The sequence below is a fragment of the Myiozetetes cayanensis genome, unplaced genomic scaffold (genome assembly GCF_022539395.1).
Source record: "Myiozetetes cayanensis isolate MyiCay16 unplaced genomic scaffold, myiCay2020 scf24, whole genome shotgun sequence".
Lineage (NCBI taxonomy): Eukaryota > Metazoa > Chordata > Aves > Passeriformes > Tyrannidae > Myiozetetes > Myiozetetes cayanensis.
This window is the reverse complement of record NW_026087456.1, coordinates 3,948,579-4,020,667: the sequence shown is the minus strand read 5'-3', so window position 1 is coordinate 4,020,667 and position 72,089 is coordinate 3,948,579.

The window sequence follows — 72,089 nt, the reverse complement described above, 5'->3', positions numbered from 1 at the left end:
GTTCTTGTTTTCACAGTTTAAGTGATATAGGCACAGGACCTGAATTTTCAGTTTGCAGCACCTATGTTTGTTCTAAAAGGCCACGAGTAAATAGATTATCTGAAATAATTAATGTAAGAGAAAAAAAAAGACAACTCTTGGTTTGGGCAATCATACATTTCATCATGGTTTGATCTGGCCTGGAATTCATGAATGTGGCAAACACCAGAAATGAAGTGGATTATCTCTTTATTTTCTATGCCTTCTTTTCACCTTGACAATCCCTTTTTTCCTTTAACTTCTTTTCATCATCTTTATGTAATTTCATACACACACAAAGTCTTGTTTCTCCGATATATAACTTCCTACTCCAGTGTTCAGAGGTTTCAGACTCTTTCTGAAGATGTGGGTGTACAGGAACTTGGAAGGTTTGCACTGAATAAAAGGAGTTGTAATGCTGTTACCAATGCCAGTTTGGTGTTTGTTGTTGTTGTGTTGTTTTTTTTTTTTAAGTGGTGGTGGTGTTTTTGAGTGATGTAGTTCTTGATCCAAACTGGCTATTCTGCATTCTGTGCATCTGCTATGTGAAATTATACTTTTAAACATTTTATCACTTTGTTAACCTGCTTGAACTCATAAAAGGTTTTTCAAATAGCTTTCTTTCAAGCACAACAACCTGTGTCTCTGTATATACATTAGATGTTGTCAGCTGAAGGACACTTTCTAAATCAGTGTGCTGTAGCATTACAGAAATGATCTGCACAGAGGACCAATCTGGTTATCTGAGTGTTATGGATACGTAATATCTTTCTGAACAGCTTTACACTGAAAGGCTGAAGTATAATTTTTGGAGCACTTTCCATGTAACTATGAACTGATTTTGTGAGATACTAATCTCTACCTAAATATCACTTATTAATTAGATTTAAAAAAATAATCATTGCTCAAAGAGAGTTTATCCAGTCTTGAAACTTACCTGCCAAGCCTTCAAGTCATATGGAATTCCATTCTTCATATATTTCTCTTTGCCTAGGTCATCTTTGGAACGTGTTTGAGTTCCATCCCACACATTTTTATCATTCTAGCAGAATATCCAAGCCATAATTTTTGTCTATGATCTCTTTCCATTCCCCCCTCCCTACATCTGACAATTATCACACCTACTGACATGTAATTTTACTGACTTAATGGTTGTGATTAAATTAATGATTTAAGAATACTCCCACTAAAATCTCCTTAATTGCGACATCCTAAATGCAATTTTTGTGGCTGGTTCTTGCTTCTAGTTAAGATGCTGCATGACTTGCAGTGACCCAGGGACAGAGAATTTGCCAGAGGAATGGACAGGGTGTTGAGGACATCTGCAGCTGAGGTCAGATGTTCCTGTGGCTGGGCATAATTTAAGGGGTCTATAATTCTGCTTTGGCCTTAAGCTGATTGTGCTGTGTTTAACAGCTTGGCTTCATGTACCTGCACCAGCTTGGAGAGGTACAGCAGCAGTTACAGCAGTTACAGGGTCCTGCCTGGCTGTACAATTCTCTTGTACCTATCCTGGTCTGCACTGGAATCCAAGCTGATGGGAATTCAGATGTTTTGGTGTCTGAGGTATCTACATATTGAATGCAGCTCTTCAGCTGTGGCAGCCACATCTTTCTACCATGGGCATACTCTGTCACAAAACAAACCCAGCCTCCTGGGATACCTAGGTAGTTGAAAATGATTCATACTTGATATTCTGCCTCAGCAGTTCTCAGAACCTGTGTATCAAGAAAGTACTTTTTTTCCCTATCACACCCTTCTCATTTTGTAGCTATCTGTCATTCTCTGCTCTAAGTCATAGTCATGTGAGTGGGGGTCATACAGACGTGCTTTTTTTTTTTTTTTGGAATGAAGTGTTTTTCTCCAGGAATTATGCAGCTGTGTTACAGGCTAGCTCTGTTGAGAAGCCCTGAAATTTGTAGGGATGTGGGATGTGCCTTCTGCACCAGTTTGTCTGGCTCAGGCTGTAGGTGCTGCAGCCACCCTCATAGTTCTATGCTGAAATACAAGTACAGGTTTCCCATGTACCAGTCAAGCAATGGATCTGGAGTTACTGGAGGGGAAAAAACTTAGCCAAGGGATGTAATAACTTATCCTTCAGCTTATTATTTGCAGAAAAAAGGTCTGAGTGATGTATTTATGCTGGAAGCAATCATAAGAAACTTTGGTAATGCCAAATGATTTGAGAAAAATTGACATGGCATCTTTTGCACTGACAGAAGTAAAACGTGTTCTGATAAATCTGAAGTGATGCTTGTCTATATTCCTCTTTAATATTTTTTTCTGGGTGGAAAGTTTTGGAAGTGTTGAAGCTAACAATATTGTTGTTGCCAGTTACTTTGGCTGCCAACTCCAGGTCAGATTCTCTGCATAAATACAGCCAATTAGCATCATTTCCCATCCTGGTGCTGGATGAAAGTGATTTCCAGTAGAGAAATCTTAGAGAGGTAACTGCAGGATCAACCAATTACCAACATCCCATTGGCAAATCTGGTAGAGCAGCTTCAAGGGCTGTGCTGATCTGGAAGCCATTCTCACCTGCTATTGCATGTCTTTGTTTTACAGGGCTTTACACATTTCATAAATGCTGGTAACTGCAACTAGAAATACAATGCTGTGATTGTGATTTGAGATGCTGTCTAAGGAACACTTGCTTTTGTTAGATTGATCAAACCACACCGGTAGGGCAAACCAACCAGGAATTTTATCCAGAGAAAAAGGTGTGTGTATATTCATTACCTGCACATTACAGATATGCATGCATTGTTAAATTTAGACTGATTGTGGATACGATCTTGGAAATGCTTACAAAAATAGTGTTTACTCACTCTAATAATCCTACCCAAGTGGCTACATTTTCTTGCTTGGTGTCCTGAATGTTTGCTTTCATTCAGAAAAACATTCTATAAATTGCTTGTTGTTTACATTTGCATCCATTCTTTATTGCAAGTCTTTGTTTTAGCAGTGAAAAAGGTCTGAGTGTGAAAAAGAATTATGCCTGTAATAATGATTTGCTTGCATGAAAACACTTCACAAAATCTTATTAAAAGAGCATTACCGTTCAAGAGGGCTTTGACCCAATAAGCTGCTTTAAAGACCACAGCATCTTTAGGCTTAGAAGCGAAAGAGACTGAAATACACAGTGATAAAAAGGAGATATTCAATGCAAATTTACACCTACCTTAAGATTTGAAAGTTTATTTCATAGTATTGTGATATAACCATGTGATAAAAATTTCATTTCCTACTAATATATGAAATATTTTTCTGATTTAAGCACAGGCACAAATTTTACTGGTTTTGATTTTGTCTTTTATTCTTACTAGTTTGTTCATATACAGTTTTACTAAATCAGGTGAAAAACCTTAAAACTGGTTGACTCTTTTTGTTTCCTCTTTTTGTTTTACAATGTTGAACTTGGAGAACTCCTTTCAACGTGGTAGCTACTGTCCAATGTCATATTTACTTGAAATACATCAAAGCTAGAGGTGCATATACTTTAATTAAATCACTGTGGTCAGTGTTTTAAAAGAAAGTAAAAGGAATTTGTATCTTCAGATGCCACTGTTTCCTTTAAGTATTCTAGGTGATTAAAATGTCCAAATCGATATTGCTCAATTAATTTTAGTAATAAACTCAGTTGTGTTGAAGCAGTACCTTTTTGTTTACTTAGTCCATGCTCATATGTAAATAGGATATTTGAACCTGTAGCACCTTTTGGCAGTTTGAAAATTAGTGTTAATTAACTTCTCTGCTTAAATTCCTGCAAGCTAAACTGTAGTATATGAGCTATGATGCTAAAAATAATAAATCCTGAAGCTGTTTCATAAACACAGTCATTAAACCTGATGCTCCACCAATGGAGACAAATGAATTCTTCAAAGCCATATTATTTGGTATTTAGAAATACCTCAGTATTCTTTTATATACTTCTGTAATTCTGGGAGAGAATCAAAAGCAGAATGGCAAGCCCTGATGCACATGTGGTTCTTTACAGAAATGGAAATGTCTGCTGGCCTAGCCCTGCAATTGTGGATCAGGGACTGGTACAGTGCCAATATGCTGCATCTCTTAATATTTTAATATTTTACTGAAGAACTGATGCACTTATTTCATTTCCTCACTTCTTGAACCTACGTGTTGTTTATACTGAACACTTTGCACGAGCTGAGAAGAGAATTTCTCAATTTGATGTGACTTATTGGAGTTATTTGCAGGGGATTGTAATAATAGCATTGAACATATTTCCCCTAAAGTATAAGAACAGTACCTACCTGTCATAGAGTTTAATTGAATGCTTAATTTATTCTTCAGAAAGCAGTCTGTTCTCTCCAGAGAACTACGGTTGAAGCTTTAATAGCACTTTTTGTTCTGTGATCTCAGAAAATAACTGCACCATGGTTGTTCAGATGGGAACAGCTGTTCCCAGCCTTTCAAAGTCCGAACCATGCTCCTTTTTTCCTGGGAGGAAGAAGAAAAAACAGATCCTGACCACTTCATGGGATTGACCACTCGGGGTTCTTATTCTGAGTGCAATGTTTTCTGTGGTTAGGAAATGAGTACTGAAAGATCACACTCCTCACACACAAAAATGCAAAAACAAGAGTCTGAAAGCTGGGCCTGGGGGAAAGGTTTTTGTACAAAGCTGACACTGTATTACCTCCAGACTGTCAGTGTTCTCAAAGCATGCCTGTTCCAATTCATTGAGTGGGATGGCGTGTGGTAAGAATTTAGGCTGTCCTCAGAAATCTGTGAATTACATTTACTGCATCCTCTAACTTTGGAGTAACTGAGAATTCCTGCTTTGTGCTACTATGTGTAATTTTGGTTTGGAGAGGGCATACTAAACTCTGGGATTTTGCTCTCTATAATTTTAGAAATGACATAGAAGTGGTTCTTTTCCTTCAGCTGTTCTTATTGAGTTAGTATAGACTGTGAAGCTCAAAATCCGAGAAAGGACCCGAATCTGAGGTCTGAAAACTTATTTGGTGGGATCTAAAGAAAATTATTCTACTCGCATGGACAGAACTGATATTAATGTGATATATTTGAATCCCAGGTAAATATTCCTTTCTCTCTCATTGGTAAGTTGAGTGTACTAAAAAGGGATTCAAAAGGTGATTCACTAAAAGGTGACTCTGTTAGCAATACATTGCAACTGGAGAAAGTATTGTATATCTGACAACATAACGATCAGAGATTTTAGGAGTTTTCACTAAAATGTAAAATATGGACTGCTGTGAAAGTCTTTTCACGTGAGGATATTGTGTTCTCCAGCACTTTTAGTCAAATTTCTAATACTTACAACATGGCTACCACAACATTTAGTAATGTGAAGCTGGAGTTTGAGGGAGGTGATTGGGCTACTTGTTTGTTTTTGATGAAGATTTGGACTCTGTTGTAAGACTGCTGAAAGTGTAAGTGAAAGAGTGAGAGGCAATGTAGAAGAAAATGGAACAGATGACTGTACCAGATCCTGATGGAAAATGTGTAATAACCCATTAAATAAAGGCGTAAGGATTATCCCAACCTTTGTGAACTATTGTCAACTGGGTAGATACTACTAGACAATAGGTGTTTTAAAATACATTTAGGTATATTTTATTTAAAATGAATTCATCCTACATGAGAGACTTTCAGTTTTGTTTGCTGGTCTTATTCAAAGTGGTGATATCAATCTAAAATCTGAGAAAGGACCTGAATCTGAGGTCTGAAAACTTTGTCATGGAAAAGTATACCAGGTGTTAAACCATTTGAAAAGTCTGATCTTCTATTTTCTTTATAGAGTGTGCAGAGTTGAGTGGAGGTCGTGTAATTATTTGAGATGAACCTTTCTAATTCTGACACCCTTCTGTTTGTAAAGTACTGCTGGACAGCTAGGTTGTTTTTAAAATTGGTTTTCCATATATTATTGGCGATTTTTCAACACGGATTTTTGAATACAACCTACAGGAACTGGGTGTCAAACTCTCATTTATTCAGAGAGATTTGAGGATCTTACTGGTTTAGGATCCTTCAAATTTCCAGCCTTTGTGTATGCTTTTGAGAATCATGGGTTAGTGTCTGCTTAGTTTAGGAGTGTTTTTTGTTTACTGTGGTTGTCTTGGTAAGGCACAATATATTTATAGTAATAACTAATAAGAATGTTTTATTTTCAATTTTGGTACAAGAAAATGCATAGATCTTGCCTAAAGGTTTGTACAAACTTTTTATTGAGTTAAATGCATAAAAGGAAATTCGTGTGTTTTAAGAACTTGATAAGTTAATCTGATTTCTTTCTTCTGATTTCTATCCAAGAGATTTTGAATGATGCAGAATTTTAAGCTGATCCATTTGTCTATTTATGGCTTATATCTACCAACTATAGTACCAGCAAGTATGACATGTTTTCTAATTTCAACCTCCTCCTGCTTGAACTAAGGACTCTCTTTTTCCTTGTTATGCTGCTGCGTGAGGGTGAAAGTAGCTGTGGGGCAGCAGTGTTTCACCTGGTATCTATAAGTGAAGATAAAGGATCCTTTTATCTGACATTTGATCACAGAAATTGCAGCTTCTCTAATACCAGCAGTAGATAGGTGAATTTTCAGTGTGTGCGTGTTTTGTACGAAGTTTTTGCTTTTATGCAATATATTCCTATTATAGAATAGTTGGTGTTTCTGGTTCTGTAATGTAACATATACCCATGTAGGAGCAGAAAATTTGTTGCACATGAAGAAAAGTTAAGAAAAACCGTTCAAAAGGAAGTAAAGTCAGTTTGTGTTACACTTAATTTTTTCTCCAGCATTCTTTTAGTCGAAATTCTAATATTTACAAATCAAAATGTGTGCTAACAGCAGCTCCTCCTTAGTGTACTTTTGGTGCATGTGATGGTTTCCTTGAGAATAACAAAAAAAACTTTAAAGATTGTGTATTGTCTTCATCTCTTTTGTTAATTTTCTGGATTTTTTTCTTCTTGAGGAGAGACAGAAGGGAAAATTTCTTGAATAAGAAATTTAGAAAACCTCTAGAACACCATCCAAGAACTTTCATGTCTCCTCCAGATGTGCGCTCTGCACTCTGAAGCAGGGGCTGCAGATCAGTACACTAAACAGCTTCCCTAATTTCTGTATGTTATGTATGGCCTTTGAAGGAAATATTGATGACCTAAATATATTTCTCTCAAATTTAGGTAGGGTTTTGTCTAGTTCTTGAATAAGTGATTTGATCTACAGCAATTTAAACCCACACTTGCAGTGTCTGAGATACTTTAACTGATTATCCACCTCTTGTGGGTCTGAAGGGAATAGATGGGTTACTTAACCCATAAGTTTCTTTAGGATTCTTTAGGATTCTCATTTGTTTTTGTCAAAGGAAGTATATTTTTTTACTCTGAGTCTAGAAATTGAAGTGGCTCCTGAACAGAGATATGTGTCCTGGTAGTGAAATGCCTACTGTTACACAGCTCTCCACTTCCTTTTTCCAACCTTTATAATCCTTTTGCTGAGTGTTGTGAAAAGGGTTTTTGGGGAAGAGCTCTAGGGTGACACAAAATGTTTCTCCTTTCAGGATTTAAGGCATACTAATTTAAGATGTTCTTGCAAGAACATCTTCTTTAATGAAGTAATTTTAGTGAAGAATAAGCCATGAATGCACATAAGAACAGTAAAATACAAAAGGTCTTTATGGTGGAGCCCAACATTTAGGAGGCAGAGCAGAAAGGTAAGTGTGATGTCATGCACTGCTAAAAGCACCTTCAGTTTGGGCTAATGAAGACAAATACTGTCAATGAATTAAACTATTTGATGATTGCTTTTACAGAAAAACACCAAGTAATTTAAATGTGATGTAAAATGATATTGAATAGAGACAAGTGTGCTGAAATAAATACAGCTTGAGAGAAGAAATCAGACATGCTCAGCTTTTGCAGGCATACACAGTAAAAAACAATCCCAGAGAACTGACCACCCTACTGTTGAGGACATTTATTGGAATGAAAGGTATTCAATTGTATAGCTTAGGTAAAGGCAGATATATGCAATTTCTGTCCTGATCATCATTGCTAATACAAAAGTCTCTTCAGATAATTAGTGAAATCTGTTAATTAGTAATCTGTTCAGTGCTTCACAGTTGGGGTGGAGGCCACTTCTGAAAGGCCCAAACAAATCCTGAAACTTACTAATTAGCACAGATGTCAGTGGCATATTTCCTTTTTCTTCACCTATTGTTAACCTCAGAAATGATATCTTTTTTCCTTAAGACTTTTCAACTCCTTTTTTTCCCCAGCATGTACTCTCCATTATCTGGTTATTTGCAGTTCCTACATTTACCATCCTAGCTATTTTTGTAACAGCCTTTTATATTTGCCATAAAATGCAATTCTTTTTTTGCTTCTAGTGTAGCTTTCAATAACATATTGCTGTGTTGAGTCAACTGCACATTTTCCTTCCTTCAGCCCTCTTTATTTTTATAGTCTTTATTTTCATTTACTTTTATAATAAATGAAAATAAAGACTATAAAAATAATCTCTGCCTGTATTGTTACCCTTTACTACATAACAGTGAAGGTTCTTCCTTTGACTTCTCTAATGTGCCTCTTCCTTCAAGATTTATATTCTTTTTGTTGTCAGAATATCTGTTTTCTGTGGCTTCTGTTTCCAGGCTTAACACTTGAACCATTTGTTGGATGGGTTGGTCAGAAGTTAGTGTACATTGCAAGTAAAGATAAAGTATTATCTGCCACCCATATGGTAAATCTCAGTGAAGGTCTGAGGATATGTGTTCTCTCACAGTGAAGACTATTAGTTTAATAACAAAGATGTTTGAATTAATTCACTTGGAAAAACACAGAAATGACTGAAGAAAGTTAATAGATAGTTAACTGGCACATGTATGTCACTAACATCTCGCTATTGCCTTCTTAGGTTTCAATATTTAGTTAGTGTCCAGTTTCTTAAGCATGAATAAAAATTGGTTAAAATAGCCTGACTAAGGTATTTTCCTATAAATACAAATGAGTTATTTGATTGAAGAATAGTAATTGATTACTGTATATAACACTGTGACCCAGTGCAATTTTACAATAACCTTCCAAGTGCTTGCAAAAAAAAAAGTGAACAAACAAATGATACCCCCCCAAAAAGGAAACTCCACTTTATTACTTTCAACAATTGCAGTTACTGCATTTCTTAATGCATTTTTAGTGAGCTGTCAATAAATTTTAGTCCATTAGATGCAGAATTTAATTAGCTGGGATCGTGATTTACGTGAGTTCTGACTTGCTTGCTATTTACAATTTCTAGTAAATGTTGCCCGTGGCAAAGTAAACATACTTAATTTATAACCACTTCTGAGCAATTATTTTTCATTTTGGTGACACTAAATGTCACTAAATTGTCTGTTTTAAGGTAACAAATGCACTGTTCTGTTTCCAGAGCTTGCAGATGTGTTGGTTTGTGTTGGTTTTCACTGGGGTAGAGTTAATTTTCTTTATAGTGGCTGGTATGGGACTGTGTTTTGGATTTGTGCTGGAAAAAGTGTTTTTAGGGGTGTTTCTGCTATTGCTGAGCAGTGCTTCCACACAGTCAAGGCCTTTTCTGCTCCTCACACTGCCTCATCAGCGAGTAGACTGGGTATGCACAGGATGGGTGATGGAAAGGGACAGAGCCATGACAGCTGACTCCAATTGACCAAAGGGATGTCGCATCTCACATGGCATCATGCTCATCATGTGAGGCTCGGGGAAAAAGGAGGGAGCAAGGGCACGGTGGGAGGAGGAGTTGTTCAGAGCGGTAGAATCTGTTTCCCAAGTCATCATATTACATGTGATGAAGCTCTGCTTCCCTGCAGATGTCTGAACCCCTACCTGCCCGTGAGAAGTGGGGGATGAATTCCTTGTTTTGCTTTGCTTACATGTTCTGCTTTAGCATTACCTCTTGAACAATCCTTATCTCAACCCATGAGGTTTTTTCGCTTTTACTCTTCCAATTCTCTCCTCCATCTGGTGGAGGGGAATGAGTGGAGCTGTCAGCTGGGGTTAAACCATGACACTGTTACTGTAATATGGAGTTTGGAATCCCTAACTATCAAGGCCACATGTAGAGCCCATGTTAAGGAACTGAAGGCATCATCTTTGTACTCAGGTGACATTTAAGGAAGAACATCTGTCTGTTAAGACAGTAGGGAAAATGTGCTTTTATATAGGTGTCCCTAATTGAAGAAATCAGTGATAAAGTTAGAAATAAAGGTATTGCCTTGCAAAATGATAAAGCAGAAAAACCCAGTGATGTTGATCTGAGAAGTGGTAAGTGTGTTTGCAAAAAAAAGTGCCCTTTAAGGGATTAAATCTGTAACTGTAAACTTATATGCAAGTGAGAGAATTCTCATAAGCATTTATGTACACAGGTAAATATTAAATGCATGTAATATATCTTTATTGTATGTCTATACACCATAAAGTTATAATAGGATATTGGTACAGATAGAATCCTAGTAAAAAATTGAGAAAAAAATTATCACTTCATAAGAGGTGATAGATAATCTTGTACAAGTTTTATTAAGAACTATATGCTGCACAGATATAAAAAAACCCAGACAGCAACTAAAATAGTTACAGTATCTAAAGTATCAGTCCACTTGTTTAGAAATAAGAGGAAAAAATATCTTAGATATATCATAAAGTACTATGTGGATGCTTGTGAAAGGATAAAATAAATGAGGTAGCAGACATAAGTGTCCCTGTATCTTCATTTTACAGGACACTGAAAGAAATTTGAACTGCTGCACTGATAGGTTTATTTGCTATGATTATTCATGGATGAGACCTCATCTCTTGGAAGGAAGTAATTCTTGTAATAGACAAAAAGGAGAGAACTTGACTAGCTGCTTATAATATAGGTCTATGTCATGAATGAATCCTGACAGAAGGATTTTGGCAGTTATAGTCAGATAAACTAGAAGGGGCTGTAGATGGATGTGTTGTATACCTGGATCAACTGAGAATTATTTTTGGCAAACTATTTACCAATGCAACTGTATGAGCCTGCTGTATAAAACACATCAAGCAGTTACTTTACTTGATGCAGAGGGGATCTTTTTTTTTTTTGGATAGAAGAAAGATATACATAGAGCGTTATTAGACAGGCACAAACTTTAGAAGTACATTTGACAATATTGAGTGTTGGAGTGTGAAAATGAGAATGGAAAAGAAAGCACCAAACTCAATATTCCTCCCGAGGAAGAAATCATCATCCCAGCAGATACAGACTTTTGTGGACTATTAAGGAATATGTGTTTGGGGTGGTGTGTTGTTGTTGTTTTTTTTTTTATTATTATTTTATTGTATAATTCCCACTATGTTGTACCCCAATTGTTTGGTAAAATCCCCTATCCCTCGTGTCCCAGAACCCTGCCCTCCTGTTGGTTGAGTTTTGCTGCGTTGCAGCACTTTCCCCTTTATGTTATCCTTTCCTTTGTTTTGCATACTCTGCCTATGCTCCTCCCCAGTTACATCCCTTTTTCTAGTGTGTTCTTCCCCTACCCTTTATAAAGCAGAAACCATTTCAATAAGGGGACCATTTTGCACCTAACTTCTGAAGTGTGCCTACCTTTGTTCCTTGCTGGCTGGCAATTGAGGATGTGAACGTGTACTATCAGATATCTTGTTTCTGGATGAAATGTGTTTGAATGCCTTTAAGAAGCCTATAAAAAAATGAATCATAGCAACTCTTAAGCTGAATGGCAATAACCCATTAGATTTGTAGTTTTGTTTATTGGAACATTTTAAGAGTGCTCCTCTACATTGTGTTGCATTCCTCAAATCTGTAAAGTGACATCACTCCTCTGTTCAGTGACGTGGATTCTCTTTATGTGTTTAGTAAAGATGGAAGTTCACCAGTTCCTAGTTTTCTTTCGTGTTCATAATTTTGATTGATGCTTTTTCTATGTTAATAATTTTTCATAACTGAGATTTTTTTGTCCCTCATAACTTGTCTTTCATGTTGTTATTATTCGTAAGTTCTGCAACCGAATTCTAACATGTTCCACATATGTTTGATTATGTTGAATTTTGGATGGTCAGACACAGTTTGAAAAGAAAGAGGCACAACCCACATTCTTCCTTTGATTAGACATGTGCCTGTCTCTTTGGTAAGGTAACAATTTTGATACACCTTGCTCTGAAATCACTTTGTTTCATTGTCGTTGATAAAGGTTGGAGAATGAACTCCATCTTAGATCATGAATTGTCAGAGTGCTTTTGCAGCACTAACTACTTTGTGAGAAAATCAGATGAATGTCATCAAAATGTTACTTTTAAAGATGTTATGTAAACTGATTGTGTACAAAGATGGAATCTTAGGTGGGGTCAGCTTCCATTTCCTAATCCAGTAGACCAAAACTCTTCTAATCTTGCTTTGTATTTTCCTTTTCATTCCAGAAGAGCAGGTGGTTTCTTTAACTGTTGTGTCATTGCAGTCAAAAGAGTTGGAATATCTGACCTTTTTGTGCCTGTAAGGAACATCTGCATGTTCCTATGTGCTTTTACAGACATCAGACAGCAATAAGTGTGTTAATTTGGTGTATCAGGTGTTCCCTGCCTGCCTACTGCACCATGAGCTTGTATACAAAAAATATGATCTGTCTTCAAAATAAAAAGACAAACTCAGAGTTAGCATCCTTCAAGTGAAGAGGGATCCTATAGAGAAATTAAAATGGAAAGTATCTCAAGACTATTTTCAGAGGTTTTTTTTTTTTGTGAAGGATTGATGAGCTGAGGCAGATGTCAAGAGAAGTGTATTTTACACCTCAAAAGCTGTCACAGTGAAAGTGCTAGCCTGTTGTTCAGTGATGGAATATGAAGATAGCAGATGGTGTCACAACACAGATATGTCAGAACAGGACTGGAGAAGCAGAAAGCTTCAAATAAGTAACAGTTTTGACTGTGTACATTTTAAAAGTGAACCAGGGAAAGGCGAAATCAATATGCTACACTGTAGACAGTGAAAAATGCACAATGAGTTTAACATCATCCTAACAGATCAGTCAGCAAGCAGCAAGGTTAGCATATTGCTTGTAAACCAAAGAAGAGGGCCAGTTGAATACCCCCCAAAAAGGGAATTTCCTCAGAATTACTCCTGCATTTTTTAGTGTAGGTGCTACTGTCACAAGTATTTTAAAACTAAATCAGGATAACAATGGAAGGGTCTTTTTGCATTGTGTCCAGATCATTCCTTTCTGCACAAAAGGTGCAAACCGTCTTCCTGCAAAAGAAACCTAAAATATGGAATATGCAGAGACAAAGGTGAGCAAAATTACTAAACTGAACCAGAAATAAGTCATTTTTCTCTCCACACAATACAGACTCAATCACTTTTTTGTGTGGCAAATTCACCCAGATAACTTCCATACTTGAGGGTGAGTTACTAAGGCTACAGTTGGACTTAATGAATCATCAGCATCTTCAAACTTTCATTATATAATAATGACTAACTCTTATTTTGACTGTGATGTAGAGATTGTAATTATTATGATTATGTTATTCCCTGAGCTGGTCAGACAGTTGGACTAGGTGATCATTTTAGGTCCCTTCCAATGGAGCTATTCTATTCTGTTGTATTAATGTCAGAAGTTTGACATAGCTCTTGAGATGCCATGCAACGTTGGTGGCCTTAAAGTTTCCATTTTAAACTTTCTGAAAAGAAGCTGCAAAAAAAATTATACATAATCTTTATGAATGAAATGTAAAAATGTTGATCTAAAACACAAAAGAGAGGAATTATGACTGTGGTCAGTACAAGCTTAAAGAAATAACAGTAACCAAGGTGTCATTCTCAGTTGAATATCTTCACAAAGTCAAAAGAGGTTTCTTTTTTCCCCCTACTTATATTTTCTGTTTGTTTCTGTGGCAATGTGTAGTTTTGACCTTGTGGAAGACTTTCTGTGTAAGTTATCCCTCAATATTAATAATTTATTCCTCCCCCCATTTATATTAATCTTTTATCCTTCAATAGACCTTTCAGAGGAAATTGTCTAAGAAGACAATAAAAAGAATAATACTGCATTTTTTTAACCTCTAAGCATAACATAATGCAAAGGTCAATGTACTTGTCAATGTAATAGTTAAATATAAAAGCAGTAACTTAGTTTCCTGGCTGCTACAGCTTATAGTTCTTTATTATGCTAATAAGACTTGATAACTAACATCTATTATGTTATAAATGCCATAAAATTAAATAGGGACTGTATCAAAAAATTTGACAAGGTTATTTTAAAATGCAAGATTTAACTTCTGTTTCCTTTTTTATGTCTTCTTTTGATTATATATAAGCAGGTAAAATTATTGTTAGTCTTCCTTAATTATTGTATATATTTCTTCTAAAACATTCCAGGTGCTATTTAATTAATTCATGAAAAAGACTTGGTTATTTATGTGTGGCCAGCACCCTTACCATCAGCAACCCTGCCATTGCAGAATCCTGGAGCAGGGAGGTACACACTAGAACACCAGATAAAAACTGTAAGAACCAGCACTAAGTGGGTGCAATTTCCATTAGGTGTCCCAATTTAATAACAAATTAATAGGGACCACCTCATCTCTACAGTGGTTTGAAAACATGTAAACAAAGAGTTGGAAATAATTGCCCTTTTAAATAAAGAATCATTGAGGTAGGAAAAGCCCACCAAGATGAGCAAACACTTGAACTGCAGTTTGAAAAATGTATTTCAGACCTAGAAAACAACCTTCCTTTCCAGTCGAATCTCCCAGCCAAAACTTTCCTGTTAAAGTAGCTATAATGAAAAGTGTATCTTGTCAGTAACTTTTCATTAGGAATCACAAATAACTTGACAATGGATGGCATCAGTGTTCTGCATCATCCGGGTCTTGTGCCAGTGCTCAGAGGATCTGGAGGTACCATGACTGATGGAAAGCTCTCCCTCTGTGCTGCTGCCCCTGCTGCCAGCTTGTTCATCCAGCCACGAGGTGCACAGCAAATCTATGTTGGCACAGTTCCTGTGAAAGTAATATCTCAGACATGAAAGAGAGATTAATTGGCAGCTTTGCCAACATCTCTGTTTTATCTTGGGTTTTCATGAGTTTTCTTCTTCTCTTTTTGAAAGCTTCAGCTAGTTCGTTGGGTTTTTTGTTGTTGGCTGTTTGTTTGGTTTTTTCCTAATAATCTCTTTTACTTTAATAAAAGGATAGAATTCTATAATTATGAAAAAGTTTGGTGAAATAAATGGTGTGAAAGTCCTGTTTCACAAGACAAGAATTGTTTTATTCATGTTATGACTTCAGAGTCTGACAAGGTTTTTAAGCGCTTTTACTGGAAACAGTTTTTGTGCCTTCAGGAATAGCAAACAGCGGTGCCAGAAGGTGCCAGAGTAGAACTGTATCACATCTTGCTCTCCACTGTTGCCTTTTGCAGCAGTCACAATACATCTCTGATTTATGCCTAGCAGCTGTGAATAAGGGAGCTGTAACCAGCTCCCTGTGGCCACCTCTCCCTAAGACTTTTGAGCATGGTTGGATGTAGTGACAAATCGGAGCTATAAGGTTCAATATCAAGAAGTAGTAGCTGAGAATTTCACTGGTAGCATCTTGGAAGCAAAATGTTCATGCTGAACCCAAGAAGTGTAGGGCCAAGATATAACTGTTTAAGGACAAGACCCCTCACTTGATTGTGCAGTGACAGCGAAGGCTCCAGTATGTGACGTGAGGCCCAGTCAGGAGAGATTTGCCTGCTGGACAGTCTTTCTTATGAAGCTGATCAGTTTGGCTTTTGTGTGTCTTGTGAAGATTTTTTTTTAACGTTTTTCTCTCTATGGGGATTTTATTTATGATTTAGGATTCTAAAGGTAAAAAGGTGAATTAAGCAGAGCACTTGTAGAACTCTTAAAATTGTTTGCAAACCTTGTGTGCTAAACTTTGTTCTAGTATGTTAGGATTTTATTGAGAGAGATAAATGCTCTGCCTGCATAAAGCACTCCTGTGTTCATCTGCTGTGATGATAAATATTATTCAATACCTTTAAAATATCTATTCAGAGTCTAAAACTGCAGTGGTTTGTTAAATGTGTACTGCATGTACTGAGATGTGTGTCTGCTTTTAGTTAATAGGGTTTTGGTAAAAAAGCTGTAAGTATCACTTTCTGTGCAGGGTTGAGAGAATTTGAAATTACTCCCTTTATTTATACCTAAGTTGCTATCAAGGCTGGAAAGCTTAGTCATCAGGAGAGACTGATAGGTCAAAACTTGGAACATAGACATGGAGAAGACTTCACAGTTCCAGCCTCCTGGGCTGGCTTAGGAAGAATGTTGCCAACAGGTCGAGGAAGGTGATCTCTCATCTCCAGCAAGTACTGGTGAAATGCATCTGGAGTGCTGGCACTACTGTGGGGCTCCACAAACATGGAGATAACGGTGTGAGTCCAGTGAAGGGCAATGAAGATGATAAAGAGATTGTTGAATCAGATTTACTGGGGAAAGGCAGGGAGAGGAGATTGTTTAGCCAGGGGAGGAGAAAGCTTGAAGGGGTTTTATGCACGTGTATAAATATTAGAAGTGGGGGAGTAAAGAAGCCTGAGCTGAACTTGTCTCAATGTATCTTGTGGCACAAAAGAGGCAACAGTCACAAAGTGAAGAGCAGGAAATCCCATTTAGATGCAAACCCCCTTCCCTTTTTCTCCCTCTCACTCAGTTGGGACTGCAACAAGTTGCGTGGAGAGTTTGTGAAGTCTCCATCCTTGGAGATAAACAAAACTCAACCGAGTGTGTCCCCAAATCTATGGTCTAGGTGACTCTGCTTGAGCAAGGAGGTTGGACTACATGAGGTGCCTGCCAACTCCAGCTTCTGTGGTTCTGTTACTTCCAGTTTCTATTGCTAGTGATAAACTACTTTATTTTTTTTCTGAGGAGAATAGAATCACTGGTGTGATTTGCACCAGAAATCTGCCAAGGACAGGCCCTCTCTTATCTTGCTCTTGATATGGATACTGTTTAATTATTTGGGACTGTCATTTTGTTAGTTTTTCCGTTTAATTTTAACATTCCAGTACATACTGCCAAGACACTTTTCATGGTAGGCTGAATCTGTTTGCTGCTAGTCCCTCTGGATTGCCCCATTATTTTGGGGTCTTGTAGCAAAACATGACTTTTGTAATCATGAAGCCACGTTATCTACTAAGAATTTACTGAATAATGATATCTTAACCAGATACAGCTGAAAAATATATGTACATGTTACAAGGAAATTAATGATTGGTATCATAATTGAACAACAAGGCTCAGAAAGTTCTGCTCTTGGCTCTGTCACAAGTTGCTAAAGATAAAACTAATTGAGTTGTCTTCCATGAGCTTTATTTATTGCTGTATATAAATTAAAAAAGTAAGAGTTTTGTCTTATGATTATGGTAAAGCTTTATTTCCTAATGCTCGTTGAGCATCGAGGACCATTATATTTAACAAGGAGAAGAAAAATCACAATGGTATTTCAACAGTTTGCTGGTGACGAGAAGTAGGATTTGCTACTGGTACCATTACCTGTAGAACCAAGCGGAACCCTGTGCTGATAGTAGCACCATTAACTTTTGAAGGACATAACTTGGTGCTGTCATCAACCCTGGGCTATGTTTTTATTTGTATTAAGTGAGTGGCTTCAGGTGTGACTTTGCAGAAGTTTTAAGATGTATTAATCAACCTGTGTTTTTCCTGGTAGAGGAAAAGCATGCAGGAAAAAGTCCAAGTTCCCTCTGACAGAAACCTTCTGTAGCATTCACTTCTTTGAGTTAAATGGGGAAAAGATGGGACAGGATAGTGTGGCATGTGCCTTTTTAGAGTGCTTCTGTGATTCTCTCTAAATTAGGTTTATACTCTTCTTATGCTTAGGAAAGGATCATTAAAGTGCCACTTTAACCTGCTGGGTGCATGGCTTAAGTTAGTGCCTGCTGAAATTTAATATAAATATGGGTAAGGAGATTGGGGAAGGATAAAGACTTTAAACCAAAACACCCTACATGCCCTTTCTGAAACCAAACCCTCAAACAAACCAAAAAACAACAGAAAAGGCAGCAGACCATCTTTCTGGGATGCCTGAAAAATAATATGTCCTGACCGTATTTGATGGTAGGATTGATAGTAGTGCCTGTTAATGTGTGAGGATTTTGTCTGTGGATTGTTCTAGCAACAATTTATTAGTTTGTGGACATATTTGGGTTCTAAGTACCTTAGTGGAGAGCCAATTGCATAGACTACATTTATTAGATACACCCTTCCTTTGAGTTTGGCATCAGTCTTGTATGAAGACACTAAATAGGAGTAAAATGTTCAATCCAGGCCTTTTTGCAATGATAATTCTAAAGAGAAGAGTAGTTCCTTTACATTTTTAAATTGTGTTATCTTGTATTTCCTGTAAACAGTCTAAATCAAAGTAACTGAATTTAAAACTAGAGGCAAGATGGTTAGTGGATGTAAATATATATTTTTTAAAATTAGCATTGCTCTACATTGGCTAATAATTTCACTGTAACTTATGATTGAAAGAAACAAGGTGAGGGTTCAGAATGGAGTGTGTACAGCGTGGAAGATTTTTCATCCTATGCAGAGGACTGTTTGAGCAGATGATAACACAGGATTACTTTTGGTTTTATTAAAAATGTATTTTGTTTTCCAAAAAGCATATTTTATCTTTGATATATAGAAAACTCTTGGCATTGCCCTGTGTGTTTGTATTATTTAATGAGAAAGGGTAGTAAATGCTCTTTGCTTTAGCAACCCAGGTCAGATTGCTGCTGGTGATACATGTTTGTAATGCTAGACCATTTGAACATCTACCTAAGGAATGGAAGGGTTTCTGCTGCTTTTTTAATCATGTTACACTATTACTTTCATTTTGGACTTGTTCTGTGGAAAGTTAAAAATGTATGTCTTCCTTCTGTGGTCAGATTGATTGAAATGCAATGTTACTGTTTGACTACTGGCATTACTGGCCTATGATTTTGTAAGATATTAAACAGAAGGGCATGAAAAATACCAAGTCAAAACTTACTTGTTAAATTGTAGAATATTCACAAATAATATTCCCCTTATTTGCTCAGTCCCGATCTTCCTCCTTGCATCACTATTACCATTTCAAAGGAGAAAAGAACATAGAGAATTTGCAATATGCATTTCACTTTCACTTTCTCTGTAATAAAATGCAAACAAATATGAGTATGAGAATGTAGTACTGCAAAAGTTCCCATTTAATATGAAAGGACTCATGATGGGCTATTTGCATTAAGTAATGATCACCTGAAATCAAATTCAGAGTGCCCTGGAACTCAAGGTTCCAAGGTAGTCTGATTCTGAGATGTCTACTGAAATCTTTCAGAAATTAAATATAAACTACTGTAATGGGCTATCAAAACTGTCAAGCTGGTTCAGCAGAATGAGTGATATGTTTAAGTCTGATTGCTTTCAAAAGCTCCATGAAACCAGAATAGTATCATCCAAATGGCCACAAGCGACTTCTGTATCCAATTATCAAAACCAAGCTTAACAAAAGCTGTCTAGTGCTGCATTGTGTTTTGGAATTGTGCTGTGAAGTGATAAAACCATAACCCTTAAAGAGAACTTTGTACATAGATTAATAAACATTTGTCCTACTTAAGAAATCTAAAGCAATAATTAATTATCAAGAGGAAACAGTTCTGTTTTTAGCTCATGCATATGCTAGAAGTTTAAGTGTTACTTCTGTCAACATACTTCCAACAATACTGAAAGTGTGCAAGCAAATAAGGTGAGGATTTAACATTTAGCAAAACCTGACAGACTGTAAGTGCTCACATAGCTGCCCTTGTAGAAAATCACTGATTAAGTAAAATTGATTAGTACAATTCTGATCATTGATTCTCAGTAATAGTTTAACTAGAATTGATAATCAACTAATCTTTTTTTAATATATGCTTCTAACTTTACTGTGTGCATTAAAAATTGAGCTGAAAGGGTTTTTTAGGAAGCCTTGCTACAAGCTCTTATCTTTTTAAAAATAAAATAAAGGCAAGACAAGATTTTGAGAAGAAATATAATTAAAGTCAGAGATGAAATTGAAGAGGGTGGGAGAAATGAGACACTAAAGATTTCTCTCTTCTCTTCCCTTTAGAATCCAAAGCACTGGAGGTAATGAAACTGGGAAGTAGAGGGGAAGAAAACTCAAACCACTTTCTTTTTAGTTCATAGAAATGTAATTTTAAAATGTTCAAATCAATTGAAATTTTGAGGCCTTTTCAAGCTTTGCTGAGACCAGGTCTCTCTCATCTCTAGTGTTAGCAAAGAATAGCTTAGACATAGGAATACGAAGTGAGAAAAATGTGGTAAACAGATTTCTGTTATAGGTATGTTAGCTCTATGTTGCCAGCATTTTTAGATTATAAATGAGTTTTGTGGAAGCTTGCTGTTGAAGTCAATGGTGGTAGAAGAAATTGTCTTCACCTTGGGAGAAAAAAGCTATCTTTCAAGAATAAAACTTTTTTTTAAGAATAAAGATATAAGTTGAAAACGTAAATGAGTGTGTCCTGCTAAAAACCAGGGGTTGAATGAAAAAGTCTAAAGGATATAGTTTTAAAATGCTCTTGTGGAGAGTTGTAACTCTTCAAGAGGGAGCTGACTTTTTCTAGCTTAATGTTTAAATTGTTTCAAGAAAGTTAATTATAAAAAATGAACAATAGATTTTGGGGCACTATGAAAGAGATGGTACTTATTATTAAGAAGAATTTAGAGAGGGTATTTTTGTGGTTTTGGTGACATAATGAGAAACATTCAAAGAAATTAATTCTATATTTCTATAGAACAAGATACTTTGTTGTTTTAATTTTCACTCAAAATTTGATCTTTTGAAAGACAGAATAAATTATTTCCCATGTTTAAAAGCTAAGGGAAACCATTCAAAATTATTCACTGACTTTTTTTTTTTTACTTCATTGAGACTTGAGTGTTTACTGGGACTAGCAGGTGAAGGTGTACAAGTTTCTCATCCTTCAACTTCTGCATTTCTGTTTTCTCAGCTAAGACAGAAAATAGTACCAATAGTACACATAAAACAGTACAGATTGGAACAGCTAATGCCTTTCTATAAATATACATATATATATATGCCATGCACTGGTTTTTCATAGTCTTAAGTGTTTGGAATCTTCTAACATTTGGACTTCAGAGAATAACTTCCTAATCTTTCACCCTTAAGATGCTTCACTTAAAATAACTCTAATCTAGTCTTCCTGTTAAATTTTGCTTTCCAGGATCATCTATGGTGAGAAAATTAACAATATTTTTAATAAATACATTTTCTGAAGTAATAGATGATGTTAAATCTTCTACAGAGAAGTAGTCAGAAGGCAAACTTGTGTCAGGAGAAAGATATATTTTTTTAATGATTCTTGGTGTTGAAACAGTTGATGGTGTTGGATTGTATGTTGTTGGAAGAGTTTATAGTGTTGGCAAACATTATGAAACACTGAACCTTTTAAATGGTATCAAAACCAGAGGGCAAAGCATTCACAAGTACTTAAAAGTGAATTTTCTCAGTCACGTGGCAGTACCCTCAAGGAACATCATGCCTTGGACTTTGTGGGGAAATCTGCTGGTGTTGATGAAGCTTGATATGGTTTTGAGATAACCCCATAGTATATGAGACTGAAGTGTCCTTAAAGGGTTATGGATCAAGTTCTGACCACTGTGCACTTATAATACATCACCTGGGAAACATGTTGGTGCTTTATGTTGTTGAATCAGAGATCAGAGTAAACAGTAAATATTTATTATAAATATTAACAAGTGATTTGGCTGTGATGTTTGTCAACTACCTAAGGGTCTGGTTGGAATAAAGGCTTTAATTCACATTATACACACACTTTTTCATGGATTTTTTTTTTTTTTTTTTAACTGCTAAAGCCTTGCTGAGACTTCTGGAGCAGAATTGGTGTCAGACTGCATTTGCTGAAATTTCTATATGTCTAAAGAATATATCCAATTTGGTATTTTAGACCTTGACTATACTATATGTCTTATATTTACTACTTGCAATAATTTTAGGAACCTTGCTGCTTGTCCAATGAAATTCAGTGGATAACAATTCATGTTTTATGGAGCAACCTACATCTTGTGGATAAATCACACCTTTAGACTTCATTGATTCTCCAGTCATTGATTAAGCCAGCCTAAAGGATGATTAACCTTTTTAAAACTTTATACTTTGCCTTTGGTCATTTAGATAAACCATTATTTCACTTTTTAGAAAAAAAACAGAACTAGAACATTTTATGGAGAAAATTTCCTAGGACACCTCTGTCTTGTGTTCTGTGTATAAATTCTGAGTTATATAGCTAAGAACTCTTCCCTTGGAAAATCTGTCATCAAGAGAAGGTATTTTGATCAAAAGTTTTTTAGTAGATCATACGAATAAAATTTGTTTGTTTTTTTAAGGAAGTTTGATTTGTTGCAGCAGATAAATATAAACAGAAAATGTTTTGACTGAAAAAGAGAATTCCAGCAGTTTTATATGCCAACAGCTGTTACTTATTGAAATAGCAGAAATTAGATGAAAGAAATGGTATGTATTAAATTACCATCCTCTACTGAGATGTCATGAAGAAATATACTGGTAGGAAAAATAAAGCAGATAAAACTAAAATTGAAGATTAAAAATAGATTTTTTAAAGTATCTGTAGTAGAAAAACCATAAGACTTGAAAATGTCTCTTTTCAAGTCTCAAACTAAATTCTCAAGGGAATTTAGTTTGCTTTAGAATGAAATCAGATGCTAGACACAAAAATGTTTCCTGTTACCAATATATGACAGGGTTTTTTCTTCTTCTGTGAAACACTTCAGTCTCATTAAACTGAGACACTGGGTCAAGTGAGTGTAAACGTAGCAAGGATCTGTATGAAACATGATATGATGAAGGTAGCCTCTCTCTTAGTGCTTCATGCTGTATCATATTGGTAGATACTTGTGTATCCAGGATGCTGAAGAATATGGGAAAGCACTCAATAAGATGATCTAGCAGCTTATTTTTGCTGTCTTCTTTCTTAATGAGTTTCTTCTAGGTGTGAACTTGTCTTATATGATATCCTGGAAGTGACTTTTTTTTTCCCCACCAAATTTGTTCTGATCAGTTGCTATATAAAAACGTTTCACTATTTTCTGAGTAATTGCCCTCGAACAAAAATACATGTCATAAAAGCTAAAATGTCTTGATCAACGTGCAGAGCACTTCTAGAGAACAAACAGGGTTTTTTAACTGTTCAGCTCCTGTTTGTCTGTCACTCTTTAACCTGAACTTCAAAGTAATGGTGGTTGAGATGGCATTTTCAATGAAACAGCTTTACTTATACGATCAGAAATTGCAGGTGTAATCACTAACCACTTCCACCTCTGGAAAACAATTGCAGCATGAAAACACAAGACAGGTACTTGGAAACTAATGCCCTGATTGATTGTTCTGACTTATTGCACTCCATATGCTCGGTGTTGTTAATTAAAATAAACCCTTCCCCTTCGGATACATCCTGGCAAATACAGCATTTTTTTTCTTGATTTACATTTTGAGGGCAATCTCCCTAGAGAGTGGTTTGTTTGAGTTTGGATTTTTCTTGGTGTGGGTAGTTGTTTGGTTTTGGTTTTTTTGTTTTTGTTTTTTAGTTTAATTGTAGCTGTACAGCAGGGAAGAATCCTGTTACTTGATCAGAGCTTCTGTGTAACTCAGACAGACAGTGACAATCACTGTTACACAGTTCTTGAACGTTTTTGACCTACCACAGAACATGCTTCATCTTTGTTCTCTTTTTAACTCTGCATCTCCTGTAAAGGCATGTGCTATATTGAAAAATTAAAAAAAAAAAAAAAGAAAAAAATGAAAGAAAAAAAAGAGAAATTGCCAGTAGCACTGAGAGGAATACTCGTATGAACTTTGGCAAACTTTATTCTAAAAATGCCATTCTGAGCAGACGTACCTCTATGAACAGCAACCTGACATTTATAACTATACTAAATAATGCAACAAAAGAATTTTCAAGGTTCATGTGAACCTTTCCACATGCAGACTTTGTGGTTTAAATTATTTACTGTGTTTAGAAAGCATCTCAGTGAATCAGATTTTGGAAACAGAAAGCAAATATTTGCTGTTGAGTTATATGGGAATTTAGTTTGTTTTAGAAGGAAGATTATGTTAATCTTGTGTGATCTGTGCTTTTTCAAAACAGTGAGGCAAACTACTTTTCCATTTCTAGCAGTACAAACACATGCACTTGATCTAATTTTTGCTAGGTAAGTTATGCCTCTTTAAATATTTTTACACTGAATTGGCATATCATGGTAATATTTCTATAACAGGAGAGAAACGATTCTCTAAGTCTTATACTGGTGACCACATATTTGGAACTATCAGGAAAAAATTTCCTACTTATTTTGGGTGGAGTCTGTAAATTTTAATGAAAGGTTTTATTATTTGTATTGTAATAAATAGCTATGTTATTGAGAATGTTACCATTAATAAGTTTGTTATATTGTCTTGCATTGGAGGCAATTAACCACTTGCTTCAGTCTGACCAAAGTTAACGAGACACTTAACAGTGATAGGTGTCATTACAGATAATCTCTGCATGGTTTTAATTTTTTATCTCTGTTTTGAAAAAATGTGTGAGCATCTGGACATGCATACAGCAGCATGGATGTAGGTTATGGGAATTTTTGTGATACATGAGACATTCAGCTATGGCTAATTATCCTGTAAATATTCCAGAAATTGCCAAGACTTGTTGGTCAATTTTTTAATTTTTTTTTTTTAATCAGGGATCTGGGAGGAACACAAAACTCTTCCTTAAAAGAAAGTATATGATTATGGTGCCATAAACTATGAATTCAACATTCATGGAAACAAGTCCTTTTCAAGGTAAATTACTTCATGGTAAAGTCTCCATTGCCATGACCAGAGTGCAGAGAACACTAAGTCAACTGATGATGGTAAAAATGTGTAGGTTTATGACAGTTATGTTGTTCAGAAAAAACATTTTTTCTTCCAGAAAACTTGTACCTAACCAATGTCTAGAGCAAGGTAATAATTTCAAGCGTGCAAGTTGTGGTATTACACATCAACTTTAAAAGTAGTATTTGTCATTGGTCTAGTAGTATTGCTCCTAAATTAATGAAATTTTGACTGTGAGATGGTCTCAAGTGTCTTGATAGGTGTGCTAGTGCTGTGTATCTTTCAACAAACACCTGAATAATTTCTGACTTCTTTGAGGAAGAACTTTACTGTGCAGGTGAACTGAGCACTGGAACAGATAGTCCAGAGAGGGTGTGGAGTCTCCCTCGCTGGAGATATTCAAAGACCTTGTGGATGCAACCCTGTGCTATGTACTCAGGGATGAGGTTGGACCAGATGACCCACAGTGGTCCCTTCCAGCCCTACCCATTCTGTGCCTCTTTATTTGGCAATAAACAATGCTGATATTCCGTATAGTATAGCAAGTCTGCTAATGTCACATGCAGTTACTAACTTAATATACCATTTAATGGTATAGAAACTACTGATACCTACCAAGACACGTTTTAAGTTTCAAATTTTTTAATTTCTGTGTAATGGCTCATAAAGACTCTTTCATTCATGATAACTTTTGAAAGAAATTGACTCTTTATTTGAACTTTATGGGGAGTTTGACTTGATGGTCTTTTGGGACCATTTTGTTTAGGAGGAGGGTGTGGAAATGCTGTTTTGCAGTAACAAAAAACTGCAAAATAATTCTGTTGATAATAAGTGAAAGTTAAGAAAACAAAACCCACCCACCAAAACCCAAGCAACTCTGCTGATTTCCCTAAATCAATCTGCTACTTCAAAACAAGATAAACTTGAAATTTCTTTAACTGATGAATATGTCATTTTTTAAATGAAATGTGGGTGGCTGAAATGGTTTATATTGGCATTTAAGGCATTTAGTTCATTATAGAAGATGTAGGACAGCACAATGACATCCTGAGATTTCTTGGTTTATTTTGGGGGGGGAATTAATTCTCTTCAGGGTTAGTTCAGATACTGCTGTGAAGGCTCTGTCAGGTTCTTGGTGTATTTGCCTGATAGCCATAGGCACTCTAAACAGGCAAACAAACCAAAATACCGACATGACAATCAGTTTTAATGGAATGTCAGTTTTAATTTCTTGATTGGCTCACCAAACTTTGCTCTCTCAAGAAAGGATCGGAAGGGAAAAGCAACAGTTATTTCTGACATGGCCCTAGGTAATTATATTCTTCTTCATCAGACAAGAATGTGTATGCTTGGCTGCACAATTCAGAAATTAAAGGCTGCTGCACTCATTTGAAAGGCATGTTTTCTTTTGGGGTTTGTGCCACCATTTAGAACAATCTTTGTCTCGTTTTAGCTGTGATCCTCTCCTGGGGAATCAAGGGGAGTGTGTTTCTTAGCTGTATTGATGAAGATACAGCTGATCAAAAATACAGTAGTGCGCTTTTTTTAGTGCAAAACTGGAAGGAAATTTCAGTGGGCTTTTGATTAAAATTTTCTTGTAATGTACTAATAGAGAGAGAGGAGCAGCACACATGGCAAAAGATCCTACTGGGATAATTTGCTTGTTTAGAGCATGCTGGGCCATAAAGTGACATCATGTTTCACCAATGAACACAATGTTAAGTGGGAGGTAGGTGTCAGACCTTGTCCCTGCTGTATGATATCAACTTGAGTGTGCCCTGGGGAGCTGCCTGATGCCAGACTCAGGCAGGAACACTGAGACTGGTGACCTTGGTCACCATCCCATGGGAAGGTGGAATAAGAACCTGTTCTTAAAGGAAGAGGAGGAAGGACTTCAACCTCCCCTCCCCTTCCATCCTCAAGTTTGAATGCCTTGTCTCTACCTGCAGAACACTGGAAATGTGCATGGGAGGCAGTTCTCTGCTTGTAAATCATCTTTATGGTGTGAAGCTTTTCCCCTGTGCGTGACAGAGGACACAATTTACTGGCTCTTACAGGATGTAGTGGTGGCCCAGTGCCTTTCACTGGAAGATGAATGAGGACCAAATTTATCAAACACAGATACTTAACACTGAACTCAAACTCAGGAATTTAAATCAAAATTGCTTGGCTTTCTGGGCACTGAACTTGGACCTTCTGCAGCAGCTGTACATTTTGTGGGTGTTTACCTGACTGTTGTGGTTTAACCCCAGCAGGTATATACTGGACATGATGTTCTGTGTATGGAGTAGCACTTTGGCCAGGTAGGATTAATTCTTCTGACCATTTTCCTTCCCTCCTGGCTTCTTGGGCATTTCCTCACTGTCAGAGTAGGGCAAACTCAAAAGTCCTTGATTTTGGGTAATAACTACTAAGCAACAGCTGAAACAGCAGCGTGCTATCAATGTTCCCATACTAAATCTAAAACACTTCCCTGTACCAGCTACTAGAAAGAAAATGAACTCTGTCCCATCCAAAAGTAGGACACTGACTTTAAAATGGGACTACTGTGTTTAAAGTGCTAAATATGCATCTTTCCAATCAATTCCTTAGTATTAAAATTGGAAAATTCTGGCTGGGGCTGTCTATACAGTAAGTTTTTCTGTTCTTCATTTTGTTTTTGCACAACTCTGCTAATTAGGCAATTAACAAAAGAAACCCTGATAATAAACTTCTCCAACTCAGGCATGCATTACCTAATTCCTGCTTCTCAGTTGGCTCATTTATTTCTGCTTCATTATACTGACAAAATTCGTATCAGATAATGTTTCTGAATAGTTTTTCCATTCTGAATTTGGTAGAGAGGGTTAAGTTTTGTGCCTATTTGTTGAAGGTTTTTATTTTTTTTCCACCTAAGAAAAACTAATTTGATCTTCCTTGTAGCTCACTAGTTTCCTAATCTCTAAAGCCATATTATCACCAGCTTAAAATAAACTATGCACTGTTTGATTGACTGACAGGGAGAAGGTTTTCTCATTTGGCTGGAAATGCATTTGCCAGAAATCAGCCCCTTTTTTGCCAGCTGTTTCTTTCCTGAACATTTTATTCCACTTGAATGTTAAAATATTTGTTTCTGTACTATTATACAGGGAAATAGTAGTACTGCTTCCCCCATATTAAAATGCTTCATGTGCAGAACTGCTTGGAGTGAATGCTTATGAATACATGTTTGAAGCTGCATATTCAGTATCAGATTTGAAGTCAGACCCAGATATGTGTAGAATAAAGCTTTTTCTGCCTTCTACTAGTTCATGGTGTTATCATTTATCTACCTTGCAACATAGCAAGCTTTACAAATAAGATAATTTTGCATCGGTCTACAGCCAAATTTTAACAGGTGTTGTGCTCAGATTCAGATCTGAGCTTTTAATGCAACTCATCTTCTAGAATGCCTTTTTATCATCAGGATTAAGGTGGAGACAACTGCTTTGCATTTTTCAGGTGTAGTGGGGTTTGGGGTTTTACCAAGACTAAAGTCTCTTGATAACAGCAGAGCATACAAGAGTGAAGAGAAAAAAGTTTATTATTAAATATGATAGATGAAACTACAGATAAACTTTGGAAAGGAACACCTGAGTCACATGTAAAATAATGTATTTAAAGAGGTTACCTTTTATTTTTGCTTTTGGTGAAATGCACCAGTTTATGATTTTAAGCCTTATGAGATATATGACTGCTCAGCAAGCGTGAGAAATAGTTTCATCAGCTACAGGTAGAAAATTGATTTGAACTCAGTGTAAGGAGATGTGTATTATTTCTTTAAATCTATAGTCAGAAGCAGAACACATCTCCTCATGCTGTACAAAAATCAATTTAACGGAGCAGGAGGAAACTTAAGTATGTTCTAAATTGTAAAACAGAGCAGAAACAAAGCAGTTCTGGAGATAGCACTAGCTATTGACTGTATTAATGTTTACTGTACAATTGTAGAGGAAAGCAGCCTGTGTAATGGTTTTGTGAGCCTGGCGAGGCGTTATCCAAGGGTACCAAGAGCTGGAAACCCAGTTTTCCTGGAGGTGGTTACAAAAATATCTCTGCTATAGACTATGGAACTTGAAGGTCTTAATCAAGTCCTAGTAGACACTTGATTCTTCCAGAGCATAGTCTTGTGTAGTACAGAGCCACAGAGACCCTGTGGAAGAGGTCATGCTATTGGGTGTTGAATGCAATTTGTAGATGGGGTCTGATATATTTACGTTTTAAAAAAAGAAAACCAGTTAAATTCTCTGGAGCTGGCTTTTTCTCTAATGGTATGCCAGTAACTGAAAAAAATTATGAAATATTAAAAGAGGAGAATGTGCAGAGAAGAATAATGGGAGGGGGAAGAATAACATCCTGAGTAAGAAGTATAGAGGATAGGGAAAAGAAAATTCAGAGAGAAAGAGGAAACAATAATGTCTGCACCTCTGCAAATACGTGTTTTCATGCACTTTGAAATCTGCAGACCATCTATCAAAATTACTAAGGAAGTTTCATGAAGACAAACTGGAGCACTGGCACTCATCTCTCTGCACTTTGACCCAGTTCCCACTACTTTTCTGGACTTCTGGCTGCAAACACCAGATAATCTTTCTCACCAGAATTTCAGAGAACAGTCATGAAAACAGAAATTTCTGTACTTGTTGATGCTGTCCATGTAAATACTCCCTTCTGTTACAGTATGAGGAAAAAAGTATTTTCTATCCAAAATAGTAATTGAACATACCTCTACCACAATGAATAGCATAATTAATTTTGTATGTGCTGGTAAATTTGGCTTAAAAAGAGGCTAAAAGAGGCTCTGTAAATGGCTGAACAGCATGAGAGACCAGTAAGATGCTTGCACTTCAGCCATTTGTATTTCAGTTGATTTATGCATTTCTATGTGTGTGTTGTCTGAACAATGCTTAACTAAATCTGGATTTTAACCTCTTAAGAAATCCACATTGCAAACCTTATTCCCACAGTAGGCGGTGGGATCTGGGGAATATCTAGGAATACAGGATGTAAAGCTTTTCCTTGAATCTGGGAGCTTTTTCTTTTTCAAGAAATCCATCAGATCAATGCTAATCATATCATAGGACGTGGTATCACTGCACATCATGCAAATTGACTTCATGCAAGCCTTCTTGGAACAATTTGGCTGGTTTGCTGTGCATGTGTGTCTGTACAAATAGTCTTCCATGTTGTGATCTGTTCATGTTCAGCATGAGCTGCAGAGTATGCTTTTTTTGACAGCTTGGTCAGGTACATTGGTACATCTCTGAATTCAAAGAAGAATTATCTTGAGAGAGATTGAAAAATGTTACATTTAATCTTTTCAACAAGGAGTCATTGTGTATTACCTTTGAGGAGACACTGGGAAAACTTCAGAGTAACAAAATGTTATTTGAATTTGATAGCCTGAAACGATCAGCAGGATAAAAATGCCATTTTGGTCATGAAAGTAACACTCCACAGCTATTTGATCTACCAAAAAAATAGCATCTTAAATGAGTGTTTGATAAGGAAAGAATCTGTGGCTGCACTGTTCAGCCACTTCTTATTGCAAATTAAAACTTATATATAAAATTTCAATCTGCCTTTTTACTGTATCCAAGCCTAGTGATATCCCCATTCCATATACCATCAAAAACCTAAGTCATAGCACCAGGACTGAAGGAATGGTATCTTCTTGGTCAGGGATTTGTTCACAATTCTTAAGTTTTACTGTGCTGGGATTTCATATATTAAACACATTTTACATCAGAAAATATGTGCTCTTTGTATTGGATATCTTTGTACATGTAAGTATTTGTAAAACATGGCCAGCAAACTGAACTTACTATGTCTCTGGATTTTTACCATTCTAATACTGTATTCAAACTGGGTTTTTTATTGCTGAGTATGAGAGTTAATTTCATTGCCTAATTTTATTTAAAACCTGCATGAATTCTAAATTTATATACTGATTTCTGTGTGGAGCTCTACTGCTGAAAGTGGAATCCAGCCTGTAAACCTATGAAACTTAAATCAATTGTTTTGATTTTATATTACAATGACAAAATTATAGAAAAACATGACTACCTGAAGCCCTGATAGTAAATACCATAAAAATGGTGATAAAATGAAGGATGTTGAAATTAACAGCTTGGTATTGTTCTTTATACTCGCCTATGACAACAATAGTTGTGTGTTACATGGGTGCAAATATTGATACTTTTTAAATGGTAAACTTTCTACGTGGGCATACAGTATTGTGTCTGTAAACTCCCTGTGATTTTGTCACTCTCTTTTTCCCACTCTCTCCTGGCCAGTGGATCCCCCAGTGTGTAATTTTGCAGGATAACCATCAGACTTGTCAGATCTTTCCTGGCAAAGTTTCTACCTTGCTTTATGGGTACTACTGCTTCTACCTATGCTGAATTTGAAACTAAAAGTGCTGAGGATTGCAGGTAGGAAAGCTTTGCCTCGGTTAAATGGGTTGGGCTGGGTGTATTTTAGCATAGGGCAGGAAGCAGGGCTTTTTAGGCTGGTCTTTGATGCTCTGAGAACATGGCAGTGGGCCTTTCTGGTCTGCAAAGTGTAGACTGATTTGTTTGGGTCTCTATAGTTCGGGGACCTCAGTGCTGCTGAGTAGATATGAGCTAATGTGGCTTTTCTGGGGGAAAAACACTAGGAATCTTTGCAGAGTCCAGTCCTCCATGACCATCTGCATTTATAAAAATGGGGTTTCACGCAGAGGAAAATATTTTTTTCTTTGTGCTAGTATTTTGCACGTGTGGTTGTATATACACAGTCTCATAATCTACACTTATACAGAGTTGTGAAGGCTCATTTGCTTGTGCTTCCTTGTCTTTCAGAATTAGTGTTAGTATTTAGTTAACATTGTCCTGCATGTCATATAACATGCTAAGTTTGCTCTTTAGATGTGGAAGATACCACCAGGAACATGACATCTTTTAACTTCTAAATTACCTGAATTCATATCTGGAAATGCTTCTAAAAAGTTTCTCAGCCTGATTTACAGACTTGACTTCTGTCTTCTCTCTGAAATATTTATGATTATCCAGTCTTCTGTTTATCCTTAGTTGAGTAAAGGTGTTTTTTTTATTTCCATGTTGCTCCTTCTTTTGAAATCTGTCTCCACATAACAAAGAACAAAGTCATATTTTTGATTGACAGCTGTAATTTAAAGAAAAACATCCCTTTGAGGGAACTCTTTGTAATGGTTCAGGATATTTACTTAAGATTCAGTACCCTTTCTCACAAATGATACAATATTTCTTGAGAGTTTACCTTGTCAAACATCATTAAAATGTAAATAACATAAATAAAATTGATTCAAAACCACAGGGTTTAACAGCTTTCTTGACTCAGATGTATAAGATATATGAACTTCCAAACTTCAGATTTCTTTGAGATTGCAAAAAATGACAGTTGTATTCTTGTGCTGTTCACTATGGTTTAGTCTGGCTTTAATTTTTAGAGTCAAGGGGCAAAAAGTGATACCTATGGATTTTGTGTTAGGAAGAGGTTCATAAATTATGGATGAAGTGGGACAGCTATTGGTATTTAAAGAAATCATTCTTGCAGATGAATATTAATAGGTGTAAAAACCTGAAGGAATTCTGAATAAAAGTGTTCTGGAATAGAGCAACTGAACAAAGATTGCACAATTCAAAAAGTTATGCCATTGATACTGAAGTGATGGATTATTGAACTACGTGCTTTTATGCAGCAGATTATGCCTCTTCTTTGTGTAGAGGCATGATTCCTCTATAAGCAATAAATAAATCTTCAGAGTTCACTTCCAGGATGGTCACTCAAAGCTGGAATGAAACCTTTAAGGCATTAATTTGTGCTACCTGCTCTAACCTCTATATCTGAGGCAGATTTATACAGTGGTTGACCAACAAGCAATCAAAACCAAAAATCCCAAACCCTGGATTGCTGGCAACCCAAGTGTTAGAGCGGTTTCCTCTGATAGAAGAGATAAGTGTTCCAAAAAACTGCAAAAACTCATTTACATTGCATGTATGATGAGAAACCTTGAAGATTTTAAAAGAATTTTAAATTCGATTTTCTTATCAAGAAAGAGCATAATGAAAATATTCCCAATAAAATAAATATGCAATGTGCTAAGTGAGGACAATGGAAGGCAAGAGGAAATGTAGAAAGAACATACAAGATGACAGTGCAAGTTAAAAGGAGAAATTAAATACAGACATAATTTTTGGGTTTAAAATATGCAAGTCTAGTTGGACCTGGTATTCATTTCTGCAACATTTTTGTCTCCTCCTCCTTGTGAAATAAATAATGGTTCTGTACCTGCCCAGCCCAAATTCGAAACTTTGGCTAGACCTTCTGATTTCCTGGTTTTAGGTATGTAGTGTTTTGCACAATACAGAGGTACGCTTATTTTACTTGGAATATTAGGAAGAGATCTATTCTGTTATGCTTCTGTTTTAGGTTATTTTTTTTTTTTTAGTCCTCCAACTTTCTAGATGGTCTGAAAGGGATTTAGCTGCTACTGGATAAGAATTTAATGATTTTAAAAAAAAGTTGCTGAGTTTACCCATTATTTCTAAGCCTTAGTAAAAGAATTGTAACTTATCATTTTAGAACAATTCGGTTTTTGTGAGTTCTCAAAGAGTATTGCTTTTGGCTAATATATTCCTACTTAAATTAGCTAATATTTTTTATCATTATTATTTTTGATAAATCTGGCACAGGATATTAGAGCTCTGATATGCAGAGGCTGAAAGAGTAATTACAGAGTCACTGTGTGAAGCCTTGTGAGATGATGCCCTTACTGTGAAGCATTCTGTTTTGTCAATAAGCTTACATCAATACCTGACAGGTCACTTATGCAGCTTTAATGTTTCAGAATATAAACTAGACAAAGTGACTAATATAAAAATGAATCTGCTTTGTATCTGCAATTGACAAATCCTATTTTGAAAGCATGCATGAACACGAGGATCAAACTTAGCTTTTAAAATTTTTTTTGTTTTGTTTTTCCAAATGGGGAAGTATCTGATTTACTTCTAATTTACTTGTTGTTGATTTCCTGATTTTTTCCTAATCCCTTGAAACTGAGATGTCCTCACCGTTGGAGAGGCAATTAACAAAATCTCTGACTGGAGTCTATGAAGCATCTGTTAGGGAAGCATAAATCCCAGCACGCAGGGATGGCAAACTAGAACAAATCAGCATGTAGAATTACCTGGAGGCACCACAAGGTTAAGGTGGAGCACATGTATTGTGAAAATGTTGTTTATGACTAGCAGAATTAATTTTTCAGGATGAGAAGGTCAAACAGGCAGAAATGCAGATTGTCCATGGTGAGCAGAGATTGTTTTTGGAGTCATTCAGCCTGCTTCAAATTAACATGTGTTGGTACAAGAGCATCTTGCAATGCGTGTATTAATTGTCTAATTTCCAAATCTAAATACTATGAATTCTATGATTTTTATGTGTGAGACAGTGTCTTAAACTAATGAAGTGGACCTATATCTGATAATTGTTCAGCTTGGCCCTTGGTATGATATAAACAGGCACTGTTGTTCTACTGCAGCTCTTGCTCCAGGTTCATACATATCCTCATCCCTGGAAGTGTTCAAGGACAGGTTGGATGGGACTTTGAGCAACCTGGTCTGGTGGAAGATGTCCCTGCACATGTCAGGGGGGTGGAACCAGGTAATCTTTAAGTTCCCTTCCAAACCAAACCATTTGCTTTTACCACGTACTCACTTCCAGGTGTTTCCCGGGGTACAATTTAATTCCAGGACACTTGGGTGTTCTCCAAAGGATTTGCACTGGTGTGTGATTTTGTCTGAAATCTGTTCTGAATTAATTCTGTTTGGTAATCTACATTAGCATGTGCACTTCTAATATGTAAACACTCCTGTGTTAGCCTGCTAGTGCTGCTCGAGGTGGCACAACAAAAAGATGAATTTGCTGAAACGAATTCAGGAAAAAAAATAAAACCAACTATGAAAAGAGATTGGAGATTAGAAGGGACCAATGAGTGGGAAAAGATTAAATAGTCTGATTGTACCTTTTTCATGCAGCCAAAATTCAGTGGAAGATTATGTATTTGGTTTTGGAGGTGGTGAGGGGCCACAGGCAAAAAGAAGGAGACATAGTCAGGGAAATAGTAACTGAAGGAATATGATAATCATCTCAAATGCTTGAATAGAGAAGAAATTTTAAAAGGAGTTCAGAGCAACAAAAAAAGAAAAGAAAAAGGTTAAATTAACTATAGAGAAGTAACTTACAGAAAGAAGAAAGGAGAATAGCAATAAAAGAAGAAAAGAAAGTAAATGAAAATTAAATTCATTAGGATGTGGAATGGCCTCCCCACAAATCCATTGCTGGGATAACAAAATGTAACTATTTCAAGCCTTAAAAACCTTTTCTGAAAACTATTTAGTTTTCTAAAAACTGTTTTCAAACCTTAAGAACAGCTAGAAAAGTCAGGCACTTTGAAAGAACTGTGTAATGGACTGTAGGTGTTCTTATCTCTGATCTCTCTCTATTTATGCAAGTGTATGTGTGTAAATTTATTTCAAGTAATACTTAAAAAGATAGGTTGGGGTTGTTGTCTGCAAATTTAAGTTTTTGAGTTAAAAATACCTAGAGGGTGGAAAAGCAAGGTTTCATCCTCATCCTAGTTCTATTTCCCTGCATTTCATTCATATTGTCAGGTATTGAATGAATTTTGACTCAGACTTTCAGTTGACTTTTCAGCAAGAACTCATTCCATTTGGGTGTACGTCTACAAACACATGGCCTAGCCAGGCAGCCGTGGGCTTTCACAGGAGAAAAATTCAAGCTCTGTAATTTTATAATGGATTGCATTTCATTTTGTTTATATTTTAACCTGCCACCGACAACATTTTTGTCTTTTCTTCATCTGAGTTAAGATTTGTGGTTTTCTTTTTCAAAGAAAGGAAGAAAAAAGAACCAAATACTGAAATGCCACTCCACAATAAAAATAGCCCCCCTCACCCCTGAATGGGGAGTGTGAAAGTTCCCCAAGTAGGACAAAGGAGAAGGAAAAAACTTGGAAAAAATAAAGGTTGATGACTGATTTGAAATATAACTGGACTGTGTCTAAACAACTTAACTGAAAATTCATACTTTGATAGGTTTTTCCTACAAACCTGCTTATTTGGTATTTATTGTTCTAAACATCCTTGTAAATATAAGTTAACTTACTGTTAAAATTGGTAACATTTAAAATTTATATTGTGCTTGCTCTTTTGTAAGAGCTGACTTGTAATGAAAAGGTTTTCATGAAGAGACTTGATTTCATTATTATTTCCTTATTTCTGTATTTTCATATTCATATCAAAAGTTCTGCACATCAAACACTGACGAGTAACAGATGTAGCTACCTTTTATAATCTTGGTCTCATATCTTGTGTTCCAGGTGACATCAAGCCATACAGCTTAGGAGTTGATTATATTTGTGTTTGCATCTAATGCCACATGAAGAACATCTGTTATAAGTAGTAGTCTGAGAAAGAAAGTGTCAAGAAGAGAAATACTGTAAGTATGAAAATCGACGTTGTCTTTTATCAATGTTGAGCTGTCAGAACTTGTATGAGCCAGCCTTAACTCTCCTCAGCAGGCAATCTGGTGGCAGCCTGCTGTTAAATAACCAACATTAAACAAGAAATAGCATGTAGATGTACTGTGTGGTTTAAAACATTGTGTTAAACGTCATTAAACCCAAGTGTCCTTAGAGTCTTATTAAAAAAGTCCTCTCTCTGTCTGTAATAAAACATTTCTGACTGTTTCAATTAAGGCTCTAATTATACAAACAAAATGCCTCCTAATGGCTCTCCTACCACACTGGAGAACCACTGTTACTGTCAAGTTGCACAGGCAGATGGAAAAAGCCCTCAAATGACAGGCATCAGATGGCTATATTTTCCTGAATTTTTTGAGTCTACCATCCTTATTAAGTTTTATATTTGCAAGTATTTCAGTGCCTGTGGTCCACTGTTTGTGTCAGCTACAATCCCCTTTATGTAACTGCTTGGCACCAAGGTTTAGGATTCTCAGAAGCTGACATGCTGAGTACGTCTGCTGAAGCTGTTTTGAGCGACGTTCCATTGCAAACTGATGATGTGAAGAGTTCCTCACTTGTCTGGTTAAAAACTGAGTAGTAAATATATGTTTGTGCAGTGTACCAGCAACCTCATTGTGTGTGGGTTGAATCAAGCTCTTCCTGAAACTTTCTGGTTCAGTTTTTGAAGTACATTGCTACAGCACAATCTCACGTGGAGTCCCACAGGGTTCCTTTTGCTAGTGAAGCTTACAACACTGGAAACTTCATCATTTGGGACTGTGGCCAAAATGAACTTGCCCAACTGCATTCTCCTGGGTGTCAGGTACTAATTAGAAGCACAAAAAGAAATTGAATCTGTATGTTAAAAAATTAGGTTTTAAGACAATCTCAATAGATGAGAATCCTAAAGATCTTCTTGGTTTTCTTGGAAATACTATGAGAGTCCTAAAAATGCAGATAAAACATTAGGTACAACAAGTAAAACTTCTGTAGATTTGATCTGGTGTGGCTGAAAGGAAGAACAACACACATACACAGACACACAGATCTTGGAGTTTCAAGTTACCCCCTTTTCCCACCTCCGCATGGTAAATTGCAAACTCGAGAGCTTAGCTCGTCCCTGGGCAGTAAATCATGGCTTTGAGAAAACAATACAGAGTCATCTAGACATTCCTCAGGACTTTCTCTTCTTGTTCTCATGTTTGGCTTGCTATAGGAAAGCTGTTATGTTGTACTCAGTGAGATAATGATTACTCTTCAAGCTACTTATTTTTAATAATACCTATTGCAAATGAATTATTATTTTTATAAACTAGATAAGTCCAGTCACTACTGATGCATTTATGAGTTTTCAGCTTTTAAAACTGAATACCCCCATACTTGCAAATGTAAAAATGTTAATATGTGACAGTGGATCTTCTCAAAATAGAGTGTCAACAGGTCCAATAAGCATCTATGGAATGTGATATTGGGCATTTATACAGCCTGTGTAGTTAATGTAGCCCTGTTAATGCAAATTTTGGTACTGCTACGATTTGGTGTTTGTACATTTTATACAGACTTTTGGTGAGTCTTTTTTTTCTTTATAAAGAAAAAAAAAAGATGTTAAATGAACTTTTCAGGCTTCTTAATGTACATAATTTTCATTTTAGCCAGAGTAGCATGGGTTTAATTATGGCTACACTGAAGTCTTTGCTTGTGTCCATTAAAATGCAAACAATATTGTTGTGAGAATGAATGTCATCATATACCCATAACAGCTTTCACTGCCGACTATAGCAACTGGTTCAGATCATGCTATTAAAAGCTGAAAATGTATTGATTTCTCACGGTCTCAGGAGGGCAATGCATTTTCTCCTGTTCTAAGTAAAAATAAACCAATAAATGGCTGCATTAATGATGCTATTACTGGGTAGCAGCAGTATGATTCGTAATGTGTCGGGCCTCAATCATGCCATCACTTACTCATATGTTTTACTCTAGGCAGCTTCACAGAGCCATTAGACTCAATTGGGTCATTTGTCTCAGAAATGAATGCACTAAAATCAGACTTGGTTCAAGTCACGCATTCACTTCTGAGTGAATGTGAATTTGCTGTGTGTTATGAAAGCCTAACCCAGAGAAAGATATTTAAATCTATTGCAAGCAGTGTAAATTGCTATACAGTGCCTCACTCTGAGTGAATTTTAGACTGTCGTCATTACTAGGAAGAATTTTATTTCATCTTTTATAGTAAGATAAGTGACATATGCCAGCACTGCAAAAATCACATCATAGGTAAGAATCAGTAGTTTCTTCCATTAGTTACTTAGTCTGTCATAGCCATATATTTCACTCCTTCCAGCCCTCATTCCTCCATATCTGTGACCTTATTTAGTTTTCCTTGTGAAAAACTAGAGCATTATGTCTCCCTTGGGATTTTATAATGGGGCAGATAAATGATGAAATGTCTCTCAGAGAAACTGAAGTCAATTGTGAATATTATTTTTATGTATTTATTTAAATTCAATTTAGTATCACTCAATTTATGTGAAAAGGTCTCAAATCACATATGGAAAAAATCTGTTTTTGCTTCTGGGACACTGTAGTGAACTATAAAAATATGGAGTGTCTTTTTTGTCACTGGTAGTTTTCATCTTTATCAGTCTATGTCAGCTGTGGTATAGGTAGTGAGAACTACATAGGGAAGCTGTAACTTAATTTACAGCTTTTTATTTTACTTCAATATATTTTCCAAATTACCTGGCAGTATTGCATCAAGGATGTTCTCTTGATTTATTAGAAGTTTTGGGCAGGTGTGAAGGCTAAAACCCCATCTATACCTGCAGGTCTACCAAGAGGTCTTGATTAGAAACTCCAACATCAGGAGAACAGAAAGAATTACTAACTGTGCAAGATATATTCCTTTCTTCTTCAGGCAGTGACCAGGCAATTTATTGACTTACAAGGATTTCTGTTTGACTCTTTCTAACCTATCAGTGTTACTGGAGCTCTCCTACTGTACAAGAATTAGAATCTAAATCCCAGATAAGATCTCTGGATGCTAGATGGCACTTTGCCAATCTTATTACATCAAGAAAGAAAATCCCCTTTAGGTTCCAGACCTATCAGAAAGAGCAGTTCCTTCCAGCACAAGTCAGCTGGTGAGACAAACATGAGAACTGTACTCCATGTTCAGAAGTCTTAAATATAGTAGATGTGTGTTCTGGGTGGAGGCAAGAGAAAGGACATGACCTTCTTTCCTCAGATGAAGAAAGAAAAGATGTGGTAAGTAAAGAAGTTTGTCTTTTCCTAAAGCATTCCCTTAGTGAGCATTCCCTTAGCTATTCCCAGCCAAGAGATCCCTGTGGCTCAACTGCTGACCCTATAGCTCCAAACCCACACAAGTTGCACTCTGGCTAGTGAAAAGATCACAGAGGAAACAAAGGTTTGTTTTAAGTAGACCTGCATCTGAAACAATAGCTTAAGAACTGTGCTTTGGAGCTAGGAATAATCTCAGCAGAGGTGCACTGGGCATTTGATTACCTGTGTGTTCAGCACTTCTTAATTTCTGCAGATTAACCAGGGATAAAATCATGTCATATCAGTCCTGGATATCCATTTGTTCTTACTGAGCTTCTTCCATCCATAAATGGAGGAATAATAGGAGTAAAAAATCACCTGGACCATTCACATGACACTTTTGTGTGGGTTTCTGAATGTCTGTGTTCATTAGTGGATCTAAGCCCTGTGAAGGGTGTCATTATCAAGACTGAACCTGTTATTTATCTTTTTCTAGACCCTGATGGTTGGTGACAGATGAGTAGGAGTGTGCATAAGTCTCACATATGCTCCAGCTCTTTCCCCTGTAAGAAGTAGAGTTTGAGTTAACAATACAGAAGTGACCTCTATTTACTGACTTCTATTTTCAGATATTCTTAGTCCTCACTGTACTGAATTTTGTATGCTGATAATCAGAACTCCTTCAACTAAAATATCTTAAAATAGAACTTACAGCATAGTCACTAAAAAAAAAAAAAAGCTTGAAAATATATATCCTTAATTAATCCTTTCCAGATGAATAGATGTTTCAGAATGAAAGTCAAACCATATTTTAATTCTTACATCTCTAATTGACTTTTAAGACACTTTTATGGGAAAAAGTCTGTTTTTAAGGAGCTGCAGGCACTGATTAGAAAAAAAAAATCGAAAAAAAAATCATCTTTCACTTAATAAATCTAAAGCCCAGATTCTTCAAACTTGTCCGTGGACTTTAGTATCCTTTTACAGTTTGTGATAGCTATGCACAGTGTAAACAACATAAAGATTTCTGCAAGAGTACAGGACAATGTTGTCATAATCAATATGGAAGAAGTTGCAAAAAAATCAATACCTTGAATTTCTGGTAAGGTTTTTCAGCTACTTTATAAATTATTATCGTAGACAATATGTATTATCAGTAACAGTATTGTTCATGTAGATCCTGCCATGAAGGCTTTGCGATATGAAGTAAAATTCACAATGTGTCTCCTAAAAAAATGAGGAGCAAAGTAACAATACCAGAAATGTAATTTACTATGTAGGTGCTAGAGTAGAGCACAAAAATGACTACACAGAAATGATTTACCAGTTAGTTAATTAGTAGGTTGATTCCTTTATCATATTTGCAGAAAAGCGGCAGAAGGATCCTAAATATTCTACTTGTGTGCCTTGTATCTCCTGTGTGGAATTCAATATTAGTAATCAAAGTAGTTTATGGTGAATGTTAAATGGTGACTCCAGGTCAAAACTTTAAATAGGAAACATAGATCTTCCTTCATGTTCTCTTTAGATATTCATATGTAATGTTTGACTGAGGCATTTTCAGAAGTGTCCTTTCTCTGCTGTGTCATCCAGAGGTTCAACAAACAGTTAAGTTAAAAAAAGTCTTGATAGAAAATGTCTTACTAACTCCTCACTGACATACTAACTCATGTTCTTATCCAATACAAAAATTTTCTTGACTTATATTATTTTGTGCATAAATCTATTTTCATAGACACTTGTCTGGACTGTATTATTTGCTGATATAGAGAGAGCATTTGATGACTGGAAGAATTTATTGGATATATCAGCTCTGTGATCAGTTTATTTTCATGCCAAAACTAACACCAAAAGAGAGCCTTAGCTTGAACTGGAGTTTCTGTCTTGAGCTGGCATAGTCAGTATTTGGCAGATGTTGCAAAGGAAGGGGAGTTGGAAGCCATGTGTGTGAAACTACTATTAAACTTTCCATTTCCTTGCCTAGAGGACTGTGTCAGACTTAGTATCTGTAAAGTCCTTCATGGTTCTACAATGACTTTTTAAAAAAATTTGTTCCCTTGCCATACTTTGTTCCATTTACATTTCCTTCAGTTGAGCAAAGTAATTTCATCAATGTCCTATAAGAGAAGAGTCGCTCTTGGTGGAGGACATTGTATCAGTCAAGAGAAATTTTCTGTCAGATAAAATTTTATAAATCAATCTTACACAAATTTTCTTACATTGCAGGAAACAATTATTCTATGAGAACATAATTAATCAATATGTACAATAGGTATGTATATGATTTATGCAATGATTGCACAGAATATTTTATAACACTCTTGGTATCAGTTCAGTATTAGTTTACTTAGGCCATGTTTTCCCTCAGGCATGTCAGTGACCACCAGAAACAAAATCATGGACACATTTCCAGAACAGATCATTTAAAACCCAACAAAAGAACCGACCTCCCAACTTGTTTTAAAAGTGTCTTTTCAGAAAAAATAATTTTATAAATGTAACTTTTGAGCAACAATAAATTTCTCACAGAGAGGTGGTCCAAATACGGCGGAAGATAAAGCTGTATCCTGTTTAAATGTATGGTGGTTTGATTTTATTCTTTTAAGAATGGGAGTTAAACTGGGAATAGAAATAGTGTCTTCATATCTTTGTAGGATTAGTCATGCATACTTTCACCCCCACTTCATCCTATGTTAGGAGGGCTTGCTGCAACATCTTCCTTAGGATTATCTTCTAGGAATGCATGATCATGCTAGCTCAAGGACTGGAATAACTATAAGCTACCTTTCTGAGTCTTGTTTAGAAAGTTACATTTTAGTACAAGTTCATGGAACATTAAATCCCAAACAAAGAATAAAAAAAATTACAAATAAGTTGTTATTTCCTGGAATTACAGCTGGAAAGAAATTCTCACCAACTGTGGTGAAGTATTGTTGTCTTCCCTGCAGAGAGAAAATGATGGCTTTTTTTCTTTGTTTAAAAAAAGAAAGGCAGGAATTTTCTTTTACAGCAATTAGTGATGATGCGTGGAGTGAACTGCTAAGTACTCATGACTAATTTGGATAGACAGGGCTGTCCCATGCTAATCACAATGAATATTGGCCTGTCCATAAAGAGCAAGGAGAGATATCAAAGAGAACAGTCAGCTATTACCAGGGCAAACTCTTGGCTGTGAGCTTCTGCAGATGATAATATGGAAAGACAGAGATGAAATTAAAAGCAGCGTTAACAACCCAGGAGGCAGAAGAATGCACGATTTTTTCTTTGTAGCTACTTTTGTATTGTACTGCATTGAGATGATATTTTTCAGTTTTATTACATGCATTTTTTGAATGCAGGAAATAGTATGGAATTATTTTTGTGTGGTGGCAACTGTATGAAGTATCTGGCTTCAGCAACACAGAGAACAACCACTAAAGTGAGTATAGGTGGGTTTTTTTTTACCTTGTATAGCCATTGCCTGTAGTACCTACAAATATTTTCTTTTTACTAAGATGTCACAACTGGTTATGTCCTGTAAAGTGTTTTAGTGCATAAACTTCTTCTTTCTGGGAATTTAGTAGAATCTCTCTTGCCCATACCAAAAAATTCCCCTTGTAAAGGATGTTGGGTGCCACTGCTGTGAGGTTTCTCTGTCACACAAATTCTTCTGATGCTGTGGAAGCTGTTGAGAACTTGCTCTTTCCCCATTGATGTTATTGTGCTGTGGAGAGCATTAGAGAAAATTCCCTGACCTCTGCACAGATCCTCAGGGATCCATTTTGGTTCAGGGAATTAATTGCCTGTTTTCTTCTGAGGGGACATACTTGCAGGTACAGTTTCTTGGAGTATCTCTTCATTGCAGTCCTACTGTGACTATTGCTCATGCAGAAGTGCTTAGCTTGCCTTAAAAAAAGCAACTTGGTGTTTTTTGCCAGTGCAGAAAGCAAACAGGATATGTAGCTGGGTATTGTATCTGGTGCTGAGTTCTGTACTATCACAGACGCTCTGCCAGCAGAACCTGAGGTAGGTTGGGAGTATCCCTTCAGATACTGGGAGGCCACAATTAGGTCATCCTGAAGCCTTCTCTTCTCCAGGCTGGACAATCCCAATTCTCTCAGCCTTTCTTTATAGGAGAGGTTCTTCATCCATCTAATCAACTTGGTGGCCTTCCTCTGGACTTGCTGCAACAGATCCTTCCTATGCTGGGTTTCCCAGGGGTGGATGCAGCACTGCAGGGGGGTCTCACTAGAACAGAGTAGAGGGGCAGAATCACCTCCCTTAACCTGATGTCCATGCTGCTAGTTTAAAGGTAAACCAGCAGGAGAAATGAGCCCAACTCAGAAAGAGATTATAAGTCAGAATTACAATTTAATAAAAATAATACAATAAAGACAATAATACACATGAACAATTGGTTCTAACCCACAAAACCCTAGATGTATAACCTGGCACCCTGGGGCACAAACAGAATGATGCTCGTTGGCCCTCACACTGAGCCTCACAGGGTCCCTGAGTCCAAAAGTAAAAGGAGGGGAAAAACCTGTTGGTGGGAGTGATGGTCACAGTCTGGTCGAGAGTGGGGGTTACAGTCCAGTTGAGAGTGGTGGTCACAGTCCCCAGTACCTCCCCCAGGGCTAGGAGTTCCACAATGGGTGATTGTGAGTCCTGGGTGTGAGGACAGGAACATCTTCCTATCTCACAAGTCTCAATACCCAGCTTTTAGCCTGAGGGGTCAGGTGTGCTCTGGGCAGGTGCTGCAAATGGTCTGTTGTTAACAGTTTCTGGGAAATGACATAGAGGGTGTAGAACACACAGTTTGGGTTACACCCACGCAGTGATGAACTGGTTCCAGCTGTTCTAGCTAGGACAGTACAGCCCAGGGCATGGTGGGTTTCTGGGCTGTGAGTGAACATGGCTGAGTCATGTTGAGCCTCTCATTCAATAGCATATCCAAGTTCTTCTTGGAAGGGCTACTCTCAATCTATTAATGTTGAATGTTTGCCTTGGTTGAGTAAAATCTCTTCTTAACCTCAGTCCACAAAATTCAAAAGCAGGGAGTAGTTAATATTAGTCCCTCAGAAACACTTGCCGTTTTGGGGTCAGGTAGAAGTGGCAGAAGTCTGTAGATGGTTGGTGGTGTGGGGGCAAAGAAGGACAAAATAATGACCTGAGAAGAGAGAAAGTATTAAAACATTATACTCTGTTGCTTCCAAATCTCACTTTCTTTCATTTAAATGCCTTTAGTGACTTACTTTTTGCAAAAGCCTATTTCCACATTTGCCTCTGGGTAATGTGGTATTTTTCTGTTTGCTTTTGTATGTGTTTAGCTCCCCCAAAAGCTCGGGAAAGTAGTGACATTTTCAAATTATTTTTTTTTCAAACTGCAGTTGAAATTTCATCCCTTCCCTACAATTTTTCTGTAAAATAGTGACTAACCTTCAGGAACCTCAGTCCTTTGTATATTGTATAATTTTATCCTTTTTAAATCTTCAAGCACTTCCCATTATAAAAATACAGAGGTCATTATTTTTTAACAATGTAGCATTTCCTTTTGTAAATACTGAGTATTACTGCCATGATAAGGTCCCTTAAGTTCCTAAAATAGCTCAAATTTGGCTTCATTATTAATGTGAGTGTAAGAAAACATGGACAGAAGACTCGTGGCATGTTCAAGTGTTTGTGAGGAATGAATTGAATCAACAGCTTGAATGCTCTCGCACTGCACATCACTAACACCATCATCCTTTATATACCTTCAACAAAAAGCTGTTTCTGCTAGATGGTTTCCTTGCTTCTACACGTGTGTAAAGCTGTTTGGCCTCTTGTGGGACCTTTTATGTTGGCTTACCTGTATTAGGCCAGTTAACCTTGCTCCAGAGTTAGTTTTTCTATGTTCAGCTTTTCTTTTTTTTTTTCCTATAAAAGGCAAAAAATAAATGTCCTTTAACTCCAGGCCTCTACTAATGCTGGAAAGAGTTGTTTCAATTAAGTGGTGATATTGAGGTGGTAACAACAAGGGTGAGGAGAGAGAAGGATATGGGCTGCTGCTGGTACTCCAAAACTGCGCTCCTTTTATCCTGAAAATCTTACAATAAGTAAAGATTAAAAAGTCTGTGGGCTGTATGTGGGTATTTAGATGTGCAAGGGCTCAGGATCTGGCCCACAGATCCAGAACACTGTCACCGTCTTTTCTTACTCGAGAAAAATTTTTTTTCTGCAAAGCTGTAAGTTCATGTGATTGACTTGTGAATGCTAAAATAACAATGTGAGCAGACAAGCTGTTTTTGGCCACATTTTTTGAGAACAGTTGTTTTCTTAAATGAAGCTTATTAAAAGTGAGCGGTTTGCCAGGAGTTGTCGTCTTCTGGCAAACACGAGCCGTATGTGTGGAAAGCCATCAATGCATCTGTAACCCCTTTGACCCTCACCAGTCACTAAACCAGAGTAGCTTCTTCAGGCTATCTAATCCTTTCATTTTGATTTAAGCCTGTAATGTCACTGACATGTGTCTACATATCATGTTATTTAAAAGAAAATGTTTTCAGAAGAAAAGATGTTTTGCTTCGATTAAGAGACTGCATTCATTCATCTCTAGGTCTGTGGCTTTAACTCATGCTCTTCACTGGAACCTTAATGATACCCTTGGTTTGGTCCTCAGATTTAAATCTGCTGAAGCTAGAACTTCCTACTATAAGCAGTCCCAAAGCTTTTAATTTTTTTCATTTTATTTATTCAGAAAGTGATGAAAAGTATTTACATCACAAATCAAAACTTCAAGAAGGGTGTACTGGGGGCCAAAAAAACCCAAACAACAAACCTGTACCGGAAAGTGCTGGAATGAAAAAGATTTCTATGTATTGCGTCTGGGTTTTTGGTCTCCCTGGTGAAAAACTGGAAGCTACTGTTACTGCTAGATGGAGGTGTGTCTGGGTTGGTTTTGCCTGCTAGATGAGAGGCTGCTGCAGGATGGCCTATCTTTCTTTATCAGGCTGCCAACTGCAGGAACTGCATAGGGAGGGAACAAACCCATTATCTCCTTGTGGGAGGAATGGATGAAGAAGGTCCTGAGAGGCAGGAAGCTGTGCACTACCAATCTAATGCAGATAGAGGAGACAAGAACCTGCATTTGGGGAGGGGTGTAAGAACAGTCAGTCAAACTTGGTGTGTTTTGTTCCCTGCACTTGTCTTTCAAACCTGGTAACTGTTCAGAAATCTGGGGGAAAGAGGGTGGCCCCTGTGAAGGATGTAACTGGGGCAAGCAGTTACAAACCTGGGAAATGACTGCCGATATGCAGGCAACTTGAGCTGCTGGAAAGTGGTTCCTCCTCAGTAGCTTAGTGCCCTTTCTGCTCTGCTTTCCTTCCCCCACGCTGGATCCCCTTATCAGGCTGTATGAATATCAAGGTAGGAGAGCTCAAAACGTGTTCATGTTTCTGTCATTGAAAACTTGGTATAAGGCAATCAAAACAGAATAGAATAAATGCAAGAGCTGACTGAGCCTTTCTGAAGACTGCCATGACAAATGGTAGGCTGGCATACCTGCTTATTCTGGACAGTTTTCACTGTCCTAATTAAACAAAAATAAATTAAGAAAAAACCCACCCTGATTTATATGGTTTGGTGGCAGAGATGAATTCAGAGCTGTTTTAAGATGGTAGCTATCACTTCATCTTGAAAGCAGCACACAGAAGTGCTGCACCCAGCCAACTTTTTTCAAGCAAGCGCTCAAAAACACCAATGCATGATTCCAGTTTTTCACTAGGCAGCTGGCTCCAATCAGAGTGGCAATTTGTAACTTATTAGTGAAGTCATCTTCCTGCTGGATGTTCCATAAACAGAGCTTGTTTGACTCTCCTTTAGAAATAGCAGTTAATCGCTGGCCTCTTTTATTGATAATGCAACATATGGTGGGAATAGCTGAGTGGTGTTTGAAGAACAGCTCTTTGGGACATTTTTGATCCCTTTTCCTTAGTGTGGCTGTAAGGAAAAAAATTGATGTAAGTTGGAAATTGGGGACAGGAAATAAACCATTTTAGGCCAGGCCTGAATTTGTGGTGCTAGTGTACACAAAATGCTATCAAGATAAAAGCGATGTGATGAAGAAATTCCTGCTTTGATCTTTTCAAAATAGTTAAATATGAAATCTTTCCTTGGGAGGAATGACTAATGGGCCACCTGAGAACTGAAAAGTGTCTTATGAGAGAGTGTAATTTCTGCTTATTGCTTAGCATTTCCTGGAGCTGACTTGCTACTCAGGAGTGAATTTTTCTGAGCAAGGCCTGAAAAGAAACTGATTGAATTGACATCTTTCCTTATTGTGATAATTTTTTCTTTTTCCTATGGATGCCACATCTGAGATTTTTGAAGGAATATCTCAGCTTCCTTTAGTCCAGCTCTTAGGAAAGCCTGAAGTGATTAATGTAGGCATGGTTAACATAAATGTATACGAGTGAGGAAATGGCTCTTCATGGGCAGATGCATGAAGAATTTCAAAGCCTAAAAGCAGTGACGAAAACAATTGATAGAGAGTGGTTTTTGCATTCCTAGATTACTGTGGCTTTGAAAGCACCTTTATTCCTCAGTGCTTGGAAGTGCTTTTTAAGTATGCATTTATATCCTTTTAGTCCTTTGAATCATGATCTAAGTTTTGGTGTTTAGGAATTTATCTAATTGCTTTCTGAACTGTCTGATAGTGTCTTCACCCACTATCTCCAATGACAATGAATGCCAGAACCTTAATATCCACTGAGAGAAGAAATAATTTCTTCTGTCTTTTTAAAATTAATCCCCTTTTACCAAGTGCCTCCTAGTTGTGCTGTTGCAAAGAGCTGGGGAAATGTAGTTCTGTATACTTTTTGCATGATTTTTAAATTTTTACCTCTCCTTTGGGACCTTTCTCCAGCTTTCACTCTCTTCTTTTAAGGAAGCTGCTCCAACCCTTTGTACATTATAATTACCTTCTCTGTACTTTTTCCAGCTCTGCTACATGATTCTGAACTGCCTTTGACCGGCATTGAAATCTCTGTCAATGTTGTGGACAGATATGGGTCCCTTTGCCTCATTTTTTACACCATTACTAATAATGTTCAATGTCACTCTTGGTTTTGGCCCCTTATGCATATTGGGCTGGTTTATCTGGAAAGAATAATATGCCAAGGGTGCCGTCTAGATCTCCCTCCTGAGTTTTTACTCTCATTTTTGAGGAGCATAATGTAAATACAGCTTGGACTATTTTCCCTGAACTCATTCCCCTATGATGAACTGGTTTCCTACTTTATTGCCCACTTGCTTGTGCTTGCCTGCTCCAGTATAGCTGTCACACCCTTGCTGTTCCTCTACATCCCTTCTTGACTTCTTCCTTTGAGGTATTTTCAAACCTGTTTTACTCTTTTTACAAGGCACTCCTCCAAATAAGTTTTTAATTCTCTTAATTTCCATTTTAGGTTGGTCTTCCCCTGTTGTATAACCTTTTATATTCTCCTTAATTCAGAAAGCTTTCAATTTCTTAAATACTAATGTTTTCTATAAGATGGGAACTGTAACATTCTTTCCTACTGAAGCTTGCTTGGGTTTTATTCCATATACAAGTTTTGTTAATTTTTTTATTTATTCCACCTGCAAGAATCTTCTTTAAGTGTGCTCTGCAGTAGTGTAATAGAGATTGATTTCTCATCTTGCTTCGGTATTTTTAGTTAATATGCATTCCTCTGGATCAGTTTAGTTATTTTTAAAGGCATCTACAGATACTTGTTTTCTGCTACTCAGTTTGAACTGACATCGTGATCTTTATGGATTTGAGTCCCATTAATTACACCACTATCATTTCCCAAAAACTAAGCCAAAATCCTGTCCTGTCACTTCCAAGATCTTACTGTGTTGAATATTGAACTTGTGAGACTATTATTAGTCTTGCTCCTTTGTGGGTTAAAACTAGCAATTCTGTTTTTCACTTTCACATTTATTAACTAGTAACTTACAGATATTTTGTTATTTGTGCACGGGATGGCTGCAGGTTCATCTAGTCATTGCAGAAAAAAATAAGTATGTTGGCCTTGCTGTTCAGAGGTCAGATTTTTTAGCTGACAAGTAATTAGGCCTCTTCTGTCTCTGTATCACTGAGTTAATGTATTTTAATTATTACCAGAGTTGTCTTCTTGTTCAGGCTTGCTGAAGTTACTGAGAATTTTGCCACCAGGGGGATGAATTTTAGACTGTTGCCTTCCTGTAACTTCAGAATAATGCAGTCACCTTTTGCACCAGTTCAAAGTCATATCACTTATGACAAATGTTCCTCTCTGTGTATGCTTATCCCATTTAGGGACTTTGTCCTTGCTCTCTGGTAATTACTTCAAGTGTGTGTTGTCTATTCATTGTGCATATATGTTATTATGGTTGAGTGTATATTTCTACAATTATGAATTTCTACCACAGAATAAATACCCGCTTCCATTTTATCTAAACTTTATAGTTTTCCCATTTACATAGTTTCTATTACCTTATGCTCTCTGCTGTTTTCCCAAATGCTCACTAAAATACCCATTGTTCCTGAATTGGGATGAGACTGTTTATTGGAAAATGTAGCAGAAAATTGTCATTGCTCTTAGAACGTATTGCTTGTTTACAGTAGCTTCTTCTGTCATCACAGAACTCTTATTTTGCCATGTCTCAGCAACCTGTGTTTTTCTACTGAGCCTTCTGAATACACAGGCAGAAAATGCAACATTTGAATACCAGTGCATAAAATTACAAGGTTTAGCAAACCATCCACCGGAGAGGCATTGAGTTATATATTTACCTTAGCTCTACCTCCATTATTTCTGCACTTCCCTGCAACAGTAATAAAATGTGTTCACTGGGTTTTTTGCACACAAAAAGAATTTTAATTTACTCTGAAGAAAGAGCTAGTTCGTAACTCAGCAGAACTGACTGGGCTCATAAGTTATTTAGTTCAGCTCCATGTGATAAAATCTGGACACGACACCATTTATTATGTTTCTCTGCCCTCTCAGCCCCGTACATTGACTGAGAGCTAAACAATTGAAGTGGCAAATGGATTTGTTTACAAAGCAAATCTGAGACAGATTGGAAATAATTCAAAAGGCATAACCAATTACATGTTTCATAGTGTATGGTAGTCTGAAATGAAATACGTTGAGCTGATCTGTACTCAGGGAGCTGTGCAGTTACTGAGTCGCAACTGTCTTGTGGTTCTAGGTGGCCATAAAGGATCTGATGCTGCTGTCCACAGGTAGTGGATAATACAGGAAAGAATTTTCTGTGTTAATTTTTGGGCAGAATAAAAAAGATTCCATCTCTGACTTAAATAGTTTGTGTGTATGTATAAATTAGGAGTTTTGTTTACCTGGAGGAAAATGGAGGTGAAATACGGATCTAAAAAATCAAGAAATAGTTGTAAGTAAATATATTATTATAAAATATCAAATGAAGAATATAATTTTCCTTGCAAAACCCTTGTGTAAAATCTGAGGAAAACAGTCTTACAAAAGTGAAACTCTTCAATAAAGTAATTAATTAGTGTTTGTCCCTTTTTGAGGCTAAGCATTAGGAACACATTAGTAAAGGCTCAGCACACGGTAGGGAGAGTATTACAGAGTTTCCATGCAGCATAGTCTTGGAAGCCTTGAGGTAAAGTTGACTCTTATGAAAACTTTTTTCTTGCTTGTCTTTGCAATCCAGTTTTCCCCCACCCCACACCTCCAACAGGGGCCTGTCCTCTGGCCAATTGGAGACCAAATCTCCGTGATGTGAATTCAGTTTTATATTTCCATACAATTGCAAGGTATTTATATTTTTTTCCTTCTTGTTTTGTACTTGTTCTCATGATATAGAACAAACGAGTAAAGGCAAAGGATGGTAACTCACCAGCACTTTTTGTGCAGAAGAACTGTTTTCATGAACACAAGCTTGTAACAACTTCATGCTGATCACATACCAAATCTAGCTTTAGCACCAAACACAGTGTACAACAGTGTTAAGCAAGGTCCATTTAATCACAAAGCAGCTGTTTAATGTGTACATCACATTTTTGAAAGCTTCAGGCAGTGGTTGGAGGCCACGTTTACATGTTGGTTTTTCGGAAACAGTCGTTGCAATTCTTAGGGTGAAGCTTATTGAACACTGCAGCTTTTGAAATAGTAAACACAAATATGTGAGTAATTTTTCATTTGGAGTTGGGCACTGCAGAAAATCTTTATTGATACGTAGTTTTGTATGTTTGGTACCTGAAAAGGGACTCACTATTGAGTTAGCTAGTGGGGAAGACTTAAACTATTAGCTCCTGTATCACCATTGCCTCTTGGCTCACCTCTTAAAAGAATTTTGGAAAACAATGAATTGTAAGATGCAATGAATTCTATAATATTAAAAATTCTATGTAGCCTAAGGGACTCTACAGAGTCCGATGGCTATCATTTTGTGTGAAAGTGTGAGTCAATTTAAAAAAATTGTTTCCTTTTGTAGTAGAATAAGTTAAATTTTGCTAGTAGTTCTGGATCTCCTATGCAAATTATGGTAGTGGAGCATATGCTAGAAATGTCTTTTAAAAATTTTCTTCAAAGTAAAGTGGGATCAAAGTGTCAAGAGTGTAGATCAAAACCTTCAAATGCTCACATATACAAATAGATATCTATTTATGTATGTATTTTAATCAAGAGTTCAAAGGAAAATTATAAACACTAGCTTCCTGATTTCACTACTGGCAAAGCAAGCATTTTAAATCAATGTTCAAGTGTGCTCATGATGAGGACAGTTGAGTGTAAGAACTGAAAGATGCTTCAACTTAGAATAATGACCTCACTCTCCCTAAAATGGTGAAAATATTAAAATAACTCCCACTAGAAAATCTCTTACCATACATATGGAATTATTACCAAATCTGTTGATAGGAAGAATATCTATTGCAGATGAAATAAGTTTTCTCTACTGATACTTTTCTTCCCTGTATAAAGTGTAATGTTGAGGATGAAACATTGCATGGAAGGGCTCAATTTCTATGGTTACAGTGGTTTTCTGGAGTAGGCATATTTTGGACTTTTTAAACCAGGACTTTTAAAATATTCTTCTATGACTGAGATGTCTGAGAAGTTGTGAATATCAAATTCTAATGGTTGCTTGCTTCTTTACTTGATTATGTTCAAGTATTTGTTGGCTTCACTTTTTTCTTTGGTGAACACCTGAATCTAACATACCAGGAAGCTTCCACTGTTTCAGTATATTAATGGCACTTGCCTCTGGTTTGCTTTCTATACTTACAAAACAGTTCATGTTTTTCTAGCTGTCTGTATTTCCCCTTAAGTTTATGTACCAAATTAATCATAGACAGCTGTCAGCAAATTCACAGAAGTTCTGCTTTCGGTTGTAAAAATTACCCATATTCTTGGAAGTTTTTGTTCTCACTAGTAGGATACAATTAAAAACTGTGTTTATTCAGATAAACAGTCATAAATTAGAAAACTGACATCCTGGTCAATTTTTGCTTTCCAATTTTTATGAAATATTATTATTGGAACAAAATCCCTAAATATTATTGACAGTTTCATTAAAAAAACTGGTTAATAATAGCATGCATTTGTATTACTTATTCTTCTACTAATAATTTTCGAGACATTAATTCTAGCTATTTTTATTGCTGTCCTAACCTGACATTTGTTCATACTAATTTCATTAGTTACCATGTTTAATGTACCAGCATATCAAATCCAGTCCAAATTTCAACATAATTGCAATGGGAATAGTTTTCATTATGCTCTTCATTTACAGCAAAGAAATATTTACTGTTTATTTTTGCATAAAATGACCAGTGAGTTAGGGAATGTTGACCAGGGAGTTTGGGAGTGCTGATGAGCTAGAAACTCTGATATGATGAAGTTGTTCTACAGGGGTACACAAACCTTGCTGCAATAAAGTGTCTGTCAATGTATATCTGACTTACATAAGTCCCCTAAAACATTCTTAGTAGGTGGTGTGATCATTAAATAAGCCATTAAATGTCGATGTGCAGCTGTTGGTTTGGAAATAATTTAAAGCAAGGCTTAAGCAAATCAGTTTGGCTTCACAATCTGGGAACTGGAGCAATGGAAAAATACCAGTACTGGTCCCAGGCTGCTGAAGATCTTCATGCTGTGATTTGTGCATCCTGACAACTGAATAAGCTGTTATTTTATATGGTTAAGACTGTGTTGTGTGGTGAAAGGTGTATTTGTTATGTTTTTAGATAGTAATGATTCAGGAGAGTAAAACTTTGTATGCAAGTTATAGAAAGAAGTGTGACCTAACTCTAGAATTTGTAATTAGGAAATGTGAGAGAAAAGACAGAAGTGAATTACAAGCTACGTGTGATCCAGGCAAGCTTTTCTCTTTAAGAGAAACATGAACATCTTATATGGCAGAAAAACTTTTAACTCTTCGTTTCTACCCTTGGTCACAGTTCATCAGGTGTTTTTGGCTCATGGAGGAATCTAATACTAAAACTATTGCAAATTAAAGAATGGAAGCGTGTCTTTGGAAGGGAGAGACTGAAGGGTGTAGGAACAGTACTTCTTCCCAGGAGTCCCTCAGCTGGCTTATGCCTCTCCTAAAAATGCAGTTTGAATGTTTGGTCAGGAATTAGGATGATGTCAAATGTTAAAGAAGAAGAGCAGATAGCTGCTGTCAAAGTATCTAACAGTCTAAGCAAGTGCATGAGGCACCAGATAGGTACAGATGAGGAAGCACGAGGTGATTGAGACCATAGTGTCAGCTCTCAGTATATCAGCAGTCTCCCAGTTGTCAACAGTAAGTTTTAAGGAGAAGAACGAAGAAACTTTGTTCATTTTCAGAAAGCAACTCTCTTCACATTGATGGAGTGCAAGGAAGAAATGACAGAAGTAACGGATTAGTTTTAGCTGTATAACTATTAGAAATGAATTGTTTTCTAAGTAATGAGCTCAGAAATTTTGTTTCTTCTCTGTACTGGAGGGTAGACACATGTATTTTTGGGTCACTTTGACATAAATTATGCATAGAGACACTCCAGTCTGAATCTTGAAATCATAAAGCCAACAATTAGAAGAATCAGACACACCCCAACCCCTGCCAAAAAAACCCACCACAACCAAAAAGAGCTTATCCCAATGCTAATATAGAACCCATACTTTTCAAGCACCTCACTATATCTAATACTAGCTATTCATTCAAATTTGTAAAAGTCTCTTAGTCACTGCGTATTCAAAGGGAACTTAAGATGTTTCTAGCACTTAGGATCTGATGCTCAGCTAGAATAAACAAGTCTAAACAAGCCACTGGAGGTCACTGCTTATATTTTATAGTGGTTGCTTTTGGAGGGAAGGGTATAGGTTGTTAGGAAGAAAATAAAGAGCTGTTCCTCTGTGTAGCATTACTGTCTACCCGACAGCAGGCCAAAAAATCTCCCTGTGTTTCCAAACGCTAAAAAGAGCAAAAGTCTAAACTAGAGATTTATTTATTATTGCAGAACTGTTGTTTGATATTTTGTTCTATGAGTTTTTAATGACTTTTTTTAATATTTATCATCACTTCAGTCTTTCTAACAATGCTTTCTCATAATGGGCAGTGCCACTTACTGATCATTCTTGAATGACCTAAAGAGCACTCCACTGCCGCAGTGTGCCACTTCTTATGATTCATCTCCAAGTCATTAAAAATAATACACTCAGAAAAAAAATGTTTGTAGAGATGTTGGTGTTGCTGAAAGTCTGACAACTACCTTTTATAAAAACATGGTCATTTTCATCTGTTTAGCCTGTGAACAAGTGGCACTCAGCCTGGTGGAGTTCAGTATTCAGATCAGTCTCACACTGCCTGTTGATCTCACTGCAAATGGCAGTAAGATGTGCTTTGATGACTTTTGCTCTCTGCTTCATAAGTTAAAGTGTTTGCTAAAGGAAAGTATCATTTGCTGGACCCTTTCAGATCAGGTTGACTGCTCTTCACCTCCTGTCAGAACAGTGTGAAGGAAATATGTCAGTGGAACAGGCAACTTTTTTGAACTTGGGTTTAGTTCTGATGGGCAGGGGCTGTGCTGCGTGCAGATCTTACTGCTAGATAATAATCCCTATTTGTAGAGCAGCATCAGGCAGTGACTCATGGATGCTTCCTTGATGTGTTTCGACTCTGTCTTTAACACATGATTTTTTTTGACAGATTCTTATAACATCAAGTTTTCCGAGTTCGGACAAGATTTCCTGTCAGCTGAGAAGTTCAATAATGCACCAGTAAGTTGCTTTTCTCTTTAAAATGCTACCGTCTGAAAGAAAACTAATTAAAAGAAATGATGTCCCTTCACAGCCAGACATACAATACCAGCAAGATAACTTGATGTAGGGGAAAAACATCTGGAAATTCCAACATCTATGTAAAGAACCCTACTTTGACTGAGGATTGTTACTATATGCTTGTTTTCCTTACCTGTATGTTAAGAGCCAGAAGCTGAGGGCTGGCTTTAAAGTAGATCTTACCATCTAATGGTCATTGCTTCTGCATTTTTCCATCTGCGTGTGGGTTTGGACATCTAAAATGTTTGGTGGTATTCTCCTGTCATATGAATTTTTTTTCTATATTTTAACACCTACTGAGTGTGCATGTCCAAGGATATTCAGTTGTTGCTTTTGCAGTTGTTGTACTATCATTTGCTCAGACAAGGAGCATGCAGGAATGTGTTTGTTTATAATTGCACTAAAACCAGAAAGCTGTCAGACTCTATTTCACACAGGTTCATTGAAACATTGAGTTCAGCATGGTTTGTGTTTCAGTTGCTTCCAAAAGATGGCCTTACAGACTGCTGTTTTCTTCCAACCCATTTTTTTATTTCCTGCTACTACTTTGACATCTAAAATTGCCTTGCCGTGACAAGTTTCTTTTCCAGTGTGTCAGTAGCATCTAGTTGAGTTATTTTTTCTCTGTTCTCACCTTCTAATAGAAAAGTGTAATACAGTATTTAAAGCGTGAGGGAATGTATGAAGGAATTTACTTTTTAAAAATGTTTTTTCCTTTTAGGGAAGGAAGCCTTGGCACGCAGTGCTCTTACCTGTTTATGCTTTTATGTGTAAATAAAAACATAAGAGCAATTTAACTAAATAAGCTTAATGTGTTTTTGATAGGATGCATGGCAGCCAGAGCTTTGGGTTGTACCTGTTTATTTCTGTTCTTTATGTAGTGAGCGCTCCAAAGAACGTAATGAGGCTTTTAAGCTGAGAGCTGTGTTTTATAAAGAGATAAACTGGAATAACTAACACTCTAAACATGTAAATGTGGAATAAAGACATATGAATCAAACACCTCAGGTGTAAATGCTCATATAGAAGAATACCAGGATGATACTGATAACCTGGAAGCACAGTGGTAGAGCGTACCAGGGCTCTTGGGCTTGGCCAGAGGATCTTGTCCCACCCTTGCACTGAGGTGCACTGAAAGGGGGTGGTGAAGCTCTGCTACAGGCTGCCCAAGTGCTGGTACCATGCAACCCCTTTTGTGCTTGCCACAGAGTTTTTGTCTTTCATCTCATCAGAAGTTCGCAGTCTGGGCTTTGGGCCGCACACGGTGTCCTTTTTTTTTCAGTTGTGTGACTAGACAAGAGTGATGTAAAAGGGCTTCAAAGATAATGCAGATGCCCTGCTTGCCATTAGCTTCGAAGTGCATCCCTCTTCCCATTGCTGCCACCACTTTCCAGCTCTAACCTGGCAATGAAGGTTATTTCTCACTGGGAGCTGCTGTCAGAAGAGGAAAACTGGAATCTTAGCAATTTGGTTTTATTTTCCATTTCCTTAGTTCTATAAGGTGTGTATGAACTCAGCCTCTCAGTAAATGTTTGCAGATAACCAATCTTTTCATTCAAAGGAAAGTTCTGGAGACAGCTGAAAATACACACAGAAGGGTTTTTTTACGTTTTTGCAGCACTTAGTGGTAGCGGGCTTTATGGGTTTTACAATGGAGCAGACACAAGAAACATCTTAGAGGAGGAGGACCCCAATCTGTAGTGTCAGGGAGGCTGTGGCTGAACCTGAAAGTTGCAGGAATTGCTCTTTCAGTTATGCTTTCCAGGACAGAAAAACAAATTGCTTTGAAGACAGCTTTTGGAAAACAAACACAAGTTGAAAAAACTTAATGCATGGAAGGTCAAAATGTCGAATGCTTAGTGGAAAGACAACTTTTGGAGAGGTTTCTTTTGTAATGTAAGATTGGTTTCAAAATTGCATGGTTTTGTCTCTTATTCATGCTTTCAAAGACACAATATTTGAACTTGCCTTTGCTCTTTTCATCCATATTTCTTTTCGTGTGCTGCCTTCTCTGCTTGAAAATCCTTATGTGAACTCTATACCTTAGTCCTGTTTTTTGCTTCAAGCCCTACTTCAGAAGGTGTTGGAGCTGGGCATGATTTAACCTGATTTAAAATTAATATGTTTAAAACTATTAGAAAACCATCAGTCTGTGAAAAACTGTGTGATCATATTGCCCTCATACTCAATGTGTTCGATTTAGTGTTTCCTGTTTATATGTGCTGGATCTGCATTGTACATGATAGATATGGGATTTTTGCTATTACTGGTAAGCAGTGTACTGATCTGACAAATGTAGGTTTTCAGGATTTGACTGTGTTGTTCTCAGCTGAGTGAGTGTCAAAACTTATTTTTAGCCTTTGATGGTGATCTCATACAGAAATTTGGTACTGTTTTAATGAACACTTTGGATGCTAAATGTTTTAGAAAGTTTACAGGATGTAAGGAAGGAATTAATCTTTTTCATGGACCATTTTCAAATCTATTCAGGTGGCAGAATAGGGCAGAAAGGTAAATGTCTCGGCACAGTCGGGTTAGATGTTTTCTATGATGACTGCAGGAAGCAATGAACTCTTTAGTACAAGCAAATTAGTTCTTAGGTAAAAAAAAACAAAGGCAGGACTTCCATGTTCTCAGTGGTGCAGGATCAAAATCATCCCAAAGGAATGGATGAGGGAAAACACATGAGCTTCACAAGCTTGACTGCTTTTGGAAAGAATCAGCTGAGCCCATGGTACTCAGGCAGTGCCCATCATGTTCAATTTAAATAACCTTGCAGTCTTTTGGCTCTGTTAGTTAATGATACATTACTTTTAAAATACTCATAGCCAAGTAATTTCAAAGAATAAACTTTTACAAGTTCCTTTACTGCTTAGAAAGCTACTTAATTAATTTGTTTATTTATTTATTGCAGGGATGGGAATATTGGCCAATTAGACTAATATAAAATGTGCTGAAAGCATTTCTTTTACCACAATGCATAAACTACCTCTTTAGTTAAACATAATAAAATAAATTGGGTTCACCTAGTAGACACAGTTGGAGTTCATTATCGTCCTATATTTTGTGGTAGCTATGAGACACAGCTGAATGTATTTTCCTCCTAAATAAAAGCAGCTAGTTGGAAATTCAGATGTTCCATGTGAAGAAAGTTTGGCTGATTATTAATACATAAAGGGGTATGTTTGTGTGGCCAAACTATTTCACTCAGGAAGCAGGGAAAGAACTTGAAAATGGTGAAGGAAGATTTCATACAATCTGAGCAGATGTAAGCTGTGTTCTTCCAAGGTAAGTCTTTGGAATGGGATGCATGAAGAGTTCTGATGTGACAGGTAATTGTTTTAGTTCACTTCCACTGTGTACAAAGCAGCAGAATTTGATACCTTCTTGTAAACAAGTATTTTTTACCAGAACTCCGATTCAAATATCAGTCTCTACTTCTGACCAATATAAACACAAGGTCCTGGTTTTTGGATTTGAGTATATAGGAGTTATCCCTGTACATAAGATGGACTTTTTAGAAGTTATTTTTTTGTGTTTTGTCAATGCTTTGCTCTGTAAGTACTATGAGATTTTATGAAGTCCCGTTTTGTCATATTGGTACAACTCTACCTCCTCTTCAGTCTTCTGAAACTTTGTCAGTGTGACAGAACTCACTGACAGCCTAGAAAAATGTTTGGCTGGTTCTTTTAAAACCCTTCAGTTATTTGAATCTGATTTTTAACATGCCAGACTTCAAAAGCTGCTAGCTAACATTTTCCTGAGTTAATACAGGGAAGTGTTTCATCAATCCTGAGACATGTATCTTTGTCTCTGAAGTATACAGCAGAAATATTTACTGAACACTTCTGTCTTCTGAATTGCAATTAATCACAATATTACTACCATATTTTAAGAGGCCACTGTTGTCATTCGGGTTCTTTTTACACTGAACACTTATAAGCATTGAGTTTGGCTGAATTTTTGATTGGAAATTGCTCCTAAGTACTTCTGAAACATGCCTCCCAAAGGCAGTGCTGTTCCTCCAGCACAAAACCACAATATAGAAAGGAACTGGACTTTTCGAAAGTTAGGGATAGGATTTTGAAAGAGGAGAAGGTTTGGCACATAAAATTGAGACATCTGGAAACGTAAGAGACAAAGGGTAAACCTGTTTTTTGTTCATATTTGTTGTGCATCATGTTTCTTGGCATGGTTTGAAATGGAGTGCACATCAAAACTGTTTGTGATTTCGTAGAAAAAATAAGGAGCAAGCACTTTCATTTCAAGGTGAAATTTGTGGGAAATCATTTAATATTTTGATACTGAACTTATTCAGACCCCGATGTTTTTAATTCCTTTGGGCATAAAATTGCTGCTGGTCATATCAACTGGCTCCAACAAGACTGAAAATAAGCACGTTATGCTGCCTGTCTTTTGCATCTCTCCACCTCCAGTTCTGGGGTGCAGTATTTTGCAGGATGATTCTACATGCGTCAGTATTCTTCTTCAGCTCCGCTGACAAGCACAGCGTTATTTCATTAAAAACATGTCATAAGGACTCTCAGTTCTTCCAAGCACTCAGGCTGTAAAGTACATGATTTCTGTGTTGGCAGATGGGTTACACATTGCAGATTTGAGCTGGCTATGTGGTGCAGCTGAGAAGGTGCTGTAATCAGCCTGTAACAGCTAATACTTGTCTGTGCTAACGAACCCTTCATATAATGCAAATATCGTGACCTTGCAGGCAAACAAAACAAAGTTTGATTTACTCAATGACAGTGTATAAACCGGTCAATACCCTTTGATTTTCCTATCTCTTCTGAAATTGTCTTGTCACCCACCGCAGCCTTCAAAGATATTTCGCTCTGGCCACTGTGTTATAAGACATTAAGGATGACAGTTACACTCTACATTGTCTCCTGTGCCTTCAGTTCACTTCCAAATGCATTTCAGACTGTAGTATGGATGAATTCAAAAGCCAAGTAACTTTTGTTTGTGTGTGAATATCTTGAAAAATATAATTATTTACCTCTTTTGGATTGTTTTTTTCTAAATATGCATATTGAAGTGCTAAAGGCACACAATCTTTTGTTTATTTTTAAAATTTTCATAATGCTTCTGGAGAAATATTCATTGAGGCTTAATTTTGTAATTTTTTTTCCTTTTCAAATTTTTTATTTTAAGCATGGGCAATGATCAAGGGATTTTTTCAAAAGAGGGAACACAAGCCCCCAGGGCTCTACCATTCCCAAGTACTTTCCAAACTTCTAAGTTCTGCTGGTGGTGGCTTTGAAACTCAAGACTTTAAAAATAGTTTTTAATGAGTTATAGGTACTAAAAGACCAAGCACTTAATTCAGAGGCTCTCCCAGGATGCTGTACTGAATGACATGACCTTCTGCACTCCAGAAGTGACACTTCTAACCCCATGGAATTTACTGGTTTTTAAACTATACAGAAATTATTCTAAAATTAAACAGCTGAGGGATGTTCTTTCATATCAGTCACAGAAGTGGGTTTCATCATTATCTGTTTTCTTCCCTCATTTACATGCTTTGTATGTAAATATATTTTTGCGTTTATCTGTGGCAAACAGAAACAGTGGAAAACCCCAAAATATCAAATATATCAGCTTGCAGTTCTTCCTACGACGGACTTTTTCCTTCTTATTCCACCTTTTAGTTGCTGAGGCAAAATAAAGCAAACTCCCCCGTCTCCCTCCCCTCCCCTCAAAAAAATGATTTTTTGAGAGTATTATTGTCACAGATTCTCCAAAGTTAGAGTTATCTGTATTACATTGTTCTTTTCAGTGTGAGTGATGTAAGATCAAAGGCCAGATCTCAGCCCCACAGGCTGTGTGCAGCAGATGCTGTTACGATATTAAAGCAATAATTTATCACTGCTGTGTGTTTTCTGCATTACAAACAAAGTAATTCCCTTCTGAATGGCATTAGTTGATTGTTTGGATTTGTTGTGTATTGCTTGGCCATTTCAGCTCATCTGGCTCTCTATCAGAGAGAGAGCAAAGCCTGACCGTGATGAGTAGCAAAGTTTGAGTTGATTCTGCTGAGGAAATTCATACGAACACTACAATGAGTAGTGTTTGGCTGGGCACTTTCCACTACTTGAGCTGTTTTATTTCTGCAAGAGCTTTATCAATACACTGTTTAAAAACCAACCAAGCAAGCAAACCAAACCCCATCAAAACCCCTGCAATTCGAGTTGCAAAATCCATATTTGAGCTCTTTAAGGGAAGAAATATTACAGTGTTTAATGCTTTTATAATTTATCTCTTTGTGCTTCTCAGTCACAATTGTAGTGAAACAAATTATTCTAGTTTTCCTTCTAGGATTGTATGGTTGTTACTCAACAATATATTGGCATTTGAATTTGAAAGTCTTTGTCTGTTTTGTTGTTGCCTCAGTAGTAAAAGTACTTATCCTCATTCTTTAAGAAGAAAAATCTAGAGGATGGTTACATCTGGGAAAAACTTGTGAAATTTGATGCTGACCTTGAGTTTTAGGGTAGTAGATATCTTATTCTGGAAACAAGTGCCGGCTTTGATTTTTGTTTTGTTATTTGGGGAAATTATTTTGTTCCTCAAAGAATTGATCTCCATTCAAGCTTCATTAAAGCTGTCTTTAAGTGATTGCAATGGAAAATTTTATAAATTTTGTTCAGTAAGTTTCTATTCACTCTGTTTGTGTAGGAGTTTGTTAGAAAAACTGCAGCATTTATAAGGGGAGACAAGTGTGACTTTCATAGTTTATTCTGTGCTCATTGAATTGCAAGAGCTTCATTTCAGGGTGATTTCAGGGTGATGTTGTTGCCAGCAACCACTGGATGAGAAGACAAAATGGAAAGTTGCAGAGTGCTAAATCTTGGTTTATTTATCTGTAAACAAAACGAATTTCAGCCAAACATGGTATTACCTTGCAGCAGCCTGACTTGCTCTTCATGCTGTGTGCATACTAATCATTCTGTCTTGAAATTTAGTTATTTTAGTTATTACAGATATACTAGTGAGTGAGTTATAAAAAGATTTAAGTGGTCGTGTAACTCTGGAAAAGGAGACAAAATAAAATTCTACAATGCCCTGTGTTCCTTGGGGTGTCACCTTCTCTATGTTCTTCCCTATACCAAGTTGCTCAAATGGGTCTAAGAAATTAGAGTAAATGAAGTCTTAAACAAAAGGTAGAGTTTTAGAAACTCTTTTATGAATGGCACAAATACTGTAGGTTATACAAGACCTGATAGATTACTTTGTTGTTATTGTTTTGTTTTCTTCTCTCAAACTTGAATGTTACAATTAAGAGGCAAGAGTGAAATAAGAGAAAAAAGAGCATGCAGAAATACTTAACAGGGAATAAATCACTGAGAAGCTAAGGATGGCCTTCATTTTGTGCAGAGGATTAATATGCTGGTTGGGTTACAGTGAGGAAATCCCCGCTTGGTATATTTGCTTCCATGAAAGAGTGCTGCATCACTTCATTTACAAGTAATTTTTAGGATCCACTGGCCCATGTTGCAGTAAGGTAGAACTGATACGAGGCCTAAATTAAGTTTTAAATTGCAATTATATGTCGCTGTTTTAATAACGTTACAGAGCACTAAGGCTGAGGCCAAAATACATTTTAGTATAAAGGTGAGATAAAAGATTTTTAATATGCAGGTGCACAAGTGACACTGCTGTTATAGTCTATGTGATGTGTCCTTAACATGAAATCCTATTTTTCACGTAATACAATAACAATACTGTGGTTGCCAGTGATTAGTATTATAAAATGTGCACTGAGATAAATACTGTTATTATGGAAATCCTATTAGTGGGTTCCTATGTGCTGTGCACATAGCCCAGAATTATTAACATACCTTTCTGTAGTTACTTTCTTGAAAACAGTTTTACCTCCTATGAAATACTGTGCAATAATGTCATTAATAAACGTATCTAATTGCAGTATATAACTGTGAAAACCTGAATGAATTGGGATGGATTTGAAGAGAAGCAGGATTACTGCAGTGGGATGAATTGAACAACGTATATTGTACATCCCTAATTTTTGTGCTACTGTATGTCGAGAGAGAGTATTAAGTATGTAGTCTGGCAGCTAATAAAAACCATAAGCCTTTTATAAAGAGCTGTCAGTAGATGGCAATGTGACTATTTTATACAGACTTTTTATTCCATATGTGGCTTAAGGCTTGTAATCATCTGCTGTTGCTGCTTAAATTACTCTAATTTTTTTAAAAAGCTCTAAGAACCCTTTAAAACTATTCTTTGAATAATTGATAGTTACAAATGGAAATCTAAGCCCAGAATCTCCAAAAGTGATCAAAGTTGTTTTAATTTCGCAATAGTTGGGGTTGAATAAAAATAATGTTGCCTAACGTACCATCAGTAAACAGGAGATTACCACACTTATGTCTCATGTTGCTGCAGATTCAGTAAACCCATGTTTTATTGATAACTATACACTTTAGCCATAACTCATCCAAAAGTGTGGTGCTTATAATGAGCACCAGAAGGAGTAACAAAAAATAAACATGTTCTTGTGCTGTCAACAATAAATCCAGTATAAAGCTTACCAGTGTCTCTTCTTTCCTCTCCTTCTTTGTAGTGAATTTAGCCAGGGAGAAATCAAGCTTTGGAACATTAAGATCATCATCTGGTGTTAGATTAAATATTATGGTCATGTCAAGTATGAACAAGTACAGCACAAATGTGTATGCTTAGAGTTTAACTGGTAGTTGCTGTTGTTAATATTTGATGTGACAGCAGTACAGTGAAACATAATGTGTTAGATGCATGGCAAACAACTTTGAAAAACTGTAGTAATGTATTCTTATTTAGGCCCCATTGGTTTTCAATGGCAGCATGGATTTGAAGGTCTTGATTTGCCACGGCTTATTTATGTTCTGAAGTATTCAGCCCATGTTTGCACTAATAAGGGTACCTCAGAAGTTTGATTTTCTTTTGAAATTTTTCTTTCTATAAATCTGCCTGCAAATACCTAAATCATAAGCAGCATATTTTACCTTTGGTCGCTGCCCTCAGTAGGACTTGATTTATGAACAATCCATCTTCATTACAACGGTCTCATTTATAAATCTTTCTGTGGTGTGAGGCAACATCCTGTCTGTACATGAGTCAAGAGGCTGTTTGTTGAGTTAATTGGTCTGTTGTGTCTCTGTATTCTTAAGCACTACTGTTGCACAGGGAAGTTGTGGATGTCCCATCCCTGGAAGTATCCAAGGCCAGGTTGGATGGCACTCTAAAAACCCTGGTCTAATGGACAGTGTCCCTGCTCATGACAGGAAACAAGATAATCTTTAAGGCCTCTTCCAACCCAAGCCATTCTATGGTTGTATGTTTTGGAGGCTTGGAAAGACGAAGAGCTAGCTGTACCTACTGTCCATTTCACCTTCAAGTAGATTGCTATCACAGTGACTCTGGTGAATGTTCCTCCCAGTTCCTGGTACCAGGGATGTGACTCATGGTGAACTGGGTGCAGCCACCCATCCTGAAGTGCCTCTATGGCAGAGACACTTGTCAGGTGAAGAGGGCTGATGTCCCATGGGTGCATAGGAAGCTCCTGGGCCTCGTTCTAGTGTTTATTTTCAGTGGAGTATTTTAGTGTTTATTTTCTGGAGGAGAAGAAGGTGCTCATATTTGCCAGGCATTTCTTTGGAGCATCACTATTCATTTGGAGTGAATGTATCCTCCTTTCCTAAACACAGCAGAAATGGATAATAATGAGCAATTTTATTAATTCTAACTTTTAAAACTATCTTTTCCTTTCACTCCTTCACCCGTGAAGGTCTATTTTTGTTCTCAAGGCCAAGCCTACAACTTTTCTACCTTCCTGGTGATTTTCTGCCTATATGTACCAACCTCCTGTCAATGCAATCAATCCCCTGGGCCTTCCCACATGGCTTTCTGTTGTTTCAGCTGTTTTACTCTAGTAAAGACCCTAATTCCTCTGAACAAAGGGCTGCTAGCTTATACATCTGCTTGCAAAAGCTATGATTTCCCATGGATCAGAGCATGCTTGCTGGCAACCATTAGCACCTGACAGTATAACAATGCTTTGCAGTACTGTGGGGTGAAAGCCTCTGCCCAGCCTCCCTGTTCTTGATGACCAAACCCCTATAATGTAGATGGGAAGACTTTTTTTTTGTTCCTATGACTTTCTACACACAGGTTTGAACATGTAAAATCTTCTTGCTTATATTTATATATAACATGCTTATATTTATGTATATGGCTGCGTTCCTTAAATCTGTGTTCTATTCAGAATAGCTGTCTGCCAAAGTCATTTGGGATGAGAAATTGTATCCTTAAATGTGGAGTTTGGAAAGAGTTACAGGTTACCAGTCTTTACAAGACAAATATCATTTACTGACTAAGTCACAGAAATAAGTCCAATACCGTGCCTTACCTTTGTATACATTTGTGTAGAAAGGAAATACAGTCCTCTGTTTTTGGTGTGCAGAACAAATTTGGAACAAGGACATTTAAGTGTGGTACTTTATTAGTTCCCATTATGTTTCTTCACATTCAGTCATGTTAACTATTTAATTTTGCTATGGATGTCCCTACTGTAACATTAGAAAAGAGACCGAATGACCCTGCTTCTTTACCAGTCTCCTGAGAGCAATCCTTGAGAGATTCATGAGAAGGATGAAGTTTAGCAGAATCATATAAAATTTGGACTTTCTAAATGGTTGAATGAGAACTCCTCCTAGATTGTTAAGAGCTGAAGGCTGTGTCTTATGTGATTCCACAGCTAATTTTTCCTAGATATATAATAGGATTTTTTATTTAACCTGCATGCTTAGTGTCATACAGCATTAATTATTATCTATGCTTTTGGAAAGGCAGGGAGATAAAAAAAAAATACAGTTTTTAAAGAAAAACTTTTGCTTGAACTTTCCCTGATCTACCATTGAAGATAGGTAAATGTAGTGTATTTTTGTTCTTATTTCCATAGAAATTCCATCGATAAATGTATCCTGGAACATTTTTTGTTTATGTTATCTCTCAGTGTAACTCAATGCATTAAATTCAGTGATGGCTATGGTATGCTCAACAAAATTCAAGAGGTAGAAAATTTCTTAATTTCCTTTTTGCTTTTGAACTGACAAGTATTGATCCTTAATCTTCTTGGAAGACAGCTGTGAATTAATAACTCCTTACATTGAGTGTATTCTTTACTCAGTAAGAAAGATGTGCAATATCACAATTAAAAAAAACGAAAGCAAGTGACTGGATTTTCTGTCATGAGAATTTTGCCTTATGTTTGAACTGATCTACTTTTCAAAAGCAGAAAGTGAGAAATACAATATCGTGCATGATCTTGCTAAGGGTCTTCAGTAAGGAGAAACAGGCATTACTTTCAGTAATATGAATCATCATTCTGAAGGGCAGAAAGTAGCTGAGGAAGTAAAAAGCTTGACTGTTCTCAAAGAGATTTAAGTTAAAAAATATTTATTTTAATCCCGTAGCCTACCTTTTTGCAAGATTTTAAAAATTAAATTCAGAAATTAATAACCTCTGTGGACCGAACCAGGATATTTTTGGAATAGTGCTTCCTTTGAGCAATCACGGTAATGTTCCAGGGTGCATGACTCTCTGTGTTATGATTTCAGTACTTCTGCATGACTTGAGATGTTTGTTAGACAGACAAAACCTTGCTGAATGGGTCTGTGAGGGGTTTTTTTTCTGCATAAGAAACAGACTGGGCAGAGAAGTGAGGTTGCCATCATGTGCTAGTGCAGCCTCACTTAGGGCTTGAACTCAAGTGGGTTGCTGTGTGCTTATACTGGGGCAGATGCCTTTGTTCTGTAATGCAGAGGTAGACAACTGAAGTCACACACACAAAGCCACTTGCGTTCCTAAATAGGTGCAAGACACATCCCAGCTTTGTTTCACTCTGAACCAACAGAAAAGCATAAACATCATCTCAATAAAAGGTGTGGGTTCATTACAGGTTCGAGATATCATAAAGAGTAACCCCATCTCAGATATTAAAAAGCATCATATAATTAAACTTTGAACATCATTTATGCAGACAAAATAACTTCTGTGTTTTGTGTATTTTATGTTGAGGTTTTAAAAATTGGATGCATTTGACACATTGAATTCAATGCCCTCATTAATTCCTTGCACTGATTGCTGTAATGCCAATCATGCAGAAAATGTTTAAATATGACAAGTTCTTTTTAATTATCACAAAACTGTATTACAGTAAAAGCAAAATGCTTGGTGAAGAAATTCAAGTAACACAAGCCGAACAAACACTGCAAAAATTGCATGCAGAAAAATGTGAGAATAATAAAAAGGCTCTCATTAGGAACTCACACTTCTCTACTCTCATGTTTCACCTGGCAGATTAAAGATGCTTCTTCTCCAGAAAATGTCTGATTTTTATTTTGTCACAGGAAGGAATCAAATGATTCCCATTAATTTCAATATGCATTTTAGTTATCTGAAGTGGAAGTTTTTTTGTTTCCTTTACACTAAAATTTTCAGTATTATACAGCTTTTGAAGTTAGAGAGTGAGAGAGATGCTAATAGAAGGGGGAAAATATACAGCAAACCATATGCAAATATTAATATATTTTCTTTGATCTTATATGAAAAATATTGTAGACTTCTGAGGGCTAGAAATGTCACAGATAAAATCAGCATCCTTTCTAATGGTGAATGCTGCTTTCATCACTTTCTTGATTTACCAGTAGTCTGACTTAAGGTCTTCCAGTTCTGAGACTTGATTTTATATTTTACGTATTTAGTCCAACAGGCGTTAGATCTTGCCACTTCTTCAGTTCCTTTTTAGCCTTTAGATCTATCACTTAATGGGCAGAGGGGTGGGGGAGGGAAAGGGAGAGACAACATCTAAAGATGTGCTTGAAAGAAGACTGGGAAAGCTTTCCTTTTTATTATCAACTTGCCTCCTGTCAAGAGCCATTTCTGTAAAACAAACCAAAGAGTAAATAGATCATGTAGACCTCTTGTTACTTTTGTAGGCTTGGAGGAGCCTGCAGTATTTTCCATAGTGTTATGATTTTCAAAGGATGCAGCTTGTATATTCTCTTAAATGACAATTCTCAAACTGCAATTTGGGGATCACTGTCTCAATTCAACCTGGATCCACTGGTTGGATGGTTTCTGTCTGTCCACTCTCCTGGTTTCTTATTTCATCCATTTTGTAGCATTGCTTATAGCTGAAAGGTTGTTCCCATAGTACTCTGCCTAGAAGCAACATTTGCAGATGCATGCAGATGTTTTATAGCAAGGAGTAGGAATCAAAGATCAGTCAGTTAATAAAAAGGTTAGTTCTCTTAAAGTGTTCCAATTTCTCAAAGGATCTCGTTCACTGTATTTAATGAAAAATATCTTGACAGAAATTTACCAAATTGTCGAAATTGTAACATATTAAGGAAAAGGACTGAATTTCGTATTGTTCAAAAGTTGTCTTGGATGGCTTGACTTGAATTTATTTTTTTAAAAGATGACTACTGTCCTGTTGAGTTTTTGTTTGGAATACTCATTAGTCCACTAAATAGGCAGGAATTGGTAAATTGGAGAAGCAGTGTGTGAGAGAGTAGGGATGCATATACATATAAAGTATCAGTGGTTTGGGCCTCTTGTCTAAGATACAGAAACCTTAGGTTCAGATTCCACTTGTGTTTAATGCAAGTTTACAATAGTGTAGAACTTGTTTGGAAATTTTGCCCAGAAATTTCTCCTCAGATCTTTTATCAGTGGCACCTTTGTAGAAAAAGCAACACATTTCAGTAACATTTTTGCTCTTTGCCGGGAAAAGAGTCTCTTAAAAATATTCTTAATGTTCTCAAATGTTACAGTGCAGAAACACACATCAGCACTGCCTCTGAAGGAAGACAAGACGGGTCTGGGGGTGAACCCAGCACAAGCAGAACAGTGGCCATAAGCTGGGCTGGTGACAGACCACAGACCAGGGACTACATGTCCTGTATGTCCTATAAAGCAAAAGTTGATGGGTCAGGTCCCCCATTGGTCTAGGAATTCCCACCAGGATCAGGAGGAGCTGGGGCTGGGCACATGCACTGAATTAGGAAATGGGACCTCTTGGAGATGGGCAAGACTGTTAGAACCTATTAGTGCCCACAGGACCTGAAAAACTGAGTGTAGTTTTAAAACACATTTCTTATCCCCCTCCTCTTTTCCCTGGTCAGTCAGGAAGCTCTGCACTGATTTACTTACAATTTTAAAGAACAAAAGAGGTACTTTGGAAAATGTACTGTGTAAACCAGGCATCTTTGAAGATGTCTCTCTTAAATAAGGCTGACAGGGGCTGTGGGAAGCAGTGAGCAGAGCATGGTAGATGCGTGATTTCCTGTACAAGCCTATGCATGATATTCATCACAAATTTATTCAGTGTGTGAGCTGGCCTTCTGCATACTTTCCTTCACAGGCTTTTTCTACACAAAGACATGCCACTGCTGTGGAAAAAGTCTGTGATTGTCATAGCAGCCTACTTCTACCTCAGATGAGGTGTAACCTAATGCAGGAGAGGACATGAATTTTAATGGCAAGTATTTTAGATGACCAGGAGAATAACAAAACCAGTAAAACAAACGTAAGAAAGTGTTAGAAAGTGAGCAGTAAGGTGTATCTGTTACAAGATTTGTTATGTTTGTCGTTAATAACAAGTGTAAAATTAGAAATCTCAGGTTTTAAAGAAATCCATCTTTTTGCTGTATTTGGTTCCCAATATTAATATAACGGAGGTAGCAGGGAAATGTCTAACTCTGTTTGCAACAGACAAAAGTTATAGAAGCAAGCTTGCTCTAAAGCTGACATAGTATATTGGTTGGTCAGAGCTGAGAAAACAGAACCACTGTGTTTTCATAAAATATGTCTGTGGAGCTTTCTGCTATGCAATATTGTTACGCAGGTTATTGCCTGATGATTTCTCTAGTGCATTGTAAAGGAATATACATGTTTGCTCCTTGGAGGAGTTGTGTTGTAGCATCTCTGTAAGGGGGTATTTCATACTCTGTGTGGTTGTAAAGAAACCTTGATGCCTAAACTCACAGACATAATCTGTGAGTAACGTTGATTTAACGTTGTAATATAAATGTTTAGTGGCCACAGGCTCGTAGGGATTTTGCTTTGTATGAAGGCAGTTTATCTTCCAAAATTAGAAGGAAATAGATCTCTTTTCTGATCCTACATTGATTCAATGAAGATCACAGGAGATCTTTTTGTGAAAACAGTGTAGGACTCCTGTGTATGTGGTATTTTTCAACATAAAAGTGTGCTTTTGAAATAAAATTTTAAGTAATATTTGAAAGAAATACAATGGAGATGGTACGAACGGCGTAGATAAAATACAGCACGAAACCTTTGTACCGTTCAGTCTCACAATGGAAATAGTGATTAGCAAAATATAAAAATTCTTTTGCCTTTTGTTTAGACCCCTGCAGTCAAATGGCACTATACATTATGATATTCTTCTAAAGGAAGTCACCTCTGTTTCTAAATATAAAGTTCAATGCTCAGAAAATTTAAGAGATCATCAATAGAGATGTTCCTTGAAGGCTTCCTATTTTTAAAGCATTTTGTTGGGTAATTTGAATAAGTCTTATACTTGGACTTTCAAGTCTTTCATTTTCATTGGGCTTGTTTTTTAATACTGATTGTGTTGTGATGGTCCAGCTGGATCACATATCATTGCAATGACTCCCTAATACAAAAGTTGGGATTATTTTTTCCTTAAATCAGAAAATAATCAGCAACATATAACAGATGCTCAATTTTGGATTATAAAAAAAGATTGCATTAGAAACTGCAGCATTTGTGAAATATTCTTTAAAAACTGTGAACATTTTCACAACTAATAGGTGTTCTCTTGTCTTGTTAAGTACTAATTCAACCAAACCTAACAATTTAGTTGTTGGCTTACCAAGAATTTGTCAGGCTAGTTGCAGTTATGCTGCATGCAAATCTTAGCCTG